At 45.9% G+C, this 72,089-nt stretch overlaps 1 protein-coding gene across 1 annotated transcript; it reads left to right on the forward strand.

Moving 5' to 3' along the window:
* Positions 1 to 30,006: 30,006 nt before the first annotated feature.
* Positions 30,007 to 54,986, forward strand: LOC144697663 (uncharacterized). The gene is made up of 4 exons (XM_078569682.1): positions 30,007 to 30,052; positions 31,337 to 31,530; positions 31,789 to 31,928; positions 54,488 to 54,986. The coding sequence occupies exons 1-4, from the start codon at positions 30,007 to 30,009 to the stop codon at positions 54,984 to 54,986; spliced, it is 879 nt and encodes a 292-aa protein (XP_078425808.1).
* Positions 54,987 to 72,089: the final 17,103 nt, after the last annotated feature.

A 72,089-nucleotide genomic window follows, 5' to 3' on the forward strand; every position in this document is an offset into this window, starting at 1 on the left:
TCCTCACTCAAATAACCCCGTCTGTAATTATAGACGTTCTTCACTCAAATCCCCCGTCTGTATTTATAGACGTTCCTCACTCAAATCCCCCGTCTGTAATTATAGACGTTCTTCACTCAAATCCCCCGTCTGTGTTTATAAGTGCTTCTCACTCAAATCCCCCGTCTGTATTTATAGGCGTTCCTCACTCAAATAACCCGTCTGTATTTATAGACGCTCCTCACTCAAATCCCCCGTCTGTATTTATAGACGTTCCTCACTCAAATCCCCGGTCTGTATTTTTAGATGCTCCTCACTCAAATCTCCGGTCTGTATTTATAGACGCTCCTCTCTCAAATCCCCGGTCTGTATTTATAGACACTCCTCACTCAAATCCGCGGTCTGTATTTATAGACACTCCTCACTCAAATCCCCGGACTGTATTTATACACGTTCCTCACTCAAATCCCCCGTCTGTATTTATAGACGTTCCTCACTCAAATCCCCCGTCTGTAATTATAGACGCTCTTCACTTAAATCCCCCGTCTGTGTTTATAGGTTCTTCTCACTCAAATCCCCGTCTGTATTTATAGGCGTTCCTCACTCAAATAACCCGTCTGTATTTATAGACGCTCCTCACTCAGATCCCCCGTCTGTGTTTATAGACGCTCCTTACTCAAATCCCCGGTCTGTATTTATAGATGTTGCTCACTCAAATCCCCCGTCTGTATTTATAGATGCTCCACACTCAAATCCCCCATCTGTGTTTATAGACGCTTCTCACTCAAATCCCCCATCTGTATTTATAGACGTTCCTCACTCCTCACTCAAATCCCCCGTCTGTGTTTAAAGGTGCTTCTCACTCAAATCCCCCGTCTGTATTTATAGACGTTCCTCACTCAAATCCCCAGTCTGTATTTATAGGCGTTCCTCACTCAAACCCCCCGTCTGTATTTATAGACACTCCTCACTCAAATAACCCGGTCTGTATTTATAGACGCTCCTCACTGAAATAACCCGGTCAGTATTTATAGGCTCTTCTCACTCAAATCCCTGGTCTTTATTTATAGACGTTCCTCACTCAAATCCCCCGTCTGTATTTATAGACGCTCCTCACTCAAATAACCCGGTCTGTATTTATAGGCTCTTCTCACTCAAATCCTCGGTCTGTATTTATAGACGTTCCACACTCAAATCCTCACTCTGTATTTATAGATGTTCCTCACTCAAATCCCCAGTCTGTATTTATAGACACTCCTCACTCAAATCCTCACTCTGTATTTATAGGTGCTCCTCACTCAAATCCCTGGTCTGTATTTATAAACACTCCTCACTCAAATCCCCCATCTGTATTTATAGACGCTCCTCACTCAAATCCCCGGTCTGTATTTATAGACACTCCTCACTCAAATCCTCACTCTGTATTTACAGGTGCTCCTCACTCAAATCCGCGGTCTGTATTTATAGACACTCCCCACTCAAATCCCCCGTCTGTATTTATAGACGTTCCTCACTCAAATCCCCGATCTGTATTTATAGACGTTCCTCACTCAAATCCCCGATCTGTATTTATAGACGTTCCTCACTCAAATCCCCGGTCTGTATTTATAGGCGCTCCTCACTCAAATCCCCGGTCTGTATTTATAGATGCTCCTCACTCAAATCCCCGGTCTGTATTTATAGGCGCTCCTCACTCTAATCCCCCGCCTGTATTTATAGGCATTTCTCACTCAAATCCCCCGTCTTTATTTATAGATGCTCATTACTCAAATCCCCGGTCTGTATTTATAGACGCTCCTCACTCTAATCCCCCATCTGTATTTATAGGCCTTCCTCACTCAAATCCCCGGTCTGTATTTATAGACGCTCCTCACTCAAATCCTCAGTCTGTATTTATAGACGCTCCTCACTCAAATCCGCGGTCTGTATTTATAGACACTCACTCAAATCCTCGGTCTGTATTTATAGACGCTTCACACTCAAATCCCCCGCCTGTATTTATAGACACTCCTCACTCAAATCCTCAGTCTGTATTTATAGATGCTCCTCACTCAAATCCCCGGTCTGTATTTATAGACGCTCCTCGCTCAAATCCCCCTTCTGTATTTATAGACGCTCCTCACTCAAATCCTCAGTCTGTATTTATCGACGCTCTTCACTCAAATCCCCCGTCTGTATTTATAGACGCTATTCACTCAAATCCTCAGTCTGTATTTATTGGCGTTCCTCACTCAAATCCCCGGTCTGTATTTATAGACGCTCCTCACTCAAATCCTCGGTCTGTATTTATAGGCGCTCCTCACTCAAATCCCCGGTCTGTATTTATAGACATTCCTCACTCAAATCCCCAGTCTGTATTTATAGGTGCTCCTCAGCTCCCCACTGTCTCCTGCAGGTCTGCTCCGCTCTGACTCCCAGCAAGGGAGGCCTCACTCGAATCCCCGACCTGTATTTCTAGGCGCTTCTCATCTCCCGAGTATCTCCCACAGGTCCGCTCCGCTCCAACTCCCAGCAAGGTGGAGGGATGGAGCCAGTGACTATGGAGTGGAGTTTGTAGCGGGGACTGAAGACAATGGCTTTCGTCTTCTCAATATTTAAATGGAGGAAATTTCTGTTAACCCAGTTCTCCCAGTATCCTTGGGTGCATCTCATTTGGCTCAGGTGACTTCACAACTTTAAAGTAAAAGCAAAATACTGCGGATGTTGGAATTCTGAAACAAAAGCAGAAAATGCTGGAAAAACTCAGTAGGTCTAACAGCATCTGTGGAGAGAGAACAAAACAGTGAGTCATACGGACTCGAAACATTAATTGTTTTTTTTTCATTCCACAGATGATGTCAGATCTGCTGAGTTTTTCCAGCAGTGACGGAGGAGTGGGCGGGGCTGGATGACCGAATGGGAGCAGCTGCTCCTCCAGCCAATCAGAGTGAATGAGGGGCGGGGCTGAGCTCGGTTCTCCCTCATTGGCTGAAACTCTGCATCATTCTGAAAGCTGATTTGTCTCAAACTCCAGGAGAAAACTGGACCTTTCTGTTTGTGACTTTAAACAGATGAAACCCTGTGGGTGTGGAGCAGACATTTCAACATTTGTTACTGAAATGTGGGAACAGAATAAAACAATGTACAAATAATTCAAGGGCTGACTTCAAGGAATGACGAGCCAGGCAGGGAAAGTCACCATTAGAACAAGTAGAATCCCTGGTTTCAATAAATGAATGGGCAGAAGGGTTAGGACAGGTTAGGGAGAAGGTTAATACTGTCATCATTCAGAACACCACATGGAAACCCAGGCCTGGGAGAGGGGGATCCACCGCAGACATAGGAACAGGGGAACAAAAACAAAAAATGCCGGAAAAACACAGCAGGTCTGAAAGCATCTGCGGAGACAGAGACAGAGACAATGTTTCGAGTCCGTAAAACCCTTCTTCAGATCTAAAAGGAGGTAGAGATGTGGTGAAATATGTACTGATTAAGAGGGGTGAATTTGCCCAATCTCTCTTCATAAGACAGTCCCGCCATCCCCGGAACAAGCCTGTGAACTTTCATTGCACTCCCTCTATGGCAATAATATCCTTCTGAGGCAAGGTGACCAAAACTGCACACACTACTCCAGGTGCGGTCTAAACAAGATTCTAAACAATTAAAGCAAGTCTTCACTCCTCCTGTACTCAAATCCTCTTGTGGCAAAAGCTAACATTCCACGAGCCTTCTGAATAGCTTGCTGCATCTGCATGTTAGCCTTCAGCGACTTATGGACAAGGACACCCAGGTCCCTTTGTACATCTACACTTTCTAATTTCTTATCATTCAGGAAATACTCTGAACGTCAGTTCCTTCTGCCATTTTTCCACAATATATTCCATCTGCCATGTTCTTGCCCACTCACTAAGTCAAATCCTCCCATAGCTGCTATACATCTACCTCACAACACATTCTCACCTCGCTTTGTATCATTTGTGAACTTGGAAGGATTACATTTGGTCCCCACATCCAAATCGTTAATATATATTGTGATCAACTGGGACCCAAGTACTGATCCTTATGGTACCCCACTAATCACAGCTTACCAACACGAGAATTACCCGTACTCTCTGTTTTCTGCCTGTTCACCAATCCTTAATCCATATCAGTGTATTGCCTCCTATCCCATGTGGGTTTATTTTGCTAATTAATATGTCAGGTCCCAGTGACTTATCAACTTTCAATCCCATTCTTACTGATATTAATTTCCTTCAACTCCTTATTCTCCCTACTCCCTTGGATCTCTAAACCTGGGAGATTTCTTGTATCTTCCCCGGTGAGGGCAGACTCAGAATTATCATTTAGCTTCTCTTCCATTTCTCTATTTCCCCGACTCTGCATTCAATGGACCCACATTTGCCTAAAGCAGCTTTTAGAGTCTGTTTTTATCTTTTCTCTAGATTGCATTCATATGCTATTCTCCCTTTCTTTACCAGTTTCCTGGTCTTCTTTTGTTGTGTTCTAAAGGCCTCCCAATCCTCAGGTTTACTCCCACTTCTGGCAACTTTATAAGCCTTATCTTTAAATCTTATACCATCCTTAACTTCCTTTGTCAGCCACGGTTGACTGACTTTTTGGGGGTTTTGCACCTTGAAGGAAGGTATATGTGCTGTAAGCTATGTAATAATTCTTTGAAGACTATCAATTGCCTCTGTACATTTTAATGTATTTTCACATTCTATCTCAGCCAATTTCTCCCACACGCCTTCATAATTTCCTTTATTCAACTTTAACACCCTTGCTTCAGAGTGAACTACCTCATTTTCAAACATAATATAAAATACAATAATATTGTGTTCACTCGCCCCTCAAGGTTCTTTTACAACAAGATTATTAATTTGTCCTTTTTTATTACATAATGCTAGATCTAAAATAGCCTGTCCTCGAGTCGGCTCCTCAACATACTGCTCTAGAAAACCGTTCCCAACATACTCCAGAAATTCATCTTCCACAGCATCAGTGCTCAATTGGTTTACCCAGAGTACATGTAGATTGAAGTTATCCATGATCAATGTATAGCCTATGCTACATGCTTCTATCATCTCCTGATTGATACATTACCATTACCATTTGGTAGGCCATGAACAACTCTAGCCAATGTCTGCTGCCTTTTGCTAATTCTTAGCTCCACCCAAACAGATTCCACACATTGTTCTTCCAAACTGAGATCCCCTTTACTAATGCACTGATCTAATCCCTTATTATCAGCACAACTCCACCTCCTTGTCTGTCTTCACTAAACTTTGAGTATCCATGAATATTCAGTTCCCAGTTTTTGTCACCATGCAGCCATGTTTCCATAATGGCAATATCTAACCCCGATAATATCTTAATATTTGTGCCTTTTGATCATCGATTGCAAATGCTGTGCGCATTCAGGGAGAGCGCCTTTAATTTTGTCTTTTTAACATAATTCTGCATTCGAAGCATACTCAATGCTCTGCTTTGTTTCTCCTGCCTTGTAGCCTCACTATTACTTCCTGTTACCCATTTTACTTCCTTCTCATTTTACACTTAAAGGAGGATGAGTAGAATAAATTAACAGTAACTTCACTTTGCTACAATTCTCCTAACTTTATCTTACTTTAGTTTACTTTATGACTATATTTCACTTTGACTTGATTTAACTTTACTTCCCTATTGTTGGTGTTCCTTACTGAAATCCAGGCAGCTACCTCTTTATAAATGTTTTTTTTTCTAGTTTTAAGCTATTTAAACACAATCCCTAACAGCAACTTCTCACCAACCAAGTTTTCCTGCGATGTCGCTCTTGGGTTTATTTTCAAACTCAGCCCACTGCCCGAGTAGAGGTGTTCCTCACGGGTCTGGCTATCTCCTCTCCCAGAAGGTGAGACACATCGGGAAGGACCAGAAGGGAAATTTTACCTGTGTCACAGCCACATAGGATCTCACTTGTGGCTTTGATAAGAACTGTTTTCGAACTGAGACAGGGCAGAAACCTGATTGGAGGGATTCAAACAGGGAGTTCTCTGAAAAATGGACACGGATTTGGGAGATTACAATACGTTTCAGGATTTTTGAAAGGAAAGTGAGGCTGGAGATGAGACGGCAGCATGCAAAGATGGAAGAGTGAAGGGCTTGTTTTTATTTAAGGACGTTGTAACGATGGAAGGTTTAAAGGAGAGAGGCACAGTATCTGAAAAGAGAGAACCATTGACAATGACGGCAAACATGGGGAAGTTGGATGGTCAGTAGTTTAGGGGGAATAGGGTCGATGGAGCAGGTGGTGCACACAGAGGGCATGAGAGGAGATGGGAGAGAAACTGGAAAAAGATGCGAGTTCACGGTTCAGACATTGGGGGAAATTTAGAGACAGTTTGTCCCGGTGGGTTAGTGGGAGGGAGGGAGGGAAGCAGCAGAGGCAGCTGATCGGATTGTCTCAATCTTAGTGACAAAGAAGCTCCATGAGCTCCTCACAATTGTCGTTGGGGCTGAGGATGGAGGACACAGGGCAGAGGGAGAGCCCTTCAAAAGGAACTAACTTATGCTAGAGATATCAAAACGACTCAACACACTGTTTATCGCAAAGCTGATTTATTCCAATTTTATACAGAATCTGTAACTGGGCTGGAGTTTATTAACCTCAGCAGAAACACACTTCAATCAATATGCTTCAGACAAGAATATCATTGGGAATTAAATCCAACCAGAGCAGTTACTTGTGAGCACGCTGGTGTCTCAGCAGATTGGATGATTGAGTGAATTCCTTCCCACACTCTGAGCAGGTAAATGGCCTCTCCCCAGTGTGAACTTGCTGGTGTCTCCGCAGATGGAATGACTGAGTGAATCCCTTCCCACACTTGGAGCAGGTGAACGATCTCTCCCCAGTGTGAACTTGCTGGTGTTCCAGTAGGGTGGATGGATTAGCAAATCCCTTTTCACATGTGGAGCAGGTAAATAGTCTCTCCCTAGTGTGAACTCTCTGGTGTCTCAGCAGGCTGGATGAATCAGTGAATTCCTTCCCACAATCAGAACAGGTAAATGGTCTCTCCCCAGTGTGAACTCGCTGGTGTCTGAGCAGGGTCCATGAATCAGTGAATCCCTTCCTACAATCAGAACAGGCAAATGGTCTCTCCCCAGAATGAACTCGCTGGTGTCTATGTAGATGGAATGACTGAGTGAATCCCTTCCCACAATCAGAACAGGTAAATGGTCTCTCCCCAGTGTGAACTCGCTGGTGTCTCAGTCGGTTGGATGAATCAGAAAATCCCTTTTTACACACAGTGCAGGTAAATGGTCTTTCCCCAGTGTGAACTCGCTTATGTTTCATGAGGGAGGATGAATCAGCAAATCCTATTTTACACACAGAGCAGGTAAACAGTCTCTCCTCAGTGTGAACTTGCTGGTGTCTCTGCAGGTTGGATGAGGTAGTGAATCCCTTCCCACACTCGGAGCAGGTGAACGGTCTCTCCCCAGTGTGAACTCGCTGGTGTCTCAGTCGGTTGGATGAATCAGAAAATCCCTTTCCACACACTGAACATGTGAATGGCCTCTCTCCAGTCTTTGTGCGCTGACGAATTTCCAGCTGGGATGGGTGATTGAATCCCTTCCCACAGTCCCCACATTTCCATGGATTCTCTCCATTGTGACTGTGTTTCAACAGGTCAGATGATTGGCTGAAGCCTCGTCCACACACACAACACGTGTACGGTTTCTCCCCACTGTGAACGGTGCTTTTTCCTTCCATGTTTAATCAGGCGACTCCATCAGATCCTGATGTGATGTTTGGTTTCAGTTTCCCGACTGCAATTCCTCCCCTTCTAATCCTCTGTGAAACTGATTTAAAACAGAAAAAAGGGAGTGAGAGAGAGCCCACAAAAACACAAAGGCAGGTTGTGAAATTGAGCTGAATGAATCTAGGAATTTGTGGGGCTGGCACTAGGAAAAAGTGACCATGAAAACTGCTGGCTTGTGATTGTCTTCAGTCCCCACTACAAACTCCACTTCCTCGTCACTGACTCCATCCATCTCCCAGGCAACTGTCTGAGGCTGAACCAGACTGTTCACAACCATGGGGAAATGATTCACCCCAAGATGAGCTTCCAGCCACATATCCACATCATCACCAAGACCGTCTATTTCCACCTAAAAACAGAAAATGTCAGGAAACTCAGCAGGTCAGGCAGCATCAGTGCAGACATCAAGAGTTAATTTTTCAGGTTGTGATGACCCTTCCTCAGAACTGTGGAAAGATAGAAATGTAATAGGTTTTGAGTCAGTGAAAGGGGGATTGTGAGGGAAGAACTAAAGGCAAGGTTTCTCATCGGGTGGATCCGCCTCAGTTACATCGCCGGACTTTGTTTCTGCCTCAGCTCAAACATTTTTGAAACTCGACGTAGTCCACTTGGACTTCAGCAAGGCTTTTGAAAAGGTCCCGCGTGGGTAACGAAGGTAAGAGCCCATGGGATCCAAGGCAATTTGGCAAATTGGATCCAGAATTGGCTGAGTGGCAGGAGGCAGAGTTTGATGGTCGAGGGTGTTTTTGTGACTGGATGCCTGTGTCCAGTGGAGTTCCACAGGGATCGGTGTTGGGTCCTTTGCTGTTTGTGGTATATATAAACGATTTAGACTTGAACGTCGGAGGGTTGATCAGTAAGTTCGCGGATGACACGAAAATTGGTGGGGTGGTAAATAGTGAGGATGATAGCCTTAGATTACAGGAGGATATAGACAGGTTGGGCAGATGGGCTGATCAATGGCAAATGGAATGTAATCCAGATAAATGTGAGGTGATGCACTTGGGCAGGGCAAACAAGGCACGGAAATACACGATGAATGGTAGGACCCTGGGAAGTACCGAGGATCAGAGGGACCTTGGTGTGCATGTCCACTGGTCTCTTCAGGTAGCGGGACAGGTAGATAAGGTGGTTAAGAAGGCATATGGGATACTTGCCTTTATTAGCTGAGGCATAGAATATGGGAGGTTATGCTGGAACTGTCTAAAACGCTGGTTAAGCCACAGCTAGAGTATTGCGTGCATTATCAGGAGGATGTGATTGCACTAGAGAGAGTGCAGAGGAGATTTACCAAGATGTTGCCTGGGCTGGAGAGTTTCAGTTATGAGGAGAGATTGGATAGACTGGGGTTATTTTCCCTGGAGCAGAGGAGATTGAGGGGGGACATGATTGAGGTGTATAAAATTATGAGGGGTATGGATAGGGTAGACAGGAAGGAACTTTTCCCTTTGGTGGAGGGATCAATAACCAGGGGGCATAGATTTAGGGTAAGGGGCAGGAGGTTTAGAGGGGATGCGAGGAAGAATTTTTTCATCCAGAGGGTGGTGGGAATCTGGAACTCACTGGCTGAAAGAGTGGTAGAGGCAGAAACCCTCACAACATTTAAGAAGTATTTGGATGTGCACTTGCGATGCAATGGCATATAAGGCTATGGGCCTAGCACTGGAAAATGGGATTAGAATAGTTAGGTGCTTGTTTGACCGGCACAGATTCAATAGGCCGAAGGGCCTTTTTCTGTGCTGTGGACCTCTCTGACTCTGTAAATCTCATCCATTCCTTTGCTCCCTCTAGACATGTCTATGCTGACACTTTCCTATCTGGCCTCCCACATTCAAACTCCATAAACCTGAGAGAATCCAAAACTTCACTGCCTATCACAGACTCATATAATTGTGAGAGCATAGAAGGAGACCATTCGGCCCTTCCTGTCTGTACCAACTCTCTGAATGAGCAATTCACTTCGTGCCATTTCCCCACCTTCTCCTCATAAACCTGCACATTCTTCCTTTTCAGGTCCTGATCCTCTTGAATGCCTTGATTGAAGCTGCCTCCACCACACTCTCAGGCTGCACACCTTAACCACTCGCTGTGTGAAAAAGTTTCTTCTCATGTCTACTTTGATTATTTTTTCTTAAATCTGTGCCATCTTGTTCTCTATCCTTTCACCAATGGGAACAGTTTCTCCCTCTCTACTCTGTCCAGACCCTTCAGATTTGATAGAGGTACTCAAAATCATAAGTAAATCTTACTTACAATGTATCTTTTCCTCCCATCAGCACTCTGCTCATTGACCTACACAGGCTCCCGGTGAAGCAATAACTCATTTTAAGATTCTCATCCTTGTTTTCAAATTTCTCAACAGTTTCTCCCTCTGTTTTTTCCAGTCCCTATGATGATTGAAATCTTTTCCCACAGACAGAACAGACAATCCTTATTCCTTCTACATTCAATGCTGTTGATAGACAGGTCCCGATGAATGGAGTGAATCTTTCAGTTCTTGATGTGATTCTTGAATTGAGTTTCCTGTCTGTCAATCCACCCTTTCTAATGTCCTGTAATAGAAATTTAGAATAGCCATCACTGTATGTCCAGGATAGAAATTGAGAAGAAACAAACATTTCTCTTGGTTTGAGTTTGCTGTGTGTAAATCCTCCCCTTCGAACCCCCTGTAAAAGGAGTTTCCAAAATCCATCCCTGTCAGCCCAGGATAGAAATGGACAACATTCTCTCCTCCTGCTACCTGGACCAGGATGACCGCGCACGCGCCCTGCTGCACAATGCCCCCTATAAATGCGGAAATGTGAGGGGCGGACGAGGTCCCGCAGTTGCCGCCGGATTTGCAGCAAACGTGGGACCTGTACATTCCTACTGTGGGTTTGGGGCCTCCACTGGGTGTTCATGAACCCGCCACACCCACTCCACCACCTCCATTACCCTCCCACAGTCGGTTATTTCTCACTCGTTGCGGAGCCGAGATGATTACAAATCCGGCAGCATCGGTGGAGAAGAAATCAGTTAACGTTTCGAGTCTTCACGACCCTTCAGCAGAACTGAAGCATAGTTAGGAGAGAGGTGAAATATAAGCTGGTCTAAGGTGGGTGGGGGGGCGGGGGGAGAGAGAAGTTGAGGGTGTCGTGATTGTGGAGATAAACAACAAGTGATAGGAGCAGTTAATCAAAAGATGTCACAGACAAAAGGATCAAAGAGGTGTTGAAGGTGGTGATATTTGTCTAAGAAAAGTGCTAATTAAGAATGGAAGACAGGACACTCAAGGTACAGCTCTAGTGGGGGTGGGGTGGAAAGACTAACAAGGTTTTAGTTTTAGATTTAAAAATAATGGAAATAGGTGGGAAAAGAAGAATCTATATAAATTATTGAAAAAAAAAAGGGAGGGGGGAGAAACGGGGTGGGGATGGGGGGAGGGGGAGTTTAAGATCTAAAGTTGTTGAATTCAATATTCAGCCCGGAAGGCTGTAAAGTGCCTAGTCGGAAGATGAGGTGCTGTTCCTCCAGTTTGCGTTGGGCTTCACTGGAACAATGCAGCAAGCCAAGGACAGACATGTGGGCAAGAGAACAGGGTGGAGTGTTAAAATGGCAAGCGACAGGGAGGTTTGGGTCTTTCTTGCGGACAGACCGCAGGTGTTCTGCAAAGCGGTCGCCCAGTTTGCGTTTGGTCTCTCCAATGTAGAGGAGACCGCATTGGGAGCAACGAATGCAGTAGACTAAGTTAGGGGAAATGCAAGTGAAATGCTGCTTCACTTGAAAGGAGTGTTTGGGCCCTTGGACGGTGAGGAGAGAGGAAGTGAAGGGGCAGGTATTGCATCTTCTGCGTGGGCATGGGGAGGTGCCATAGGTGGGGGTTGAGGAGTAGGGAGTGATGGAGGAGTGGACCAGGGTGTCCCGGAGGGAACGATCCCTACGGAATGCCATCAGGGGGGGTGAAGGGAAGATGTGTTTGGTGGTGGCATCATGCTGGAGTTGGCGGAAATGGCGGAGGATGATCCTTTGAATGCGGAGGCTGGTGGGGTGATAAGTGAGGACAAGGGCGACCCTATCATCTTTCTGGGAAGGAGGAGAAGGCGTGAGGGAGGATGCGCGGGATATGGGCCGGACACGGTTGAGGGCCCTGTCAACGACCGTGGGTGGAAAACCTCGGTTAAGGAAGAAGGAGGGCATGTCAGAGGAGCTGTTTTTGAAGGTAGCATCATCAGAACAGATGCGACGGAGGCGAAGAAACTGAGAGAATGGGATGGAGTCCTTACAGGAAGCGGGGTGTGAGGAGCTGTAGTCGAGGTAGCTGTGGGAGTGGGTAGGCTTGTAATGGATATTGGTGGACAGTCTATCATCAGAAATTGAGACAGAGAGGTCAAAGAAGGGAAGAGAAGTGTCAGAGATAGACCATGTGAAAATGATGGAGGGGTGGAGATTGGAAGCAAAATTAATAAATTTTTCCAGGTCCCGACGAGAGCATGAAGCAGCACCGAAGTAATCATCGATGTACCGGAGAAAGAGTTGTGGGAGGGGGCCGGAGTAGGACTGGAACAAGGAATGTTCCACATACCCCATAAAGAGACAGGCATTGCTGGGGCCCATGCGGGTACCCATAGCCACACCTTTTATTTGGAGGAAGCGAGAGGAGTTAAAGGAGAAATTGTTCAGTGTGAGAACAAGTTCAGCCAGACGGAGGAGAGTAGTGGTGGATGGGGATTGTTCGGGCCTCTGTTCAAGGAAGAAGCTAAGGGCCCTCAGACCATCCTGGTGGGGGATGGAGGTGTAGAGGGATTGGACATCCATGGTGAAGAGGAAGCGGTTGGGGCCAGGGAACTGGAAATTGTTGATGTGATGTAAGGTGTCAGAGGAATCACGGATGTAGGTGGGAAGGGACTGGACAACCCTAACCCTAACCTGTAACTGCTTACCTAACAGCATTGTGGGAGCACCTTCACCACACGGACTGCAGCGGTTCAAGAAGGTCAAACATCATCTTCCCCACAGGAAACTGGAGATTGGAAATATTTGCTGGTATCTGTGGAGAGGGAAACAGAGTAAACATTTCAGGGTGTGCAGGATGAATTACAGGGAATAAAAATGGTGCAGAATTTGATGGTCAATATGATCTCAGAGGTGGAAGATAAATGGACTATAGCACAGGGGAAAACAATTCCTGACGATGAAAGATATTGTGAGAAGATAAAGCTGGGAAGCCAGCAGCACAGGGTGGGGGGATGGGTAGCAGTGAACACTTCATTTAGATTCAGTCAGCAGAAGTAACAGTAAAATACTAAACAGCTAAACTACACCCATATTAGAGACAGAGGAAGTTGGGCAATAGCAGAGAGGTGATCAGAGAGGACAGAGCTGAAACAGAGCAATGGATGGTGTTATGAATTCAATTCATCCTGCATCCCTGGGTGCTAACTGTGCAGATTGTAAAATTTAAAGGTACAGGATGTTCTAATGCTTGTTACGTTGGTTCCTGTCTAGTAACAAGGGTGGGACCCTCTGGGAGTGTTTTGATACGTCACAGATCAGTTCAAGTGTCAGTGAACAGCTCCACTTGATGCAGTTATTTCCGGGAGTTGCCAAGCAACAGGTGGCACAGAGAAAGGGATGGGCAGGTGTCCCAGTTAAGTTGAGTTAAAAATTAAGAGAAAAGGGGCAGAATTTAACTAAAGAGGGCTGAGGAAGCAAAGGTACCCCATTGGAGCAATGGTGTTCTGCTTGGCACGGCCATAACTCTAAAACTGTGCTTGCAAACTAGTGTTTGAGTGTACTCAGGAATCCAGGGAGAAGGAATCTCGGAAAGCGAGACTGAAACTCTGTGAGGTGGGCCATTGTTAAAGCTGTCTGAGTGGGAGTGACTTTTGGAGAGAATTCCAGGTGAGATCTTTGACGCTGGAGATTGGAAACCCTCTTGAGAAAGACTAAGTTTCAGTGAGATTGGTTGACTCAATATGGGACTAACGGCTGAGTGGATTGTAGAGAAATCCATGGAATCTGTTTTGGTTGCATCTGTCATTTACTCTGTATTGTGATGTGTCTCACCACAGTTCATCTGTTAATTCACATGTACCTCACTTACCCTGAATGTTCGAATATCAGATACAGATTGTAAATTGTTTTATCTTTCTGAACTTGTACAGTAAATATTGTTTTATTGCTGTTCAAAACCCATGGAAACTTGTGTCTTTATTCCAAAAGTAGGTGTCTTAAATCTCAACCTTCATCTACTTGAAACAAAATGTTATTGAACCCTAACCAGATCGCATAATTGTCTGGCCAAGAATCATAACAATGGACATGGGATTCAGATCCACAAGAAAGAAGCCACACCAGCCATTAACAGGATCCACACCAATTGGGGAAGTCAAAACTAAGACACAGGGTCTTTTCTTGCTGAGATAGTTTGTTGACTTGGCTCACTGTCAACACTGCTCACCCACGCCCAGTGTCCCAGCTATCCCCTACTTCATTGTGTTCAAACACCCATCACCTGTTTACCTTAACAATCGCATTGACATTAACAAACCTTAACAACGTAACTGAGAAGGCATTCACACCAACCTCAGAGCCATGGAACTTTGTGAAACACCTGTGAAACAATTTCAAGGTTCAACTTCAAAATCTCCTTCTGGAGCCTGCAACTGGAAAGATATCAGAAGCACTGGAGTCAGAGAAAAATCTCCCAGTTGAGGAAATACCCAGAGAGCGGGGTGATGTCACCGTGTAATTGTCAATGTGTGATGATGTCATAGTGTAATTGTCAATGTGTGATGTCATAGTGTATCTGTCAATGTGTGATGATGTCATAGTGTATCTGTCAATGTGTGATGATGTCATAGTGTAATTGTCAATGTGCGATGATGTCATAGTGTATCTGTCAATGTGTGATGATGTCACAGACACGAACACAGAACATCTGGGTCTGTGCAAACCAGTGATCACCACATATTATGAAGGATGTGAGGGTCCTTGAGAGGGGGCAGAGGAGATTTAACAGAATGGGTCGAGGGATGGGGGATATGAGCTAGAAGGTTTTGTTCTCCTTCAAGCAAAGGAGATTGAGGGAAATTTGATAACGGTGTACAAGATTATGATAGGTTTAGATAAGGTAGACCACACAGAATCACACAGTGCGGAAAAGGCCCTTCGGCCCATCGAGTCTGCACCAACATGTGAGAAACACATGACCTACCTACCTACCTAATCCCATTTACCAGCAGTTAGCCCATAGCCTTGAATGTTATGATGTGTCAAGTGCTCATCCACGTACTTTTCAAAAGGATGTGAGGCAGCCTGCCTCCACCACCCTCTCAGGCAGTGCATTCCAGACCGTCACCACCCTCTGGGTAAAAAAGTTTTTCCTTACATCCCCCCAAACTCCTGCCCCTCACCTTGAACTTGTGTCCCCTCGTGACTGACCCTTCAACAGCTTCTCCCTATCCACCTGTCCATGCCCCTCATAATCTTGTACACCTCAATCAGGTCACCCCTCAGTCTTCTCTGCTCCAACGAAAACAACCCAAGTCTATCCAACCTCTCTTCATAACTTAAATGTTTCATCCCATGCATCATCATGGTGAATCTCCTCTGCACTCCCTCCAGTGCAATCAGATCCTTCCAATAATGTGGCGATCAGAAATGCACACAATACTCCAGATGTTACCTCACCATGGATCTATACAATTCCAACATGACCTCCCTACTTTTGTAATCTATACCTTGATTGATAAAGGCAAGTGTCCTATATGCCTTTTTCACCACCCAACTAACATGTCCCTCCGCCTTCAGAGATCTATGGACACATACACCAAGGTCCCTTTGTTCCTCAGAACTTCCTGGTGTCATGCCGTTCATTGAATACTTCTTGTCAAATTACTCCTTCCAAAGTGTATCACCTCACACTTTTCAGGGTTAAATTCCATCTGCCACTTATCTGCCCATTTGCCCATCCCGTCTATATCTTCCTGAAGCCCAAAACACTCAACCTCACTGTTAACCACCCGGCCAATCTTTGTGTCATCCGCAAACTTACTAATCCTACTCCCCACATGTCGTTTATATAAATTACGAATAATAGGGGACCAAGCACACATCCCTGTGGAACGCCACTGGATACTGGCTTCCAGCCAGTAAAGCAGCCTTCTGTCATCACCCTCTGCCTCCTATAACTAAGCCAATTTTGAATCCAACTTATCAAATTACCCTGTCTCCCATGTGTATTTGCCTTCTTTCTCAGTCTCCGATGTGGGACCTTGTCAAAGGCTTTGCTGAAATCCATATAAACTACCTCAACCTCACTATCCTCATCTACACACCTGGTCACCTCCTCAAAAAATTCAAACAAATTTGTTAGGCATGACCTCCCTCTGACAAAGCCATGCTGACTATCCCTGATCAAACCTTGCCTCTCCAAGTGGAGATAGATTCTCTCCTTCAGAATTTTCTCCAATAGTTTCCCTACCACTGACGTGAGACTCACTGGTCTGTAATTCCCTGGCTTATCTCTACAGCCCTTCTTAAATAGCAGAACCACATTAACTGTTCTCCAGTCCTCTGGCACCTCCCCCGTGGCCAGAGGGGAATTAAAATTTTGGGTCAGAGCCTCTGTGATCTCCTCCCTTGCCTCCCTCGGCAGTCTGGGATACAAATCATCCGGACCTAGAGATTTGTCCACTTTTGAGCCTGCCAACACCTCCAATACCTTGTTACTCCCGATATCAATTTGCTCAAGAACCTTGCAATCTCTCTCCCCGATTTCCATACCTTCATCCTCATTCTCTTGGGTGAAGACAGATGTGAAGTATTCATTCAACACTCTAGCAATGTCCTCTGGCTCCACCCATAGATTGCCCCCTTGTTCCCTAATGATAACGATAGTTAACGAAAAGCTGTTCCAATTAACTGATTGTAAAATGATTATGGGACACAGATTAAAGATTTTGGGCAAGGTCTATAGGGGTAATGAGAGGAAGAAATTTTACACAGTGAGTGGTAATGACCTGGAACTCACTGGTTACACTCAGAGACCGATAATATCCAGGTCCTGAATTTCTATCCTGGACTGACAGTGACATGTTTGGGAAATGATATATACAGAGCATTAGAAAAGGATGATCCAGGTCCTGATGAATCGAGTAACTCTGTCAGATCTAAATGTGATGTTGGTCTTGACATTCCCGTCTGTAAATCCTCGCCTTCTAACCCCCTGTAAAAGGAGTTTCCAAAATCCATCCCTGTCAGTCCAGGATAGAAATTCACAACATTCTCTCCTCCTGCTTTCAAGACCAGGATGACCGCGCATGCGCCCTGCTGCACATTGCCCCCTATAAAGATGGCGGCCGTTACCCCGGGCCAAGCGAAGGAAGAAACCCAGAATTTTTAGGTCCGTTCTCTGCAAACACAAGACCGGTACCTTGTTATTTGGGGTCTGCGACCTGCACTGTGTCTTTATGAAGCCTCCCTGCCCACTCCGCTGGCTCCATTCCTCCTCACACACCCACTGACTCTGTTAGTTTGCTCCACTCGACATTCTCTCGCCACTCTGAGCAGCTTCAGTCACAGACCAGCATTGCGCATGCTCATGAAACAGACCGCAATGCGCATGCCCCAGCACACACCGTAATGCGCATGTGCAATGAGCTCCTGTTGTGAGCCTAGGGCACATTCTGCTCCCCTTTGAATGCTGGGTAGCCCCGCTGCCATTGAAAGTCCATATTTCTGAATAGGAAATTATTATTTGTGATTCAGTGACGATTGGAGCCACAGGTTCAAGATATAACAATGTTTTTTGATATCAATTGGCTTAATAAAGTGCACTGGTCTTCCGCCATATTTCTGTGCCAGGTGTAATTAACAGCTGAACAAATCCCTCGTTAAATGTGAACTCACTGGAATCTCAGGAGGCCATGTGAACAAGTGATTTTTCATTCCATACACAGAACATTTAAATTCTGTCATCAGTAAGAATGTAACTCAGCTGGTGAACGATCATTTCATAGTGTGATTTTACCCATAAGTTTCCAGCTCACACGGGGAACTCAAACCCATCGGATAATGAGTTCCACATTCTCAACAATCTACAGTTATCAAAAAGTGGATGCTGTGAATCTGAAATTAAAATGGAAAATGCTGAAATTTTTAGCAGATCTGGTAGTACCTGTACAGTGAGGAATATAGCATCAGTGAACAGTCCTGAAAACTTAATTCTTCTCAATGCAGATGCTCCTAGATGTGCTGAGTGTTTCCAGAACACTCTGCATTATCTCTGGTGAATGAAAATTGATCATGATTTACACATTAGATTTATTAGTGACTAACTTATATTTATTTTCATCCATTCACAAGTGGAAACATCTTCCACGTATCCATCCTGGCAAACCCTTTCACTATCTTAAGTTTCTCGGTCAGGTCATCTCTCATTCTCTTCTCCAAACAAAATCTTTGCAAAGTGTTGAATCTTTGTTGATTGATATAACTTTCCAATTCTGGCATCATTCCAGTAAATCTGTTTTGCACCTTCCCCAGTGCTTCTCGATCCAATTTAACATACGGAGACAGGGCTAATCTGAGCATCAACATCACTACTGCCCCAAATTCCTGTATGTTGGAAGGATCAGTACAGCAGTGGAAGAGAGGACTGTGGTTTCGAGCTGTTATTCATCATCCTCTATTTGAGAGATTATCTCACTAGAATATTTGGACACTAAGGGAATCAATGGAAATAGGGCGGGAAAGTGGAGTTGAACTGAAAGATCATTTAATGGTGGAACAGGCTCAAAGAGTCATATGGTCTACCCCAGCTCCTATTTCTTGTTTTCTTATGAACACCACTGTGAATCATTTCCATACAAGCACAACAGATGCAGCGCCCGCCCTTCACCCCTTTCCCTTCCCACATTCCAGGTCGCCAAACACACTTTCCAGGTGACACAATGAAAAAGATCAGCAACCTGAAACATTCCGTCCGCTTGGTCGACATGAAACTAAACTCATGATTAATTCCTCCTCAATAACAGGGAGTGGATCAATAACACCACTACTGACAGAGCTGGTCGATTCCTAAAAGACATAGCTGCTAGACTGGGTCTGTGACAAGTCGTGAGAGTCTTCAAGAGGGAAACACATACTTGACCTCATCCTCATCACTCCGTCTGCTGCAGACGCACCTGTCCATGACAGCATCAGTAGGAGTCACCTCCTACGAAGTCGTTGTGGAGACGAAGTCCCATCTTCACATTGAGGACGCCCTCCATTGTGTGGTGTGGCATTACCATCGTGCTAAGTAACAAAGGTTTCGAACAGATCTAGAAACTCAAGGCTGGGCATCCTTGGGGCACTGTTGGCCAACGGCAGCAGCAGAATTGCACTCAACCACAATCAGTAACCTTATGGCCTGGCAAACCTCCCCAACTCTACCAGTACCATCAAGCCAGGGGATCAACCCTGGTTCAATGAAGAGTGGAGGAGGGCATGCCAGGAGCAGCATCTGGCATACACAAAAATGAGATGTCAACCTGGTGAAGCTACAACAAAGGACTACTTGCAGGTCAAACAGTGTAAATGATATGTGAAAGACAGAGCTAAGCGATTCCACAACCAATGGATCAGATCTAAGCTCTGCAGTCCTGCCACACCCAGTCGTGAATTGCGGTGGACAATTAAACAACTCACTAGAGGAGGAGGCTCCACACATATCCCCATCTTCAATAGTACTGAAAACCTGGACTCCAGAACTCGCTGCACCCATAGCCAAGCTGTTCCAGTACAGCTACAACACTCGCATCTCTCCAGCAATGTGGAAAACGGCCTGGGTACGTCCTGTACACAAGGCATGATAAACCCAAGCGGACCAATTACTGCCCTATCATTCTACTCTCGATCATCAGCAAAGTAATGGAAGGGGTCATCAACAGTGCAATCAAGTGGAACTTGCTTAGCAATAATCAGGTCACTGGTGTTCAATTAGGGTTTTGCCAGAATCACTCAGCTCCTGACCTCATTACGGCCTTCGTTCAAACATGGACAAAACAGTTGAACTCCGGACGTAAGGTCAGAGTATCTGCCCTTGACATCAAGGCAGCATTTGACCGAGTGTGGCATCAAAGAGCCCTAGCAAAACGGGAGTCAATGGAAATGAAGGGGGAAACTCTCCACTAGTTTGAGTCCTGGGTTGTGGTTGTTGGAGGTCAATCATCTCAACTCAGGACATCGCTGCAGGAGATCCTCAGGATAGTGTCCTCAGCCCAACCATCTTCAGCTGCTTCATCAATGACCTTCCTTCCATCATAAGGTCAGAAGTGGGGATGTTCACTGATGATTGCACAATGTTCATCACCATTCGTGACTCCTCAGGTACTGAAACCATCCATGTCTAAATGTACCAAGACCTGGAAAAACTTGGCGGATGGAATATAATTAGGGAATATGTGAGGTTATGCTATTTGACGGGAAGAATAGAGGAGCTAGATATTATTTAAGTGGAGAAAGACTGCAGAAGGCTGCAGCACAGAGGGATTTGGGAGTCCTTGTGCATGAATCCCAAAAAGCTAACATAAACGTTCAGCAGGGAATAGGGAAGGAAAATGGAATGTTGGTCCTAATTTCAAAGGGAATGGAGTATAAAAATAGGGAAGTCTTGCCAAAACTATACAAGGCAGCAGTTAGACCGCCCCGAGAATACTGTGAACAATTTTGGTCCCCTTATCTAAGGAAAGATATTCTGGCACTGGAGGCAGCCCAGAGAAAATTCATTCTGTTGATCCCGGGTATGGAGGGATTTTATTTTGAGGAGAGGTTGAATAGGTTGGGCCTGTACTCATTGGAGTTCAGAAGAATGAGAGGCGACCTTATTTAAATATATAAGATTCTTCGGGGGCTTGACAGGGCAGATGCTGCGAGGTTGTTTCCCTTTGTGAGAGAGTCTAGGACTAGGGGGCATAATCTCAGTGTTAGGGGGTGCCCATTTAAAAAATAGATGAAGCAGAATTTCTTCTCTCAGAGGGTAGTGAATCTGTGGAATTCTTTACCACAGAGGGCTGTAGAGGCTGGGTCATTAAGTATATTCAAGGCTGAGATAGACATAATTTCAAGTGAAGCAGCATTTCACTTGCATTTCCCCTAACTTAGCTTACTGCATTCGTTGCTCCCAAAGCGGTCTCCTCTACAATGGAGAGACCAAACGCAAACTGGGCGACCGCTTTGCAGAACACCTGCGGTCTGTCCGCAAGAAAGACCCAAACCTCCCTGTCGCTTGCCATTTTAACACTCCACCCTGCTCTCTTGCCCACATGCCTGTCCTTGGCTTGCTGCATTGTTCCAGTGAAGCCCAACGCAAACTGGAGGAACAGCACCTCATCTTCCGACTAGGCACTTTACAGCCTTCCGGGCTGAATATTGAATTCAACAACTTTAGATCTTAAACTCCCTCCCCCCATCCCTACCCCGTTTCTTCCCCCTCCCTTTTGTTTTTTTCAATAATTTATATAGATTTTTCTTTCCCCACCTATTTCCATTATTTTTAAATCTACAACTAATACCTTGTCAGTCTTTCCACCCCACCCCTACTAGAGCTGTACCTTGAGTGTCTTGCCATCCATTCTTAATTAGCACATTTTCTTAGATAATATCACCACTTTCAACACCTCTTTGATCCTTTTGTCTGTGACATCTTTTGATTATCTGCTCCTATCACTGCTTGCTTGTCCCTACAACCACCCCCACCCCTCAACTTCTCCCCACCACCCCCCCCCCCCCGCCCACCTTAAACCAGCTTATATTTCACCCCTCTCCTAACTATACCCAGTTCTGTTGAAGGGTCGTGAGGACTCGAAATGTCAACTCTTTTCTTCTCCGCCAATGCTGCCAGACCCGCTGAGTTTTTCCAGGTAATTTTGGTTTTGTTTTATAATTTTAATCAGTAAGGAAATCAAGGTTATGGGGACAAGGCAGGGAAGTGGAGTTGAGGATTATCAGATGAGCCATTATCTCATTGAATGGCGGAGCAGACTCGATGGGCCAAATGGCCAGCTTCTGTTCCTAAATCTTATGGTCTTATGGACAATACCCAGGCTTGGTCTGGCAAGTGGCAAGTAACATTCATGCCACATAAGTGCCAGACTATGACTATCTGCAACAAAAGAGAAGCTAAGCAACTCCCCTTGACATTCAAATGCAATGCTACCATTTAATCTCCCATTATCAACATCCTGGGGTTACCATTTACCAGGAACTGAATTGGACCAGCCATATACATAGTCCGGCTACAAGAGCTGGTCAGAGGTGAGGACTCCTGCGGCGAATATCTCACCTCCTGACTCCCCAAAGCCTGTCCACAATCCACAAGGCACAAATCAGGAGTGCGATGGAACACTCTCTACTTGCCAGGATCAGTGCAGCTCCAAAAACACTCAAGAGCTCAACACCATCTAGGACAAAGCAATGCACTCGATTGGCACCACATCCACAAACATTTATTCTATCCACCACCAACGCACAGTCGCAGCAGTATCTACCACCTACAAGATGCACTGCAGAAACTCACCAAGGTTCCTGAGGCAGCACCTTCCAAACCCACGACCACTACCATCTAGAAGGACAAGGGCAGCAAACACATGGGAACACCAGCACCTGGAAGTTCCCCTCCAAGTCACTCGCCATCCTGGCTTGGAAATATCGTCGTTGCTTCACTGTCACTGGGTCAAAATCCTTGAACTTCCCCCAGCATCTCATGAATGAATTTTTAAAAATCAATTGTAAACACAAAGCTTCCAGCCGGGATTGAACTGGGGACTTTCTCATGTAAAGTAAAGGTGATAATCAGTGCACTAGGGAAATGAGTGTGAATCCCCCCCGGACAGAGGGGAACTGACCATCCATCTCTAGCTCTAATTCCCAAACAGAAAATGCTGCCAAGAATCAGCAAGTCAGGCTGAGTCTGTGGCCGCCCTCACCATTTGAAACCGTCACAATGCCCGGCTGATTGACGGCAGCTCCGGGCCAATAGCAAGAGGGGACGTGCCTGGAGGACCGAGCTGATCCTCCAGCCAATCGGAATGAATGAGGGGCAGTGCCGGGCTGGGAGTGAAGCAAAACAAAAACAGAATTACCTGGAAAAACTCAGCAGGTCTGGCAGCATCGGCGGAGAAGAAATCAGTTAACGTTTCGAGCCTTCATGGCCCTTCGGCAGAACTGAAGCATAGTTAGGAGAAGGGAGAAATATAAACTGGTTTAAGGGGGGGCGGGGGCGGGGGGGGGGTGCAGAGAGACGTTGAGGGTGTGGTGATTGTGGAGATGAGCAGATAATCAAAAGATGTCACAGACAAAAGGGTCAAAGAGGTGTTGAAGGTGGTGATATTTGTGTAAGAAAAGTGCTAATTAAGAATGGAAGACAGGATATTCAAAGTACAGCTCTAGTGGGGGTGGGGTGGACAGACTAACAAGGTTTTAGTTTTAGATTTAAAAATAATGGAAATAGGTGGGGAAAGAAGAATCTATATAAATTATTGAAAAAAAGGGGGGGAGGGGGAGAAACGGGGTGGGGATGGGGGGAGGGGGAGTTTAAGATCTAAAGTTGTTGAATTCAATATTCAGCCCGGAAGACTGTAAAGTGCCTAGTCGGAAGATGAGGTGCTGTTCCTCCAGTTTGCGTTGGGCTTCACTGGAACAATGCAGCAAGCCAAGGACAGACATGTGGGCAAGAGAACAGGGTGGAGTGTTAAAATGGCAAGCGACAGGGAGGTTTGGGTCTTTCTTGCGGACAGACCGCAGGTGTTCCGCAAAACGGTCGCCCGGTTTGCGTTTGGTCTCTCCAATGTAGAGGAGACCGCATTGGGAGCAACGAATGCAGTAGACTAAGTTAGGGGAAATGCAAGTGAAATGCTGCTTCACTTGAAAGGAGTGTTTGGGCCCTTGGACGGTGAGGAGAGAGGAAGTGAAGGGGCAGGTGTTGCATCTTCTGCGTGGGCATGGGGAGGTGCCATAAGTGGGAGTTGAGGAGTAGGGGGTGATGGAGGAGTGGACCAGGGTGTCCCGGAGGGAAGTTCTGCCGAAGGGCCATGAAGGCTCGAAACTTTAACTGATTTCTTCTCCGCCGATGCTGCCAGACCTGCTGAGTTTTTCCAGGTAATTCTGTTTTTGTTTTGGATTTCCAGCATCCGCAGTAGCTTTTAGCTTTTTGTTTTTATCTCTGTGTTTAATTGACTGCCACCTCTCTTCAAGAAATACCCTCTTTGAAGAAGTACGGTTCTGTCCTCCGACAGGATTTCCGACTGCCTCTTCTGCCCTGCTCACCTTCATTGCTTTCCATTTCTCTCCTGGTGTTTGACAAGGTGTTTACTAAAACCCGCTTTCACAGCCATATCTCCTTTCTCAGTGACTGTCTCCGTCTCTGACTCACCCCACGTGGATTTCAACTGAAATTCCATCCCTCTTGTTTCAAACCCACCCAGGATTACAGGTATCTCCGGGACATAAAACGTTTCTCGGACTGCTGTTCCCGTCGCATTCTGAGATCCACACTCACTGCCATGCGCCGCCATATGAACACACTCGACCTCTCCCTCCAGCAGCACCGCCGCACCCCTTTTCCAAAGCTGCGCGTGCCCCCAGTTTCATTTTATTCTTCACCTCATCCGTCGCCTCAACAAGAAACTTTTTCTCTTTCTCTCAAGTGCTAAGGAACGCAAGCTCCAACAACTCATCGACACCAACACCCATCTGGGACCCTCCACCCCTGCTTGTCCCTCCGTCCTCACCCCATCTTCCAATCCCAGCCCCAGGCGCGTATTCACTATACCCCCTGACCTTCCCCTCTCCGATGCTGAACGTTCAGTGCTCAGCAAAGGACTTAGTTTCATAGCCTTACGCCCTCATCTCAATGAATTTCGGGATCGGCATGATGCTGAACTCTTCTTCCGCCGTCTTCGTCTCCGTGCTCACTTCTTTGGGCAGGAGTCCTCTCCCCGTTCAACGGATCCTTTTACCCACCTCCAATATTCTCCCTCCACTTGGACCCCTCCCTCTGGATTCTTACCTTCTCTTGATCTTTTCATTGAGAACTGTCGGCGTGACATCAGCCGTCTCAATTTCTCTGCTCCTCTCACCCATTCTAATCTGTCTCTCTCTGAACTCACTGCACTCTGTTCTCTCAGGTCCAACCCCAACATTGTCATCAAACCCGCTGACAAGGGTGGTACTGTTGTTGTCTGGTGCATTGACCTCTACCTCGCGGATGCTGAGCGTCAACTCGCAGACATTTCCTCCTACCTCGCCCTGGACCATGACCCCACCACAGAACATCAAGCCATTGTTTCCAGGACTGTCACTGACCTCATCTCCTCTGGAGATCTTCCTCCCACAGCTTCCAACTTGATAGTCACCCAACCTCGGACGGCCTGCTTCTACCTCCTACCCAAAATCCACAAACAGAACTGTCCTGGCAGACCGATCGTGTCAGCCTGTTCCTGCCCCACGGAACTCATTTCTCGTTATCTTGACTCCCTTCTCTCTCCCCTTGTCCAGTCCCTTCCCACCTACATCCGTGATTCCTCTGACACCTTACGTCACATCAACAATTTCCAGTTCCCTGGCCCCAACTGCTTCCTCTTCACCATGGATGTCCAATCCCTCTACACCTCCATCCCCCACCAGGATGGTCTGAGGGCCCTTAGCTTCTTCCTTGAACAGAGGCCCCAACAATCGCCATCCACCACTACTCTCCTCCGTCTGGCTGAACTTGTTCTCACACTGAACAATTTCTCCTTTAACTCCTCTCACTTCCTCCAAATAAAGGTGTGGCTATGGGTACCCGCATGGGCCCCAGCTATGCCTGTCTCTTTATGGGGTATGTGGAACATTCCTTGTTCCAGTCCTACTCCGGCCCCCTCCCACAACTCTTTCTCCGGTACATCGATGATTACTTCGGTGCTGCTTCATGCTCTCGTCGGGACCTGGAAAAATTTATTAATTTTGCTTCCAATCTCCACCCCTCCATCATCTTCACATGGTCCATCTCTGACACTTCTCTTCCCTTCCTTGACCTCTCTGTCTCAATTTCTGATGATAGACTGTCCACCAATATCCATTACAAGCCTACCGACTCCCACAGCTACCTCGACTACAGCTCCTCACACCCTGCTTCTTGTAAAGACTCCATCCCATTCTCTCAGTTCCTTCGCCTCCGTCGCATCTGTTCTGATGACGCTACCTTCAAAAACAGCTCCTCTGACATGTCCTCCTTCTTCGTTAACCGAGGTTTTCCATCCACAGTCGTTGACAGGGCCCTCAACCGTGTACGGCCCATATCCCGCGCATCCTCCCTCACGCCTTCTCCTCCTTCCCAGAAACATGATAGGGTCCCCCTTGTCCTCACTTATCACCCCACCAGCCTCCGCATTCAAAGGATCATCCTCCGCCATTTCCGCCAACTCCAGCATGATGCCACCACCAAACACATCTTCCCTTCACCCCCCCTGATGGCATTCCGTAGGGATCGTTCCCTCCGAGACACCCTGGTCCACTCCTCCATCACCCCCTACTCGTCAACCCCCACTTATGGCACCTCCCCATGCCCACGCAGAAGATGCAACACCTGCCCCTTCACTTCCTCTCTCCTCACCGTCCAAGGGCCCAAACACTCCTTTCACGTGAAGCAGCATTTCACTTACATTTCCCCTAACTTAGTCTACTGCATTCGTTGCTTCCAATGCGGTCTCCTCTACATTGGAGAGACCAAACGCAAACTGGGCGACCGTTTTGCGGAACACCTGCGGTCTGTCCGCAAGAAAGACCCAAACCTCCCTGTCGCTTGCCATTTTAACACTCCACCCTGCTCTCTTGCCCACATGTCTGTCCTTGGCTTGCTGCATTGTTCCAGTGAAGCCCAACGCAAACTGGAGGAACAGCACCTCATCTTCCGGCTAGGCACTTTACAGCCTTCCGGGCTGAATATTGAATTCAACAACTTTAGATCTTAAACTCCCCCTCCCCACATCCCCACCCCGTTTCTCCACCCCCCCACCCCCCCAGCTTTTTTTTCAATAATTTATATAGATTCTTCTTTCCCCACCTATTTCCATTATTTTTAAATCTAAAACTAAAATCTTGTTAGTCTTTCCACCCCACCCCCACTAGAGCTGTACTTTGAATATCCTGTCTTCCATTCTTAATTAGCACTTTTCTTACACAAATATCACCACCTTCAACACCTCTTTGACCCTTTTGTCTGTGACATCTTTTGATTATCTGCTCATCTCCACAATCACCACACCCTCAATGTCTCTCTCCCCCCCCACCCCGCCCCACCCACCTTAAACCAGTTTATATTTCTCCCTTCTTCTAACTATGCTTCAGTTCTGCCGAAGGGCCATGAAGGCTCGAAACGTTAACTGATTTCTTCTCCGCCGATGCTGCCAGACCTGCTGAGTTTTTCCAGGTAATTCTGTTTTTGTTTTGGAGAAGCTGAAGTTGTTCTTCTTGGAGTTACAGAGTTGAGGGGAGATTTGATAGAGGTGAACAAGATTGTGACAGGTTCAGATAAGGTGGACAAAGAAAATGTTTCCATCTGGTGATGGTACAAGGATTAGGGGGACACATATTGAAGGTTATGGGCAATAGATACAGGGCAAATGCAGGGAGGAACATTTTACACAACAAGTGGTAATAACCCAGAACTCACTGCCTACGAGTAGGCTGGAAGCAGACATGATCAATGCTTTAAAATTAAATTGGACCAACATTTGAGAGAAATAAACATGCAGGGGGTTGAAGACACAGTGGGGCAATGAGACAGACTGGACTGCTCCACAGAGAGCTGGCATGGACTCAATGGGCTGAACGGCGTCTTTCTGTGCTGTAATTACTCTGATGCATTTGTTTGACCACTCCTCATAATTTAACCCTTGGAGTCCAGTTGTTATTCAGGTACATCTGCACTGCTCTCCCACTAAGGCCAATATGGTCTATCCTTCCTAAAGTGTGATGCCCAGAACAGAACAAAAACAGAAATACCTTGAAAAACCCAGCAGGTCTGGCAGCATCGGTGGAGAAGAGCAAAGTTGACGTTTCGAGTCCTCATGACCCTTCAACAGTATTCCTGTCCTGATGAAAGCTCATGTTGACTCGAAACATTAACTCTGTTTCTCTCCACAGATGCTGCCAGGCCTGCTGAGTACTTCCAGCATTTTTTATTTTTATTACAGTGGTTCAGGTGCAGTCTAACCAGGATTTTGAAAATGTCGGTGCTTTTCCCACAAACAGAACAGACAAACCTTTTTCCTTCCACAATCAAAGTCCGATGATATTTAGGTCCTGATGGCTCAAGTGACTCTATCAGATCTTGATGTGAAGTTTGGTTTGAGTTTCCCATTTGCAAATCCTTTCCATTGAAAATCCTGTAAAAAGGAGATTATAAAAAAAATCCATCCCTGTCAGTCCAGGATAGAAATTAAGAGACAAACATTTCTCTGGGTTGGAGTTTGCTGTGTGTAAATCCTCCCCTTCTAACCCCCTGTAAAAGGAGTTTCCAAACACTGGGTGTAAACTGGGCTCCGGGAGTTTGTAATCCGGGTTTGGAGTCCTACACCGGGTGTTTGTGAATCCTCCCAGTCCACCCTCCGGCTCCATTCCTCTCCTGCACTCGGCCCTTTCTCACCTGCTGGACTTTCAACCCGACCACCTTCATCCCGATCCCCACCCGCGCTGCGCATGCTCCAATTCAAACCCGGCCGCGCCCCTCATTCACTCCGATTGGCCGGAGGAACAGCCGCTCCCGCTGGTCCTCCCGGCCCGCCCCCTGTCCCTATTGGTCCGGAGCTGCCGTCAATTATTGTGAGCTGGAGCATGCGTACAGCGTGAAGTCAGACGTGAGGAGATCTGGAGCGAGCGGATTTAAAATGCGGTATTTACAAAGACCGAGTGCGGACTGAGAGCTTGGAAAAAAAACCCGTGAGCATAGATAGGGCTGGCGGGTGAGTTGGGAGGCTTTATGAATTCACGGTCTCTGTCCTAAACGCTCAATAAGGAACCATCCTTCCAACCACAGATTAGGCCATTTCTCCGGAAGTAGGCCCGAGTTAACGGCCGCCAACTTTATAGGGGGCAAGGAGCCGCAGAGCGCATGTGCGGTCACCATCTTTATAGGGGGCAAGGAGCAGCAGAGCGCATGTGCGGTCACCATCTTTATAGAGGGCAAGAAGCAGCAGAGCGCATGTGCGGTCCCCATCTTTATAGGGGGCAATGTCCAACAGGGAGCATGCGTGGGCGCCATCTTTACACAGGCTGCAGACCCGGATGAATGACCCAGAGGAGGGACAATAAATCAGAGATAGAGTTTGGTGTGAAATCAATGGGTTGTTGTAAAACAGGAGATCAGGGTAACAGTCAGAAGCAACAACAACTTCTATTAACATCATAAATCATCCCAGTGAGCTTCACAGGAAATCATAAAATAAAGTATAACATTCAGACACAGAAGGAGGTGACCAAAATACTTAAATAGTCGCTTGTTTGTACAGAATTTGATTATTAACGAAAAAAGAGACAAGCTGTCAAAGCTTTTCCTGTTGCACTCAACAGGACAGACGCAAGAATCCCAAATTTCAAAGGGAACCACAATTTATACTGCACGAGAAAAGGGTGCTGATTGGTTGGCCCGTCGGCTCTGATTGGTTGTTGCCATGGACAATACAGCCAGGAGCTGTCATCCCCTCTGCTTTTGTTTAATTCCACAAAAGACCCCGTGTCTGGACTTGTTCCTTCTGCCTGCAGAGGACAGGTCCCTGTGGATGAACATACGTAGCTTCTAGCAAGTGTAAGTGAGACACATTACAAGCCTGACTGATAATTTTTGAAATTTGGTATTCTTCCCTCTATCCTGATGAGTACAAGATAAAATTTTTTGACAGAATGTCTTTTTTAATTAATACTCAATTGTCTTAAAGGGGGAAAGTGCGGGAGACAGAGGGAGAGAATCTCAGAACTTGGGGTCGAGGGAACTGAAGGCATGGACACTAATGGTGGAGCAATTAAAACAGGGAATGCTAGAATTAGAGCAGTGCAGATATCATAGAGGGTTGTGGGTCTGCAGGAGCCACAGAGAGGAGGCCATTGGGGGATTTGAAAACAAGGATGAGAATTTTAATATCAAGTTGCTGCTTGAACGGGAGCCAAGGAAGGTCAGGGAATGGGCCTAGCTGTGAGTGAAGACACAGACAGCAGAAATATGGATGTCTTCAAGGTTACAAAGGGTAGAATGTGGGAGTCCAGCCAGGTGTGTGTTGGAATGGTCCAGTCTGGAGGTAAAAATGGCCGTGATAAGGGTTTCAGCAGCAGATGAGACACTCCTGAGACAGGGGTGAGGTCGGGTGATATTACGGAGGTGGAAACAGGCGATCTTAGTGATGGCACAGACATGAGGTCAGCAGCTCATTTCGAGATCAAATGTAACACCGAGGTTGTGAACAGACTGGTTTAATCTCACACTGTTCCCAGGGAGAGGGATGGAGTTGGTATCTGGGAAACGGAGATTGGAGCAGGGACTGAACACAGTGTCTTCAGTCTTCTCAGTATTTAATTGGAGTTAATTAGTCATCAGGAAGAGAAGCAGGAACCAGAATGGGCCATCAGACTGATCCCAGGTTTAATTTAGTTAGAGAGGGAGAGAAGGAAGGAAGGAAACTCTGGGACATTGGGAGAAACCACCTTCATAATCGCTCATTAAATCTCCACACAGTAAGTTTTGGACACAAGGTTAACATCTGCTATTCTGTATGGTCGGTCAGGGGGTTTCAGATTAATGTTTTGTCACGAGTAATCACTGAAGTGAATGATCAGACATATTGTCAACTCCAATTATAGAAATTTGTTAAAAAGATACAGAAAGAGTTGTCCAAAACTCTGTTTGGATTTCAGCACAGGGAGGAGGGAGAGTGTGTGGGACGGGGATTTGCAGCTTTGGGGGAACGAGAGGAAAAAATGTTCCATAGAATTGTCTGCTCTGAATTTCTATCCTGTTCTTACAGTGATGGCTCTTGTAAACTCCTTTTACAGATAATTAGAAGGGGAGGATTTTCAGGCAGGAAACTCAAACCAAACATCACATCAAGATCTGACACAGTCACTCGATTCATCAGGACCTGAATATCATCACCTTTGAATGTGGACGGAGAAACGTTTGTCTGTTCTGTCTGTAGGGAAAGATTTCAAACATCAGTGTGACTGGAAGAGCACCGAGACACACACACCCGAGTGAGAGTGTCCCACTGCACTGACTGGAAAGAGCTTTAACCAGTTACACAGCCTGAAATAACATCACACCATTCACAGTGGGGAGAAACTGTACACATGTTCTCTGTGTGGACGAGGCTTCAACTGATCATCAAACTTGGAGAGACACAGGGACACCTGGACCATGGAGAAACCGTGGAAATGTAAGGACTGTGGGAAAGGATTCAATTGTCCATCCAAACTGGAAATCCATCGACGCAGTCACACTGGGGAGCGGCCGTTCACCTGCTCTGAGTGTGGGAAGAGATTTACTCGGTTATCCCACCTGCTGACACACCAGCGAGTTCACACTGGAGAAAGACCATTCACCTGCTCCGAGTGTGGGAAGGGATTCACTCAGTCATCTCACCTAGTGAAGCACCAGCGAATTCACACTGAGCAGAGGCCATTCAGTTGTACTTCCTGTGGAAAGAGATTCAGGACTTCATCAAACCTCAACATACACCAGCGAGTTCACACTGGGGAGAGACCGTTCAACTGCTCCCAGTGTGGGAAGGAATTCACTCAGTCATCAAACCTGCGCACACACCAGCGAATTCACACAGGGGAAAGACCATTCACCTGCTCCGAGTGTGGGAAGGGATTCACTTGGTCATCAAGCCTGCTGACACACCAGCGAGTTCACACTGGAGAGAGACCATTCAACTGCACGGTATGTGGGAAAGGATTCACTGGGTCCTCTAACCTGCTGAAGCACCAGCGAATTCACACTGAGGAGAGGCCATTCAGTTGTACTTCCTGTGGAAAGAGATTCAGGACTTCATTGTACCTCAAAGTACACCAGCGAATTCACACTGGAGAGAGGCCTTTCACCTGCTCCGAGTGTGGGAATTTATTCACTAAGTCATCCAACCTGCTGAGACACCAGCGAGTTCACACTGGAGAGAGGCCATTCACCCGCTCTGAGTGTGGGAAGAAATTCACTCTGTTATCCAACCTGCTGAGACACCAGCGAGTTCACACTGGGGAGAGACCGTTCACCTGCTCCCAGTGTGGGAAGGGATTCACTCAGTTACCCACCCTGCTGAAACACCAGCGAATTCACACAAGGAGAGGCCGTTCCACTGTCCTTCCTGTGTAAAGAGATTCAGCCTTCATTCCACCTCAGTGTACACAAGTACATATTGGAGACAGGCCATTCACCTGCTCCGAGTGTGGAAAGGGGTTCACTCATTTGTCCAACCTGTTGACACACCAGCGAGTTCACAATGGGGAGATGCTGTTCACCTTCTCCGAATGTAGGAAGGGATTCACTTGGTCATCCCACCTGCTCAGACAGCAGTGAGTTCACAAGTGACAGCAGGGGTTGGATTCTGCTGTTATTGCTCCTGTTAATCACATCCAGAACTGAACCCTGTTCATTCTGACAGTTGTGGTTTGTTTCTATTGATGTTAATAATCCCTGTAACTGGGCTGAAGTTTAATATCTTGATGTCTGTTAAATAAATCAGTTTTGTTTCAAAATCTCAGAATGTCGAGTCCTTGATTTCTCCAGGATAAGAGGAGACTGATTGATGTCCTGTTCCCAACTGCTCCAATTTTGGATCTGGTCTCCTCTCTAACTCGAGATTCTTTCAGTTCTCAGACCTTTGGTTACTCTCATGGATACATTCCAGCTCCCCAAACCGCCCAGAGAGCCTTGGGATCCAGGGAAGTATCAGTGTTAAAAACAGAAAATTCTGGAAATAACCAATAATTTTCCAAATGCCAATTGATTTTGTCCTGGATTATTGTCTCCAGCCTTTCCCCACCATTAATGTGAAGCTGATTGTCCTGGAATTGCTGTGTTTTTGAACAGGGGTGTAACATTTACAATCTCTCAGTCCTTTGTCACCACTACTATATAAGGAGGATTGGAAGATTGTGACCAGAGCCTCCACAAGTTCCATGTGAAGGATGCTGTCTCTGACAGTGCAGCAGTCCCTCAGTGTCACCCTGGAGTGTCAGCCTAGATAATGTGCTCAGGTTTATTAATATTTCCTCTTGTTATTGATGTGGGTCATTAAGAAACAATGGACACTTATGATGTCATCCAGTCCCAGTGCAATGATGTCATCCAGTCCCAGTGCGATGATGTCATGAAGACTATACAATACCAGCGGAGCCTTAGTGGTGAAAACAGTTTTGTTCAAGATGGCAGCAAGTCCATTACTGATAGATCAGCAAATGGAATTAATGGGAAAGAAAGTGAGGCAGCTGATGAACATCAGGAATAGTGTTGTAAATTATGAGGATGAGAAACATGTACAGTATATGTCCCATCTCCCGACACTCTGCCCCATCTCCTGACACTCTGCCCCCATCTCCCGACACTCTGCCCCATCTCCTGACACTCTGTCCCCATCTCCCGACACTCTGTCCCCATCTCCCGACACGCTGCCCCCATCTCCCGACACTCTGCCCCCATCTCCCGACACTCTGCCCCCATCTCCCGACACTCTGCCCCCATCTCCCGACACTCTGCCCCGGTCTCCCGACACGCTGCCCCCATCTCCTGACACTCTCTCCCCGTCTCCCGACACCCTGCCCCCATCTCCCGACACTCTGCCCCATCTCCCGACACTCTGCCCCCATCTCCTGAGCAGCCTGTCTCTACCTCAGCTGAACCCACACAGGATGAACCTTGTTGAAACCAGAGGAAAGGACTGGGTGAGAAATTGTAATTCATCAAGGGTGTGCACATGGGGGTTTGACAAAATATTAAGTTTCCTGTTTATAACAATGAAACATAAAATGCATTGATTGGAACCACTTCCAGCTCTTGTCCATTCTGACATCCCGTGGGCCAGCTCACCCTCTCACTGGGTTCATGCTGAATGTCAATCCAGGCTGGGAGCCATTGGGTGGATGGGCAATGGGTGGATGAGTGGGTGAAGGAATGTTCAGTTCACAGGGAGGGGGATGGGGGAGGGAGGTTGGTGCTGGTGATGGGAAGTGTTCATTCTGAAGGAGTCCCACCTGAAACAGTGACCATTCATTTCTCACTTTCCAATGATGTTTGACCTGCTGTGTTTTTCTCTGAAACCCGGGATGGTCAAACTATGTCCCAAAGTTCAGATTTGGGCCTTGAGCCTGGGCTATGGGGCCCACATACATGGAGCGCCATTACCGGATGTCCTTCATCCCCGATTTTAATCACTCCACCATTGGTGGCCGGGCCTTCAGCTGTCTGGACCCTAAGCTGTTGAATTTCCTCCCTAAACCTCTCCACCTTTCTCATTCACTTCCCTCCTTACAGACAGTCCTTATAAACGACCTCTTTGACCAAACTTTTGGTTATCTGACTTAATATATCCTTATGCCCCTGTGAAACTCCTTGGGACAATTTATTATGTTAGAAGCGCGATATAAATTTAAGTTATTGTAGTTGTTTTTGTAGTTCAGTGAGATCTGTTCACTTACTGAGTAAATGAGCCTGTGTAAATATAACTCGGATAGACACAGCTTGTGTTATAGTTCAGTGAGATCTGATCACTTACTAAGTGACTGAGTCTGTATCAATGTAACTCAGATAGACACAGCTTGTGTCATAGTTCAGTGAGATCTGATCACTTACTGAGTGAATGAGTCTATTTAATGTAACTCAGGCACAGCACGTCTCATAGTTGGGAAAAGGTGATTCTTTCCAAACATTCAAAATTACCACAAAGCCATTAAAGAACATCTGTTGTGAGCTGAATTATTTGGTAGAATTAGAGTGAAGGAGTGGGATTGACCCACAGCCTGAGCCACCACTTTAAGGACAGGAAGAGAGGGAATCTGGAGAGGAGAAAAGAATTAGTAGGAGACCAGGCACTGAATGTGTAACAATGAGCAGAGAGGGGGAGGAGTGTGTGGGACAGGGATTTATAGATTTGGGGGAATGAAAGGAGAAAGAATGTCCCTTGGAACTAGCATTGTCTGTTCTGAATTTCTATCCTGTACTGACAGCGATGGCTTTTGTCAACTCTGTTTACAGGGGAGAGGATTTTCAAATGAAAAACTCAAAGCAAAAATCTTGATAAGATCTTATAGAATCACTGAATTCATACATCATCAGCCTCTGATTATCGAAGGAGAAATGTTTGTCTGTTCTGTCTGTGGGGGAAAAAAAAAATCATCAGTATGACTGGAAAATCACTGGGACACACACCCGAGTCAGAATCACATCTCGGGGTCAAACCTGACATCACGTGTGCAAAAGGTCTGGTTTACATTCAGACAGTTGCCAGGGAGAGAAATGGAGTTGGTAGCTCGGGAATGAAAATAATGGTTTCAGTCTTCCCAATATTCAATTGGAAGACATTTTTGCACATCCACCACTGGATATTAGACAAGCAGTCTGATAATTTAACAAAAGTGGAGAGAGGTGGTGGTGAGGCAGAGCTGGGCACTGTCAGTGTACATGTGATAACTGACACTGTGTTTTCAGATGATGTCGTTGTGGGGAGCGTGTTGATGAGAAATAAGAGGCCAAGGCTGGATCCTTTGGGGACACCAGAGGTAACTGTGGGAGTGGAAAGGGAAGTCATTACAAGTGATTCACTGACGATGGTTAGATAGAGAAGAATGGAACCAGGAGAGAGCAGCCCCACCCAGCTGGACAACAGTGGAGAGATATTGGAGCAGAATGGTGTGGTCAACCTTGTCAAAGGCTGCAGACACATCGAGAAGGATGAGAAGGGATAGTTTACCTTTGTCACAGTCACATAGGATGTCATTGGTGCTTTGATCTGTACAGTGGCAGGGTAGAAACCTGATTGGAGGGATTCGGACAGGGAGTTCTGGGAAAGATGGGAAAGGATTTGAGACATGACAACATTTTCAAGGACTTTGGAAAGGAAGTAGAGGCTGGAAATGGTGTAGTAGTCAAGGATGGTGGGGTCAAGGATTTGTTTATTGAGGAAGGGAATAATGATTAGAAGGAGAGGGGGGCAATAGCTGAAGAGAGAGAACTGTTAACAAGATCAGTAAACATGGGGAAGTTGGGGGATCAGCAGTTTATTGGGAATAGGGTCAATAGCAGGAGGTGGGTCTCATGGACAAGATGAGCACTGAAAGGCCATGTGGGGAGATGGGAGAGAAACTAAAGGAAGATGTGAGTTCAGGCTTGAACAAGGGGAACTTTGGAGACAGTTTGTCCCAGTGGGTTAGTGGAAGGGAGGGAAGCAGCAGAGGCAGCTGATCGGATTGTCTCAATCTTAGTGACAAAGAAGCTCAATGAGCTCCTCACACTTGTTGTTGGAGAAGAGGATGGTGGATACAGGGGAAATGGGAGCATTTCAAAATAAACTAACTTGTCTTCAAGATATTAAAACAGGGCTTCCCAAATTGTGGCTCGTGATCCCCAGTGATGAGATTTTGGGCTCGCAAGCTCTGAGGCATCCATGGCTGCCAGGGAGTTTGGACTGTCCCCTGTCAACTACGGCGGCCCCTTAAATCCTCACCTTTTCCTATTGGTGGACGAGCTCTAATGGCTGCTATCTGAGGCTTGATTGCTGCATAAAACGCCAGTGAAAAGGTAGGTGTTTGTTTTCTGTTCATCAACTCCCCCAATTCATTCGTCGTTACCGAACTAAGACAAACACATATCCTGGGGATTAAGATAGATGCAAAAAAGCTTTCTACCTCTTCTGTCATTTCAGCAGACGAAAGGAGGATCAGTCTGGTTTTGAGGGATGTCCATTCACCATTTCGAAAAGTATATTTTTAGGATTACTAAAGGTTTTATGAGCCATTAAATACTTGTAGAGGAGAAAGCACCTTTCTGCCTGTATATCACGCTAATAGCTTCTGTTGTATATAACTAAAACCCTATTGTAGTGATTATGATAAAAGCTGTATCTGTGTGTAATTGAAAGTCATTTATATGAAATATCCTGCACACGCAGAATTGGAACTTCAAGATTTTATTTAGTGAAGAATTATAGAGAGTTAAGAGAATTATTGAGTTAACTATACATGAGTCCAATTTACAATGTAGACTTTATAATCTGCTAATTTTTCATTGAGCAATTGCAAATATTTAGCTGCTTGAAGTACTTTCTGCAGAATAACAATTGTCCAAACTTTGCCTGAAGCCTCTTTCCCGCTCAACATCTCCTGTAATCCGCAGATTTTCACTCTAGGGTCACACCAAGTCTGAGTCATTAAAATGGGGTCTCACGGGGAAAGGTTTGGGAAGCGCTGGATTAATAGACTCAGCACCTTGTGTTTAACACAAAGCTGTTTTATTTGAATTTTATCTGGAGTGTACAAACATCAGCAGAAACAGATCTCAATGAACATGGTTCAGTCTTGGATGTGATTAACAGCAAAATCCAATAACTGTCATGACTCATGAACGCGCTGGTGTCTCAGCACATGGGATGAGGTAGTGAATCCCTTCCCACACTCGGAGCAGGTGAACGGTCTCTCCCCAGTGTGAACTCGCTGGTGTCTCAGCAGGTTGGATGATCGAGTGAATCCCTTTCCACACACGGAACAGGTGGACAGTCTATCCCCAGTGTGAACTCACTGGTGCATCAGAAGGTTGGATGCCTGAGTGAATCCCTTCCCGCATGCAGAGCAGATGAATGGTCTCTCCCCAGTGTGAACTCGCTGGTGCATCAGCAGGTTGGATGCCTGAGTGAATCTCTTCCCACACTGGGAGCAGGTGAATGGTCTCTCCCCTGTGTGAACTCGCTGGTGTGTTAGCAGGCTGGATGCATGAGTGAATCCCTTCCCACACATGGCACAGGTGAATGGTCTCTCTCCAGTGTGAGTGCGCCGATGAGTTTCCAGCTGAGACGGGTAGTTAAATTCCTTCCTACAATCCCCACATTTCCACGCCTTCTCCCCAGTGTGAACGGTGCTTTTTCCTTCCATGTTTGAAATCCGATGATCTTCAGCTTACGATAGACTGGGAAATTCTGTCAGATCCTGATGTGATGTTTAGTTTGAGTTTCCCGACTGCAAATCCTCCCCTTCTAATACCCTGTGAAATTGATTTAAAACAGAAAAAAGGGAGTGAGAGAGAACCCACAAAAACACAAAGGCAGGTTGTGAAATTGAGCTGAATGAATCTGGGAATTTGTGGGGCCGGCACGAGGAAAAAGTGACCATGAAAACTGCTGGATTGTCATAAAAACCCAACTGGTTCACTAATGTCCTTCAGGGAAGGGAACCTGCCACCCGGTCTGGACCTACACAAGAATCTGGCCTCGATTGGAGGAGAGAGAGAGAAAGATGGGAGTGGGTGAGAGCGAAATGAGAGAGAGAGAGAGAAAGGCAGGGGGTGAAGGAGAGGGATAAAAACAAAGTGCTGGAAAATCTCTGCAGATCTGGCAGCATCTGTGGAGAGAGAAACAGAGTTAAAGTTTCGAGACTGTATTACACTTCTTCGGAATTGGTGAAGCAGAGGGGATTTATATTTCTACAACTCAACCAGAACTTAGACAGAACCTCCCAAACCCTCAACCTCCACCACCCAGAAGGACCAGGGTTGCAGGTGTGTGTGAACATCATCACCTCCAAGTTCCCCTTCAAGTCACACACCATCCTGACTTGACTGACATCCAGTACTGGATAAGCAGAAATTCCCTTTATTTAAACATTGGGAAGATTGAAGCCATTGTCTTCAGTCCCCGCTACAAACTCCACTCCCTGATCACCGACTTCATCTCACTTCCTGGCAACTGTCTGAGGCTGAACCAGACTGTTCACAACCATGGTGAAATATTTCACCCCAAGATGAGCTTCCAACCACATATCCACATCATCACCAAGACCACCTATTTCCACCTCAGTAACATCGCCCGACTCCAGCCCAGTCTCAGCTCATCTGCTGCTGAAACTCTCATCCATTCCTTTGTTACCTCTAGACTTAACTATCCTAACGCACTCCCGGTTGGCCTCCCACATTCAACCTCCCTGTAATCTTGAGGTCATCCAAAACTCTGCTGCCATGTGCAAACTCTCACCAAATCTTGTTCACCCATCACCCCTGTGCTCACTGACCTACAAAGTTTCCAGGTTAAGAAACACCAAAATGTTCAATTTCTTATCCTTACTTTCACATTTTTCCATGGCCGCTCCCGAACTCATAAACCTCCATCAGTATCACAACCCTCCGAGATATCTGTACTGCTCTGATTCCAGCCTCCTGAGCATTCCTGATTTTAATCACTCCACCACTGGCAGCCATTTGTCAGTTTCCAAGGCCCCAAGCTCTCGAATTTCCTCCCTAAACCTCTCTACCTCTGGAAGTCCCCGGAATCACAGATGCCAGTCCTCAGCTAATTCCATTCACTCCACGTGATATCAAGAAACGGCTGAAGACACTAGACACTGCAAAGCCTATGGGCCCTGACAATATTCGGCCAATAGTACTGAAAACTTGTGCTCCGGAACCTTCAGCACCCCTGGCCAAGCTGTTCCAGTACAGCTACAACACTGGCATCTACCTGGCAAGTGGAAAATTGCACAGGTATGTCCTGTACACAAAAAGCAGCACAAATCTAACCCTGCCAATTACCGCCGCATCAGCCTATTCTTCATTATCAGTAAAGTAATGGAAGGGGTCATTAACAGTGCTATCAAGCGGCACTTGCTTAGCAATAACCTATTCACTGACGCCCAGTTTGGGTTCCGCCAGGGCCACTCAGCTCCTGATCTCATTGCAGCCTTGGTTCAAGCATGCACAAAAGAGTTGAACTCCCGAGGTGAGGTGAGAGTTACTGGCCTTGACATCAATGCTGCATAAGACCGAGTGTGGCATCAGGGGGCCCCAGCAAAACTGGAGTTGGTAGGAATCGGGGGGAAAATTCTCCGCTGGTTGGAGTCATACCTAGCACAAAGGAAGATGGTTGTGGTTGTTGGAGGTCAGTCATCTCAGTTCCAGGATATCACTGCAGGAGTTTCTCAGGGTAGTGTCCTCAGCCCAACCATCTTCAGCTGCTTTATCAATGACCTTCCTTCCATTATAAGGTCAGGAGTGGGGGCATTTTCTGATCATTGCACAATGTTCAGCACCATTCATGACTCCTCAGATCCTGAATAACTCCATCTTCAAATGCAGCAAGATCTGGGTGACATCCAGGCTTGGGCTGACAAGTGGCAAGTAACATTCACCCCACACAAGTGCCAGGCTATGACCATCTCCAACAAGAGATAATCTAACTATCGTCCCTTGATATTCAATGGCATTACCATCGCTGAATCCCCCACTATCAACATCCTGGGGGTTACCATTGACCTGAAACTCAACTGGACCAGCCATATAAATACTGTGGCTACAAGACCAGGTCAGAGGCTAGGAATCCTGTGGTGAGTAACTCACCCCCTGACTCCCCAAAACCTTTCCACCATCTACAAGTCAGGAGTGTGATGGAATACTCTCCAATTGCCTGGATGAGTACAGCTCCAACAACACTCATGAAGCTTGACACTGTCCAGGACAAAGCAGCCCACTTGATTGGCACCACATCCACAAACATTCAGTCCCTCCACCACCAATGCACTATAACAGCAGTGTGTACCATCTACAAGATGCAATGTAGGAACTCTAGGTCCTTAGAGAGTGTCTTACAAACCTACGACCACTACCATCTAGAAGGACAAGGGCAGCAGACACATGGGAACACCATCACCTGGAAGCTCCCCTCCAAGCCACTTGCCATCCTGACTTGGAAATATATCGCTGTTCCTTCACTGTCATTGGGTCAAAATGCTGGGATTCCTTCCCTAACAGCACTGTGGGCGTACTTACACTACGTGAACTCCAGTGGTTTAAGAAGGCAGCTCACCACCACCTTCTCAAGGGCAATTAGAGATGGTCAGTAAATGTTGGCCCAGCCAGTGAAGCCCACATCCCTTGGAAGAATTAAGAAGATTCCCTTTAAGAGTGACCTCTTTGACCAAGCTTTAGGTCACCTGCCCTAATATCTCTTCATGAGGCTCAGTGTCAAATGTTACTTTGTGACATTTCTGTGAAACGTCTTGGAGCATTATATCACGTTAAAAGTGTGATGAAACAAATTGTTGTTGTTGATTTGGACATATATCACTCTTCCTTCATCATCACTGGGTGAATAACCTGTGACTCCTTACCTAACAGCATTGTGGGATCACCTTCACCACACGGACTGCAGCGGTTCAAGAAGGTCAAACATCATCTTCCCCACAGGCAACTGTGGACTGGCAAAATATGCTCCTATCTGTGGAGAGGAAAACAGAGTAAACATTTCAGGGTGTGCAGAATGAATTAAAGGGACTAAAAATGTTGCAGAATTTGATGGTCAACATGAGCTCAGAGGTGGAAGAGAAATGGACTATTGCGCAGGAAAAACAATTCCTGACTACGAAAGGTACTGTGGGAAGATAAAGCTGGGAAGACAGCAGCACATGGTCAGGGGATGGGCAGCGGAGGTAACCTCATTGAGACACAGTCAGCAAAAGTAATAATTAAATACTAAACGTACCTAAAATACACCCAGTATTAGAGGCAGAGGAATTGGACAATAGCAGAGAAGACAGAGCTGAAACAGAGCAATGGATTGTGTTATAAATTCAATTCATCCTGGGTCCCTGCTAAATTAGCAACCTGTGGAGATTGTAACATTTAAGGTACAGGATGTTCCAATGCTTGTTACATTGGTTCCTGTCTAGTAACAAGGGTGGGATCCTCTGGGAGTGTTTTGATAGGACACCAGATCAGTTCTAGAGTCAGTGAACAGCTCTTCTTGAGGCAGTTATTTCCGGGAGTTGCCAGGCAATAGGTGCCACAGGAACAGGTAGAGGTCCCAGTTAAGTTGAGTTAAAAATTTAGAGAAAAGGCTGCAGGGAGCAGACTTTAACTAAAGAGGGCTGTTGAAGCAAAGGTACCCCTTTGGAGCAATGGTGTTCTGCTTGGCATGGCCATAAATCTCAGCTAGTGCAAGCTAGTGTTTGATTGTACTTGGGAATCCAGGAAGAAGGAATCTTGGAAAGTGAGACTGAAACTCTGCGAGGTGGGCCATTGTTAAGGCCATATGAGTGGGAATGACTTTTAGAGAGAATTCCAGGTGAGATCTTCGAAGCTGGAGATTGGAAACCCTCTTGAGAAAGACTAAGTTTCAGTGAGATTGGTTGACTCACAGTGGGACTAATGTCTGGGTGGATTGTAGAGAAATTCATGGAATCTCTTTTGGTTGCATCTGTCATTTACTCTGTAGTGTGGTGTGTCTCACCACAGTTCATCTGTTAATTCACATGTACCTCATACTTACCTTGAATGTTCGAGTATCAGAAACATATTGTAAATTGTTTTATCTTTCTGAACTTGTACAGTAAATTTTGTTTTATTGTTGTTCAAAACCCATGCAAACTTGTGGTCTTTTTCCAAAAGTAGGTGTCTTAAATCTCAACCTTCATCTACTTTAAACAAAATGCTATTGATTCCTCACCCGATCGCATGTGTGTCTGGCCAAGAATCGTAACAATATACATGGGATTCAGATCCACAGGAAAGAAGCCACACCAGCCGTTAACAGGATCCACACCAATTGGTCAAGTCAAAACTAAGACACAGGGCCTTTTCTTGCTGAGAAAGTTTGTTGACTTGGTTCACTGTCAACACTGCTCACCCACACCCAGTGTCCCAACTATCCCCTACTTCATTGTGTTCAAATACCCATCACCTGTTTACCTGAACAATCTTATTGACAAACCTTAACAATGTAACTGAGAAGGCATTCACACCAACCTCAGAGCCATGGAACTTTGCACAGACAACAGAGCATAGACAACAGAGCATAAAACCAAAATCTTTAAATTGTAGATGAATAGTCAAAAATACTCACCTGTGAAACAATTTTAAGGTTCAACTTTAAATTCTCCTGCTGGATCCTGCAGCTGGAAACATATCAGAAGCACTGGAGTCAGAGAAAAATCTCCCAGTGAGGAAATACCCGGGGAGTGGGATGATGTCACCGTGTAATTGTTGCTGTGTGATGATGTCACCGTGTAATTGTCGATGTGCGATGATGTCACCGTGTAATTGTCAATGTGCGATGATGTCACCGTGTAATTGTCGATGTGTGATGATGTCACACACACGGACACAGAACATCTGGGTCTGTGCAAACCAGTGATCACCACACATTGTGAAGGGTGTGAGGGTCCTTGAGAGGGTGCAGAGGAGATTTACCAGAATGGGTCGAGGGATGTGGGATATGAGCTGGAAGGTTTTGTTCTCCTTCAAGCAAAGGAGATTGAGGGAAATTTAATAAAGGTGTACAAGATTATGATAGGTTTAGATAAGGTAGATCACACAGTGCAGAAGAGGCCCTTTGGCCCATCGAGGCTGCACCAACATGTGAGAAACACCTGACCTAACTACCTAATCCCATTTACCAGCACTTGGCCCATAGCCTTGAATGTTATGACGTGTCAAGTGCTCATCCAGGTACTTTTCAAAAGGATGTGAGGCAGCCTGCCTCCACCACCCTCTCAGGCAGTGCATTCCAGACCGTCACAACCCTCTGGGTAAAAAAGTTTTTCCTCACATCCCCCCAAACCTGCTGCCCCTCACCTTGAACTTGTGTCCCCTCGTGACTGACCCTTCAACTAAGGGGAACAGCTGCTCCCTATCCACCTGTCCATGCCCCTCATAATCTCGTACACTTCAATCAGGTCACCCCTCAGTCTTCTCTGCTCCAACGAAAACAACCCAAGCCTATCCAACCTCTCTTCATAACTTAAATGTTTCATCCCAGGCAACATCCTGGTGAATCTCCTCTGCACTCCCTCCAGTGCAATCACATCCTTCCTATAATGTGGTGACCAGAAATGCACACAGTACTCCAGCTGTGGCCTCACCAAGGTTCTATATAACTCCAACATGACCTCCCAACTTTTGTATTCTATGCCTCGATTGATGAAGACAAGTGTCCCATATGCCTTTTTCACCACCCCACTAAGATGTCCCTCCGCCTTCAGAGATCTATGGACACATACGCCAAGGTCCCTTTGTTCCTCAGAACTTCCTGCTGTCATGCCGTTTATTGAATACTTCCTTGTCAAATTACTCCTTCAAAAGTGTATTGCCTCACACTTTTCAGGGTTAAATTCCATCTGCCACTTATCTTCCTGTAGCCCAAGACACTCAACCTCACTGTTAACCACCCGGCCAATCTTTGTGTCATCCGCAAACTTACTTATCCTACTCCCCACATGTCGTTTATATAAATGACGAATAATACGGGACCAAGCACACATTCCTGTGGTACGCCACTGGATTCCAGCCACTAAAGCAGCCTTCTGTCATCACCTCTGTCTTCTACACCTAAGCCAATTTTGAATCCAACTTAACAAATTACCCTGTCTCCCATGTGCATTTGCCTTCTTTATAAGTCTCCCATGTGGGATCTTGTCAAAGGCTTTGCTGAAATCCATATAAACTACATCAACCTCACTATCCCCATCTACACACCTTTTCACCTCCTCAAAAAATTCAAACAAATTTGTTAGGCATGACCTCCCTCTGACAAAGCTATGCTGACTTTCCCTGATCAAACCTTGCCTCTCCAAGTGGAGATAGATTCTCTCCTCCAGAATTTTCTCCAATATTTTCCCTGCCACTGACGTGTGACTCACTGGACTGTAGTTCCCTGTCTTATCTCTACAACCCTTCTTAAATAGCGGAACCACATTAACTGTTCTCCAGTCCTCTGGCACCTCCCCCTTGGCCAGAGGGGAATTAAAAATTTGGGTCAAAGCCTCTGTGATCTCCTCCCTTGCCTCCCTCAGCAGTCTGGGATACAAATCATCCAGACCTAGAGATTTGTCCACCTTTGAGCCTGCCAACACCTCCAAGACCTTGTCACTCCATATATCAATTTGCTCAAGAACCTCACAGTCTCTCTCCCTGAGTTCCATACCTTCATCCTCATTCTCTTGGGTGAAGACAGATGTGAAGTATTCGTTCAACACTCTAGCAATATCCCCTGGCTCCACCCATAGATTGTCCTCTGGCTCCACCCATAGGTTGCCCTCTTGGTCCCTAATGATAACGATAGTTAACGAAAAGCTGTTCCAATTAACTGATTGTAAAATGATTACGGGACACAGATTAAAGATTTTGGACAAGATCTGTAGGAGGAATGAGGAAGAAATTTTACACAGAGAGTGGTAATGACCTGGAACTCAATGATTACACTCTGAGGCCGATAATATCCAGGTCCTGAATTTCTATCCTGGACTGACAGTGACGTGTTTATGAAACGGTATATACAGAGCATGGGATGATCCAGGTCCTGATGAATCGGATGAATGGAATGACTCTGACAAATCTAAATGTGATGTTGGTCTTGACATTCCAGTCTGTAAATCCTCCCCTTCTAACCCCCCGTAAAAGGAGTTTCCAAAATCGATCCCTGTCAGTCCAGGATAGAAATACACAACATTCTCTCCTCCTGCTGCCTAGACCAGGATTATCGCGCATGCGCCCTGCTGCACATTGCCCCCTATAAAGATGGCGGCCGTTACCCCGGGCCTGGCGAAGGCAGAAATCCAGATATTTGCGGTCTGTTCTCTGCAAATACAAAACCGGTACCTTGTTATTTGGGGTCTGCGGCCTGAACTGTGTCTTTATGAAGCCTCCCTGCCCACTCCGCTGGCTCCATTCCGCCTCACACACTCACTAACTCTGTTAGTTTGCTCCACTCGTCATTCTCTCACCCGTTCTGAGCTGCTTCAGTCCAGTACTGCGCATGCTCATGAAACATACCGCAATGCGCATGCCCCAGCATACACCGTAATACGCATGTGCAGGGAGCTCCTGTTGTGAGGATAGGACACATTCTGCTCCCCTTTGAATGCTGGGTAGCCCCGCTGCCATTGAAAGTCCTTATTTCTGAATAGGAAATTATTATTTGTGATCCAGTGACGATTGAAGCCACAGGACCAAGATATAACAATGTTTTTTGATATCAATTGACTTAATAAAGTGCACTGGTCTTCCGCCATAGTTCTGTGCCAGGTGTAATTAACAGCAGAACAAATCCCTCGTTAAATGTGAACTCACTGGAATCTCAGGAGGCCATGTGAACAAGTGATTTTTCATTCCATACACAGAACATTTAAATTCTGTCATCAGTAAGAATGTAACCACTCAGCTGGTGAACGATCATTTCACGGTGTGATTTTACCCATAAGTTTCCAGCTCACACGGGGATCTCAAACCCATCGGATAATGAGTTCCACATTCTCAAAAATCTACAGTTATCAAATAGCGGGTGCTGTGAATCTGAAATTAAAATGGAAAATGCTGAAATTTTTAGCAGATCTGGTAGTACCGGTACAGGGAGGAATATAGCATCAGTGAACAGTCCTGAAAACGTAATTCTTCTCAATGCAGATGCTCCTAGATGTGCTGAGTGTTTCTGGCACATTCTGCATTATCTCTGGTGAATGAAAATTGATCATGATTTACACATTAGATTTATTAGTGACTAACTTATATTTATTTCCATCCATTCACTAGTGGAAACATCTTCCACGTGTCCATCCTGTCAAACCCTTTCACTATCCTAAAGTTCTCGGTCAGGTCATCTCTCACTCTCTTCTCCAAACAAAATCTTTGCAAACTGTTGAATCTTTGTTGATTGATATAACTTTCCAATTCTGGCATCATTCCAGTAAATCTGTTTTGCACCTTCCCCAGTGCTTCTCGATCCAATTCAACATAGGGAGACAGGGCTAATCTGAGCATCAACATCACTATTGCCCCAAATTCCTGTATGTTGGAAGGATCGGTATGGCAGTGGGAGAGAGGACTGTGGTCTCGAGATGACTGTTATTCATCATCCTCTATTTGAGAGATTATCGCACTAGAATATTTGGACACTAAGGGAATCAATGGATATGGGAATGGGGCAGGAAAGTGGAGTTGAGCTGAAAGATCATTTAATGGTGGAACAGGCTCAAAGAGCCATACGGTCTACCCCAGCTCCTATTTCTTGTTTTCTTATGAACATCGCTGTGAATCATTTCCATACAAGCACAGCAGATGCAGGGCCCGCTCTTCACCTCTTCCCTTCCCACATTCCAGGTCCCCAAACACACTTTCCAGGTGACACAATGAAAAAGGTCAGCGAACTAAAGCATTCCGTCCGCTTAGTCAACATGAAACTAAACTCATGATTAATTCCTCCTCAATAACAGGGAGTAGATCAATAGCACTACTACCGACCGAGCTGGTCGATTCCTAAAAGAAATAGCTGCTAGACTGGGTCTGTGACAAGTCGTGAGAGACTTTTCAAGAGGGAAAAATATACTTGACCTCATCCTCATCACTCCGTCTGCTGCAGACGCACCTTTCCATGATAGCGTCAGTAGGAGTCACCTCCTACGAAGTCGTTGTGGAGACGAAGTCCCATCTTCACATTGAGGACGCCCTCCATCATATGGTGCGGCATTACCATCGTGCTAAATAACATAGGTTTCGAACAGATCTAGAAACTCAAGGCTGGGCATCCTTGGGGCGCTGTGGACCAACGGCAGCAGCAGAATTGCACTCAACTGTAATCTGTAACCTTATGGCCTGGCAAACCCCCCCAACTCTACCAGTACCATTAAGCCAGGGGATCAACCCTGGTTCAATTAAGAGTGCAGGAGGGCATGCCAGGAGCAGCATCTGGCATACACAAAAATGAGATGTCAACCTGGTGAAGCTGCAACATAGGACTACTTGCAGACCAAACAGTGTAAATGATATGTGACAGACGGATCTAAGCGATTCCACAACCAATGGATCAGATCTAAGCTCTGCAGTCCTGCCACACTCAGTCGTGAATGGCGGTGGACAATTTAACAACTCACTAGAGGAGGAGGCTCTACAAATATCCCCATTAGTACTGAAAACCTGGACTCCAGAACTCGCTGCACCCATAGCCAAGCTGTTCCAGTACAGCCATAACACTCGCATGTCCCCAGCAATGTGGAAAATGGCCTGGGTGTGTCCTGTACACAAGGCATGATAAACCCAATCGGACCAATTACTGCTCTATCATTCTACTCTCGATCATCAACAATGTAATGAAAGGGGTCATCAACAGTGCAATCAAGTTGAACTTGCTTAGCAATAATCAGGTCACTGGTGCTCAATTTGGGTTTTGCCAGGATCACTCAGCTCCTGACCTCATTACAGCCTTCATTCAAACATGGACAAAACAGTTGAACTCCGGACGTAAGGTCAGCGTAACTGCCCTTGACATCAAGGCAGCACGTGACCGATTGTGGCATCAAAGAGCCCTAGCAAAACGGGAGTCAATGGAAATGAGGGGGGAAACTCTCCACTGGTTTGAGTCCTGGGTTGTGGTTGTTGGAGGTCAATCATCTCAACTCAGGACATCGTTGCAGGAGTTCCTCAGGATAGTGTCCTCGGCCCAACCATCTTTAGCTGCTTCATCAATGGCCTTCCTTCCATCATAAGGTCAGAAGTGGGGATGTTCTCTGATGATTGCACAATGTTCAGCACCATTCGTGACTCCTCAGGTCCTGAAATAATCCATGTCCAAATGTCCCAAGACCTGGAAAAACTTGGCGGATGGAATATAATTAGGGAATATGTGAGAGTATGCTATTTGACGGGAAGGATAGAGGAGCTGAATATTATTTAAGTGGAGAAAGACTGCAGAAGGCTGCAGCACAGAAGGATTTGAGAGTCCTTGTGCATGAATCCCAAAAAGCTAACATAAACGTTCAGCAGGTAATAGGGAAGGGAAATAGAATGTTGGTCTTAATTTCAAAGGGAATGGAGTATAAAAAAAGGGAAGTCTTGCCAAAACTATACAAGGCAGCAGTTAGACCGCCCCGAGAATACTGTGAACAATTTTGGTCCCCTTATCTAAGGAAAGATATTCTGGCACTGGAGGCAGCCCGGAGAAGATTCATTCTGTTGATCCCAGGTATGGAGGGATTTTCTTTTGAGGAGAGGTTGAGTAGGTTGGGCCTGTACTCATTGGAGTTTAGAAGAATGAGGGGCGACCTTATTGAAACATATAAGATTCTTCGAGGGCTTGACAGTGTAGATGCTGAGAGGTTGTTTCTCTTTGTGAGAGAGTCCAGGACTAGAGGGCATAATCTCAGAGTTAGGGGGTGCCCATTTAAAAAATAGATGAGGCAGAATTTCTTCTCTCAGAGGGTAGTGAATCTGTGGAATTCTTTACCACAGAGGGCTGTAGAGGCTGGGTCATTAAGTATATTCAAGGCTGAGATAGACAGATTTTTAATCAGTAAGGAAATCAAGGTTATGGGGACAAAGCAGGTAAGTGGAGTTGAGGATTATCAGATGAATGGCAGAGCAGACTCGATGGGCCAAATGGCCAGCTTCTGCTCCTAAATCTTATGGTCTTATGGACAATACCCAGGCTTGGTCTGGCAAGTGGTAAGTAACATTCATGCCACATAAGTGCCAGGCTATGACTATCTCCAACAAGAGAGAAGCTAAGCAACTCCCCTTGACATTCAAATGCATTACTACCATTTAATCTCCCATTATCAACATCCTGGGGTTACCATTTACCAGAAACTGAATTGGACCAGCCATATACATAGTCCGGCTACAAGAGCCAGTCAGAGGCGAGGATTCCTGCGGCGAATATCTCATCTCCTGACTCCCCAAAGCCTGTCCACAATCTACAAGGCACAAGTCAGGAGTGCGATGGAACACCCTCTACTTGCCAGGATGAGTGCAGCTCCAAAAACACTCAAGAGCTCAACACCATCCAGGACAAAGCAATGCACTGGATTGGCACCACATCCACAAACATTTATTCTACCCACCACCAACGCACAGTCGCAGCAGTATCTACCATCTCCAAGATGCACTGCAGAAACTCACCAAGGTTCCTTAGGCAGCACCTTCCAAACCCACGACCACTACCATCTAGAAGGACAAGGGCAGCAAACACACGGGAACACCACCACCTGGAAGTTCTCCTCCAAGTCACTCACCATCCTGGCTTGGAAATATCGCTGTTCCTTCACTGTCACTGGGTCAAAATCCTTGAACTTCCCCCTAACATCTCACAAATGAATTTTATAAAATTCAATTGTAAACACAAAGCTTCCAGCCGGGATTGAACCGGGGACTTTCTCATGTAAAGTAAAGGTGATAATCAGTGCACTAGGGAAATGAGTGTGAATCCCTCCCGGACAGAGGGGAACTGACCATCCATCTCTAGCTCTAATTCCCAAACAGAAAATGCTGCCAAGAATCACCAAGTCAGGCTGAGTCTTTGGCCGCACTCACTATTTGGTACCGTCACAATGCCCGGCTGATTGACGGCCGCTCTGGACCAATAGGAATAGGGGGCGGGACTGGAGAACCGAGCAGGTGCGGCTGGTCCTCCAACCAATCGGAGTGAATGAGGGAGGGACCGGGCTGGGAGTGAAGCATGCGCAGTGTGAGTAATGGTGACTGAGAGACGCTACTTTTTCGGATCCGGAATCGGTGAGTGTTTGAATGGCGGGGCGGAGGGAGCGATGGATCTGGCGGGTGGGCAGGGAGGCTTCGTAAACATGTTATGTAAACAGCAATCCCTGAAAAATAACTTTCCGGTCCTCGGGGTAAGCGTTTCCCCATTTGCACCGAGCGAGGCCGCAGCTTTCTCCAGTTACAGACCGGGGGTAACGGCCGCCATCTTTATTGGGGGAAAAGTGCATCAGGGCGCACGCGCCGCCGCCATCTTTATTGGGGGCAAAAGATCAAAATGTTGCAAAAGCTCAGCAGGTCTGACAGCATCTGTGTAGAGAGAGACAGAGTTCACGTCTCGAGTCCGTATGACTCTTCTCCAGAGCTAAGGAGAAGTAGAAATATCATGGACTTCACACTGTTTATGAGGGGTGAAGCAGGTGGAACAATGATATTCAGGTCCTGTTGAATCGAGTGAATCTGTCCAATCTTGGTGTGATGTTTGGTTTGAATTTCCCGTCTGCAAATCCTCACCAAGTCTCCTTAGGCAGCAGCTTCCAAACCCACGACCACTACCATCTAGAAGGACAAGGGCAGCAGATACATGGGAACACCATCACTTGTAAATTCCCCTCCAAGTCACTCACCATCCTGACTTGGAAATATATCTCCGTTCCATCAATGTCGCTGGGTCAAATTCCTGGAACTCCCTTCCCAACAGCACTGTGGGTGTACCTACACCACATGGAGTGCAGCGGTTCAAGAAGGCAGCTCCCCACCACCTTCTCAAGGGCAATGAGGCATAGGCAAGAAATGCTGGCGCAGCCAGCGATGCTCGCATCCCATGAATGAATTAAAATAAAATGCTGTAAAAAGGAGATTCCAAAAATTCCATCACTATCCAAGGGTTGGTGCAGGAGGGAGGGCTTTAGATTCCTGGATCAATGGGCCCATTTCTGGGGAAGTTTGGGCCAATACAAGTCTGACAGGTTGCACCTGGGCTGGAACAGGACCAACATCCTTGCGAGGGGGTTGCTAATGCTGTGGGTGGGGTGTTAAACTAACTTAGCAGTGGGATGGGTTACAGAGTGGAGGTATACTAGGCGTTATGCACAGACAAGGAAAGAAGGAAAAAATCAAGTCCATCTGGAAGGCAGAGCATATATTGTCAAGTTAAGGCACAAGGCAGCATGGCAAGGCTGGATGGCAACTATTTTAATGCAATGAGTCTTGTGAGTAAGGCCGATGAGTTGAGGGTGTTGATGAACACATGGGGATATGATATCATTGCTATAAAGGAGACATGGTTGAGGGAGGGGCAGGACTCACAGCTCAATACCCTAGTGTATGGAATCTTTGGGTGAGATGGGGGTGGGGGTGTAAAAGAGGAGGTGGGGTCACAATATTGATCAAGGAGTCAATTACAGCAATAAGGAGGGATGATATCTTAGAAGGTTCCTCAAATGAGGCCATATAGGAAGAACCTAAAAACAAAAAGGGGAAAATCACATTGCTGGGAGTCTACTATAGAACCCCAAACAGACAGTGAGAGATAGAAGGGCAGATATGTAGGCAAATCTCAGAGAAGTGTAAAAATGATAGGGTGATAATAGAAGGGGATTTCAACTTCCCCAATATTAACTGGGATCGACAAAGTGTGAAAGGTTTAGAGGGGGCTGAGTTCTTAAAATGTACCCAAGAGAGCTTTTTAAGCCAGCACATAGGAAGTCCTACGAGTGAGGCAGCAGTCCGAAGCCGGGCAAGTGGCAGGACTGTCTGTGGGGGAGCATTTCGGTGATAGTAACCATAATTGAGTAAGATTGAAGGTAGTTATGGAAAAGGCCAAAGATGATCTAGAAATAAAGATTCTGAATTGGGTGAAGGCTGATTTTAATATGATAAGACGAGATTTGGCCAAAGTGGACTGGGAGCAGCTACTTGTAGGAAAATCTACATCAGAGCGGTGGGAGTCATTCAAAAAGGAAATAGTGAGAGTGCAGGGCCAAAAATAAACCAAATTTCATAGGGAACAACAGTTTATACTGCATGAGAAAAGGGTGCTGATTGGATGGCCAGTCAGTTCTGATTGGTCATTGCTATGGAGAATGTTCCAGGTAGTTATCATCATGTGCTTTTGTTTAATTCAACAAAAGGTGCCATGCCTGGACTTGTTCCTTCTGCCTGCAGAGGACAGGTCCCTGTGTATGAATATATGTAGCTTCTAGCAAATGTAAGTGAGACACTTTATGAGCCTGACTGATAATCTTTGAAATTTGATGTTCTTGTGTCTGTCCTGATGAGTACAAGATTAAATGTTTTTAACAATACTCAAGTGCATTAAAGGGGGAAAGTGTGGTAGACAGATGGAGAGGTGTAGGGAGAGAATCTAAGAGCTTGGGGACAAGGGAACTGAAGGCACGGTCACTAATGGTGGAGTGATTAAAATAGGGAATGTACAAGGCCAGAATTAGAGCAGTGCAGATATCTCAGAGGGTTGTGGGTGCTGGAGGGGATTACAGAGATAGGGAGGGGCGAGGCCATGGAGGGATTTGAAAACAAGGATGAGAATTTTAGAATCAAGTTGTTGCTTGACTGGGAGCCAAGGCAGGTCAGGAAGCAAAGGGATGTTAGGGGAATGGGCCTCACTGTGAGTGAAGACATGGACAGAAGACTTTTGGATGGTGTTAAGTTTGCAGAGGGTAACGTGGGAGACCAGCCAGGAGTGTGTTGGAATAGTCGAGTTTGGAGGTAACAACGGCAGCGATGAGGGTTTCAGCAGCAGATTCACTGAGACAGGGTGAGGTTGGGTGATGTTACAGAGGTGGAAACAGGCGACCTTAGTGATGGCACAGATATGAGGTCAGAAACTCATCTCGAAATCAATTTTAACACCGTGGTTGTGAACAGACAGGTTTAATCTCAGACTGTTCCCAGGGAGACGGATGGAGTTGGTATCTGGGAAATGGAGATTGGAGCAGGCACTGAAAACAGTGTCTTCAGTCTTCTCAGTATTTAATTGGGGTTAATTAGTCATCAGGAAGAAAAGCAGGAACCAGAATGGGCCATGAGACTGATCCCAGGTTTAACTCAGTTAGAGAGGGAGAGAAGGAAGGAAGGAAACCCAGGGAGGTTTGGAGAAACCATCTTCACAATCGCTCATTAAATCTCCACACTGTGAGTTTTGGACACAAGGTTAACATCTGCTATTCTGTATGGTCGGTCAGGGGGTTTCAGATTAATGTTTTGTCACAAGTAATGACTGAAGTGTATGATTAAAAAAGTTGTTATCTCCAGTTGTACAAATTTGTTAAAAAGATACAGCATTGTCCAAAACTCTGGATTTCAGCGCAGGGAGGAGGGAGATTGTGTGGGACGGGGATTTGCAGCTTTGGGGGGAACAAGAGGGGAAAAAATGTTCCACAGGAACTAGAACTGTCTGTTCTGAATTTCTATTCTGTTCTTACAGTGATGACTTTTATAAACTCCTTTTACAGAGAATTAGAAGGGGATAATTTGCAGATGGGAAACTCAAACCAAACATCACTTCAAGATCTGACAGTCACTCAATTCATCAGGACCTGAGTATCATCGGAATTTGAATGTGAAGGGAGAAATGTTTGTCTGTTATGTCTGTGGGAAAATATTTCAAACATCAGTGTGACTGGAAAAGCACCGAGACACACACACACCCGAGTGAGAGTGTTCCAGTGAACTGACTGTGGAAAGAGCTTTAACCAGTTACACAGCCTGAAAAAACATCACACCATTCACAGCGGGAAGAAACCACACCGTGTTCTCTGTGTGGATGAGGCTTCAACTGATTATCAAACCTGGAGAGACACAGGGATACCTACACCATGGAGAAACCATGGAAATATGAGGACTGTGGGAAGGGATTCAATTACCCATCTTCGCTGGAAATCCACCGACGTACTCACACTGGAGAGAGACCGTTCACCTGCTCCAAGTGTGGGAAGGGATTCACTTGGTCATCCAGCCTGCTGAGACACCAGGGAGTTCACACTGGGGAGAGGCCATTCACCTGCTTTGAGTGTGGGAAGGGATTCACTCAGTCATCCTACCTGCTAATTCACCAGCGGCTTCACACTGGGGAGAAGTCATTCACCTGCCCTGTATGTGGGAAAGGCTTCACTGGGTCATCTGACCTGCTGAACCACCAGCGAATTCACACTGAGGAGAGGCCATTCCCTTGTACTTCCTGTGGAAAGAGATTCAGGTCTTGGAACAACCTCAAAGTACACCAGCGAGTTCACACTGGAGAGAGACCATTCACCTGCTCCAAGTGTGGGAAAGGATTTACTCAGTCATTCAACCTGCTGATCCACCAGCGAGTTCACACTGGAGAGAGACCATTCACCTGCTCCAAATGTGGGAAAGGATTCACTCAGTCATCCAACCTGCTGAAACACCAGCGAGTTCACACTGGAGAAAGACCATTCACCTGCTCCGAGTGTGGGAAGGGATTCACTCAGTCATCCAACCTGCTGAAACACCAGCGAGTTCACAACTGACTGCAGGAGTCCGATTTTGCTGTTATTGCTGCTGTGAATCACATCCAGGACGGAACCATGTTCATTCTGACAGTTGGGGTTTAAAGCCAGCTAGTCTGGGTGTTTTGATGTATAGTACTTTTGAGATGTTAATTAGATAAACATACGGAAGTTAAAAGGTAAAGTGTAAATTTGCATTTGTTCAATACAGCATTCAAGAGTGGGAATAAAACCTTGCACCTAGCTGGGAGACGCCAAGCAATGTGTTTAAATAACTAATAAAATTAGTGGGATGAAAATGTTATTGTTCGAAGATGTGACATTAAAAACCTAGGATGCAATGGAAAATTTACATTGAAATGGGAAGCCAGGTATAAACAGAAAGGAATTTGTGTGTGTAGGGCAGAGGCATTTAAGATCTAACCAGCCTGTAAGCCTACAACTGTGTCTGCAAAGGAACCAAATTGAAAGGAACCTCACATTTAATTTGTAAGGTCAAATGTGCTTTGCCTGGTATCCGTTTAAAGTCTATGGGTTATTGTTGCCTTGGTGAAGATTTACCTGGAGTGATTAATTTGGGGATTTGTTTAAAAGCCATTATGGTAGTAATTTGAGACATGTGTATGTGTTTAACTTGTTAAATTAATAAATGATTAATTTAGTTTTATATATAAAAAAACCTTTTGAGGCTTAGTGGTCTTATTCCTGAATTCAGAGCTGCATCTCAAACATACCAATTAAAAATATAGGTTATGACAGTTGCTCAAGTTTCCCTCTCGGATTTAAACAACTCAGTCTTTACCAACTGCTGTGTTATAACACCCAGTGACAGAGAAGGAACAGTGATATATTTCCAAATCAGGATGGTGAGTGGCTTGGAGGGGAATTTCCAGGTGGTGGTGCTCCCATGTGTCTGCTGCCTTTGCCTTTCTAGATGGTAGTAGTCATGGTTTTGGAAGGTGCTGTCTAAAAAGACTTGGTGAGCACCTTCTAAACCCAAAAATTAGGGTGTGAACAATTGGAAAAACGATGAGATGCCCTCGCTCACATGAAATATTGGGGTGGTCTCTCTCCAGTGTGACTGTGTTGCTCTGTCAGTATATGGGATAACCAACTTCATCTCTTCCCACATCCAGCTGCTGAGTGATCAGTCTGCAGTGTGAGTGATCCACGACTTTCTAGCTCAGACTGGAATTCAGTCCCTTCCCACATTCAACAACTTGCATTGATCTAGCACCTTAACAGTAGTAAAAATGCCCCAAACTGCTTCACAGGAGTCGTAACAGTCCCCACATTAGCATGATGGTTTCTTGACAACTCTGTGCTCATGTCTCCAATTGAATCTCTAAAAGACTTCTGTAATTTCCATACAAAAAACAGGAATGCACAGATTTTACTGACATAAACCAGTGGCTCTGAGAAATGTTCTATAACATTGCGTAACAACCTTACGGTTGGAAAACCACAGATCCTCTGACTCAGTATGATCCATGCCTTGGTTGACCTGCTAGGAATATAAAATAAACGGCAATTGTTTGTCTATTTCATGTCAGTGACATCACACACATTTATTTTAGTCCAATGTCTCAGAGCTGATTGTCTCCCAGACAAATTTCTTCCCACAATCTTAATAACGAGTCTTACCTGTCTCCCAGTTTGTTTCTATTGCTCCTGCATTCAGCCGATCCCATTCTCATTTCCATGGATACTTCTCACTGGTATTGTCACTATTATTTTCTTCTCTTTACTGTTTCTAAATCCGTTTCCTATCTGCTTTATGTCTCTCCATTCTGACTATTCAGGCATTGTTCCCAAAGTTGGTAAGGATATAAAATGTGTCAAGCAGCATGGTATATATACTGTATCTGCTGTGTGCCTGCCATTTTCACCAGTCCCTCTATGTCCTCCTGACATTAGTTACTATCTTCATAACAGTTTCCTGTATTTCCCAGTTTTGTGTCATGTGCAAATTTGAAATTCTGCCCTATCTCCATGTCCAGGTCAGTAACATATATCAAAGAGATCACCAGTGCCAACACTAGACCCTGGGGTCACACTGCTGTAAACTCCCATCCATTCTGAAAAACAAACTTTTCTGCTTCCTGTCCCTGAGCCAATTTTATACTCAGGCTGAAACTCATGGGTTTCAGCTTTGCCGACAAGGCTATTGTGTGGTACCATATTAAACATCATTTGAATGCCCATGTAAAAGGTATCAACCCCACTCCCCTCACACACCCTCCCATTACTTCATCAAGTTGGTCAAAAATTATTTGTCTTTAACAATTACATGGAATATTTTCATTTATTAGTCCATGCTTTTCCAAGTGCCAATTGATTTTCTCCCGGATTGTTGTCTCCAACCTTTCCCCACCACTAATGTGAAGCTGATTGTCCTGGAATTGCTGTGTTTTTGAACAGGGGTGTAACATTTACAATCTGTCAGTCCTTTGACACCACTACTATATAAGGAGGATTGGAAGATTGTGACCAGAGCCTCTACAAGTTCCATGTGAAGGATGCTGTCTCTGACAGTGCAGCAGTCCCTCAATGTCACCCTGGAGTGTCAGCCTAGATAATGTGCTCAGGTTTATTAATATTTCCTCTTGTTATTGATGTGGGTCATTAAGAAACAATGGACTCTTATGATGTCATCCAGTCCCAGTGCGATGATGTCATCCAGTCCCAGTGCGATGATGTCATCCAGTCCCAGTGCGATGATATCATGAAGACTATTCAATGCCAGCGGAGCCTTAGTGGTGAAAACAGTTTTGTTCGAGATGGCAGCAAGTCCATTACTGATAGATCAGCAAATGGAATTAATGGGAAAGAAAGTGAGGCAGCTGATGGACATCAGGAATAGTGTTGTGAATTATGAAGATGAACAACATGTCGAGTATACATGTCCCATCTCCCGGCACACTGTCCCCATCTCCTGACACATTGTCCCCGTTTCTAAATTTTTCCAGTTTGGATAAAAGGTTAGTGTCCTGAAACATTCTCTCTTTCCCTCTCCATAGAAGCTGTTTGACCTGCTGAGAGTTTCCAACATTTTCTGTTTTGAGGTCGGATTTCCAGCATCTGCAGTATCTTGTTTGCGGGTCACAGTGGATCAGTTTTCTCTGAATTATCGTTCCCTGTTTAAAGGTGAAGAAGGAGCTTTTACAGAATGAGACAATAACTGTCCCCCTGTTCGACATGAAACTAAACTCACTGTTAATTCCTCCTCAGTAACAATTGTAAACACAAAGCTTCCAGCCGGGATTGAACCGGGGACTTTCTCATGTAAAGTAAAGGTGATAATCAGTGCACTAGGGAAATGAGTGTGAATCCCCCCCGGACAGAGGGGAACTGACCATCCATCTCTAGCTCTAATTCCCAAACAGAAAATGCTGCCAAGAATCAGCAAGTCAGGCTGAGTCTGTGGCCGCGCTCACCATCTGAAACCGTCACAATGCCCGGCTGATTGACGGCAGCTCCGGACCAATAGGAAGAAGGGGGCGGGACTGGAGGACCGAGCGGGAGCGGCTGGTCCTCCAACTAATCAGAGTGAACGAGGGGCGGGGCTCGAGAGCTGACGACCCGCGCAAGCGCAGTGTCGTTATACCTGAAGCCCGGTGAGTGCGGGAGCTGAAGGAGGGAGGAGGCGGGAAAGGGTGAGTGACAGCCGAGTGCAGGAGAGAAATGGAGTCAGTGTGGACTCGGAAACTTTATAAACACCCGGTGCAGGCCTCCGGACCCGAATTAGAAACTTTCGGTCCAGCGTTTGCGCAAAAACGACAACTGAGACTCTTCAGGTCTCAGGCCCGGGGTAACGGCCGCCATCTTTATAGGGGTCAATGTGCAGCAGGGCGCATGCGCAGTTATCCTAGTCCAGGTAGCAGGAGGAAAGAATGTTGTTCATTTCTATCCTGGACTGACAGGGATGGATTTTGGAAACTCCTTTTCCAGGGGGTTAGAAGGGGAGGATTTACACACAGCAAATTCAAACCAGGAGTAATGTTTGTTTCTTCTGAATATTTAATCCTGAACCTACAGTGATGATTTTTTTTTACAGGATTTTTGAAGATCTGGAATTTGAGGCAGGAAACACCAACCAAATCTGACAGAGTCACTTAGTTCATCAGATCCTGAACATCAATGGATTTTGAACATGGAAGGAAAAAGCAGTGTTCACAGTGGGGAGAAACCGTACATGTGTTCTGTGTGTGGACGAGGCTTCAGCCAATCATCTGGCCTGTTGAGGCATAAGCACAGTCACAACAGGGGAAAACCGTGGAAATGTGGGGACTGTGGGAAGGGATTCAGAACCCCTTCGGAGCTGGAAATTCATCAGCGCAGTCACACCGGGGAGAGGCCGTTCACCTGCTCTGAGTGTGGGAAGCGATTCATTCACTTATCCACCCTGCTGACACACCAGCGAGTTCACACTGGGGAGAGGCTGTTCACCTGCTCCAAGTGTGGGAAAGGATTCACCCGATCATCCAACCTGCTGAGACACCAGCAAGTTCACACAGGGGAGACACCATTCACCTGCTCCAAATGTGGGAAGAGATTCACTCGGTCATCCACCCTGCTGCAACACCAGCGAGTTCATGCTGGGGAGAGGCCATTTACCTGCCCTGAGTGCGGAAAGGGATTCACGACCTCATCTATCTTGTCAAAACACCAGCGAGTTCACACTGGAGAGTTCGCCTGCCCTGAGTGTGGGAATGCATTCACTGATTCATCCACCCTACAGAAACACCAGCGAGTTCACACTGGGGAGAGACCTTTTCAATGTCCAGACTGCGAAATGTGTTTTAAGAGTTCCGGAGAGCTGATATCTCATCAACGTGTTCACACTGATAAGAGACCGTTCAGGTGCTCTCTGTGTGGGACTGGGTTCAGGTGGCCATCTCAACTCACTGTGCACCAGCGAACTCACACTGGGGAGAGACCATTCTCCTGCTCCGAGTGTGGGAAAGGATTCACCCAGTCATTTAACCTGCTGAGACACCAGCATGTTCATACTGCTGAGAGACCTTTTAAATGCCCAGACTGCGGAAATTGCTTTAAAAGTCCCAGGGAATTGATATCCCATCAACGTGTTCACACTGACGAGAGACCATTCAAGTGCTCTCAGTGTGGGGCTGGGTTCAGGCATTCATCTCACCTCACTGTACATCTGCGTACTCACACTGGGGAGAGACCATTCACCTGCTCCAAGTGTGGGAAGGGATTCACTCAGTCATCTCACCTGCTGACACACCAGCGAGTTCACAAGCAACAACAGTAATTGGATTTTGCTCTTACTCACATGCAGAACTGAACCCCATGTTCATTGGGGTCTGCTTTGGCTGATGTTAATAAACTCCAGCACAATTATAGGTGTTAATATTATAAATAAAAATGAAATAAATAAGTTTTGTGTTCAACAGACAGTGTTGAGCCTCTTTAATATCTCTAACACAAGTTAGTTCCTTTTGAAGGGCTCTCCCTCTCTCCTGTCTCCTCCACCCTCAACAACAAGTGTGAGGAGCTCATGGAGCTTCTTTGTCACTAAGATTGAGACAATCCAATCAGCTGCTTCTGCTGCTTCCCTCTCTTCCACTAGCCCACTGAGACAAACTGTCTCTTAACTCCCCCCTTGTCTGAGCCCTGAACCCACATCTTTCTCCATCCAGCCTCCACATGCTCAGCAAGTTCAGACGGCAGAGAGAGGGTTAAATGCTTGGATGTATCAAGAGCTTTAAAAACCCACATTCATTGATGGTTCACCAGTGCATTCTCTCCGGTTCCACTCCATTCACCTGCTCTCACTGCGGGTAGAGGTTCAGGTGATTGTCCGTCCTGCTGCAACACCAGTGAGTTCACACTGGGGAGAGGTCATTCACCTGCTCCATGTGTGGGGAGGGATTCACAGATTCATCTAACCTGTTGGCACATCAGTGAGTTCACACTCACCAAAGATCTTTTAAACGTCTGGATTGTGGGAAGTGTTATAAAGGTTCTCTGGAGCTGACGTGCTATCAACATGTTCACACTGACAAGAGACCGTTCAGGTGCTCTTGCTGTGGAACTGGGTTCAGGTGATCATGTGAACTCAGTATCTACCAGCACACTCACACTGGGGAGAGACTGTTCACCTGTTCCGTGTGTGGGAGAGATTCACTCAGTCATCCCACTTGACTACACATCAACCTGTTCATTCTGATAAGAAACCGTTTCAAAGTTCTGCCTGTGAAAGAGATTTTAAATCAAAGTAGATGCTCTGAAACACAAACACATTCAACCTCACCATCCCTGGGTTTGTCCTGTCCCAGATGCAGGACAGACCTAGCAGAGGTGGCAGGACAGTGATATACAGTCGGGAGGGAGTTGCCCTGGGAGTTCTCAACATCGACTCCACACCCCATGAAGTCTCGTGGCATCAGGTGAAACATGGCCAAGGAGACCTCCTGCTGATTCTCATGTACCACCCTCCCTCAGCTGATGAATCAGTGCTCCTCCATGTTGAACACCACTTGGAGAAAGCGCTGAGGGTGGCAAGGGTGCAGAATGTACTCTGGGTGGGGGACTTCAGTGTCCATCACCAAGAGTGGCTCAGTAGCCCCACTACACACTGAGCTGGGCGAGTCCGAAAGGACATAGCTGCTAGACTGGGTCTGCGGCTGGTGCTGAGTGAACAAACAGGAGGGAAAAACATACATCGTCACCAACCTGTCAACCGCAGAGGCATCTGTCCATGACAGTACCTGTAAGAGTAACCACCACACAGCCCTTGTGGAGATGAAGTCCGGTCTTTACATTGAGAATACCCTCCATCGTGTTGTGTGACACTATCACCATGCTAAATAGAATATATTTCAAACAGACTGGGCAGCCATGAAGTGCTGTGGGCCATCATTGGCAGCAGCAATGTACTGAATCACAATCTGTAACCTCATGGCCCGGCATATCCCCCTCTCTAACATTGTCATAGAGCCAGGGAACCAACCCTGGTTCAATGAAGAGTGTAGGAGGGCATGCCAGGAGCAGCACCGAGCATACCTAAAAACGAGGTGTCAAGCTGGTGAAGCTATAACACAGGACTACTTTCATGCCAAACAGCATAAGCAGCAAGTGATAGGCAAAGCTAGGCAATCCCACAGCCAATGGATCAGATCTAAGCTCTGCAGTCCTGTCACATCCAGGAAGGGGACATCAATAGTGTTGTCAAGCGGCACTTGCTCAGCAATAATCTGCTCATTGATGCTCAGTTTAGGTTCCGCCAGGGCCACTTAGCTCCTGTCCTCATTACAGCCATGGTTCAAACATGGGGAAAAAAGCTGAGCTCCAAAGATGAGGTGAGAGTGACTGTCTTTGGCATCAAGGCAGCATTTGACTGAGTATGCCATCAATGAGCCCTAGCAACACTGGAGTCAATGCAATAAGGGGGAAAACTCTGCTGTTTGGAGTCATACCTAGCACAAAGGGAGATTATTGCCATTGTTGAAGGAGAGTCATCTCAGTTCCAGGACATCACTGCAGGAGTTCCTCAGGGTAATGTCCTCGGCTAAACCATCTTCAACAGCTTCATCAATGACCTTCCTTCCATCATAAGGTCAGAAGTGGGGATGTTCGCTGATGATTGCACAATGTTCCACACCATTCGTGGCTCCTCAGATGCTGAAGCAGTCCATGTCCAAATGCCACAAGACCAGGAGAATATCCAGGCTTGGGCTGAGAAGTGGCAAGTAACATTCGTGCCAGACAAGTGCCAGGCAATGATCATCTCCAACAAGAGAGAATCCAACCATCGCCCTTTGATGTTCAATAGCATTATCATCACTGAGTCCACCGCTATCAACATCCTGAGGGTAACTTGACCAGAGACTGATCTGGAATAGCCAAATAAATACTGTGGCTGCAATTCCAGGTCAGAGGCTAGGAATCCTGCGACAAGTAAATCACCAGCGAATTCACACTGGAGAGAGGCCGTTCACTTGCAGTGTGTGTGGGAAGGGATTCCATTGGTTATCCAGCTGCTGAAACACCAGCAGGGGTAAGGGTTGGATTCTGTTGTTAGTGCTGGTCTTAATCACATGCAGGACTGATAGTCTGAGTGTGACTGGTCTGTTTGTGTTGACGTTATCCACCCTATAACTGGCTGGAGTTTAATACTCTGGGTATGTCATTGATTTTCGGGGCCGCATTGTTGCTTTCTGAAAGCACCATCTGAGATCTCGCCCCTTAATTCAGGAATTCTCGACAGGAACTCGGTTTCAATAAAGTTATGAACTTGTCATTCAATCTTAAATTGATCTTTCGTGCAAATTCTACAATTCAGCGTCTGAGAGGTTCCACTGATGAACATCTCCAATTAGAAAGTGCTGATTAATCCTTGCTGACAATTCTTACTGACTTGCACATTACTCACAGTGATACCTCCGTTATAGAGACAAATAGGAACATAAGACTGAGGAGCAGAAGGAGGCCATTCAGCTCTTTGAGTTTGCTTCAGCCTTCAATTAGACCATGGCTGATCTGGTTGTGGTATCAACTCCACTTTCCTGTCTGTCCCCCATAGTCTTGACTCTGTTGTTTATCAATAATGTGTCTAACTCAGCTCTGAATACATTCAATGATTTAGCCCCCATTGCTTTCTGGAGAAAATAATTCTACATAACAATGACCCCTTGAGAGAACATTTCTCATCAACTCCATCTTAAATTGTAGGCCACATATTCTTAAACTGTGTCCCCTCGTTCTAGTGTGTCCCACAAGCTGAATCATCCTCCTGCTATCTACCCTATCAAATCCCCTCAGGATTTGAAGAGTCATATGGACTCGAAACTTTATCTCTGTCTTTCTCTCCACAGATGCTGTCAGACCTGCTGAGTTTTGTGAGCATTTTTTGTTTTTGTGCCCTTAGGATTTTATCTGTTTCAATATGATCACCTCTCATTTTTCTAAACTCCAATGGGTAAAGGTCAAATTTACTTCAGAAGATTCAGGGATGAGTTGAGTGAACCTTCTCTGAATATTTTCAATGCAATTATATCTATTTCTAATAAGGAGACCACAGCTGTACACAATATTCCAAACGTGGCTCATCAAGGCCCTGTACAGCTGCTGTAAAACTTCCCTACTTTTATATTGCATTTTATATTGGTGAAACTTAATTATCAAGGAACATAAACAAAATAGTGAAATATTTACAGGTACATCGACAAAAGCTTCATCAAACAACATTGATATTGGTGAATCTTGGAAGTCGCTGAGTTTAATCATTTCTGACCCAGCAGCAGCAACATTTGGTAAAGGTGGAACCCACAACAAAGACTGGCTTGAGACCTACTCAGCAGAGATGAATCTGTCATTGAAGCAAAAAGCAAAGTCTACCTGATCACAACATAAACCCAACAGCAAGAGCATTGTGTAATTAGCTGAGACAGTTGTGTAAAAGACAGGGAGATATGTACAAATAAACACTGGATCAGCCAACGTAAAGAAATCCAAACTGCCTGTGACAATGGAAATCTACGTGCTGTGTATGATGGGATCAGGAGGGCGCTTGGCCCGACCATCACCAAAGTTGCCCCTGAAATAAGCAGATGGCAAAGTTCTCACTGACAGAAGGAAATAGATGTCCACTGGGGTGAACACGACTGTGAGCTGTGTTCCTGTCGAACAGACATCTCCCAGTCTCCATTTGACTCTCTCTTGCAGCTTCCTGCAAGGTTGAGTTGGATGAGGAACCCTCATCACCTGAGCTCGAAAAGGCCATTGATTGTTTAGCAAGCGGAAAGACACTCAGCAAGGATGGAATTCCAGCTGAAATGCCCCAACCCGGAAACTCCCATCTACTGTCATAGCTTCATAACCTCCTCCTTCTCTGTTGGGAGGTAGGATCCATTCCACACGACACGAATGATGCAAAGATCCTCACATTATACAAAAACAAGAGTGACAGAGGAGATTGCAACAACTACAGGGACATCTCACTCCTCAGCATCACAGGGATGACCTTCACTAGGGTCAGGCTTAAAAGACTCCATCTACTTGCAGACCGAGTGTATCCAGAAGCACAGTGTGGTTTCTGTGCTGGCAGATCTACAGTGGACATGATCTTCTCCATACGCCAGCTACAAGAGAAGTGTACAATTGGGATTGAATCTAAAATGCTGTCAGCTTCTGTGCTGAGAAAAGTGAAAGGTTATAATTACTGAGTGAAAGTAAACCTTTAAGTATGAATTACAACGAACTTGTACAATTGTAAAAGGCATCGAAGAGTTTGATTCCCTAAATATAAGCTTCAGCCTTGAGGTTATGATCTGGAGCTCACAAGCTGTGGGACACTCCAACCCCTTTAACTCTTTTCAGTCTCAGAAAGTTGAAGTTTTTGTTTATCTGTGAAAGGAAACTTTTCCAGTTCTACTTTTCTTCAGGTTTTTTTACACTTACTTGGAAAGATGCCTGAAGAAATGCTGAGAAAAAAGCAAAAGATTTTAAAAGCAGCTTAAAATGGTGTCTGGTTCATCTTTGACCTGAAAATAAAGTTATGTAAAGTTGTCACAATTGTGCATATTTGTGAATGTTTGATCCACCCTTTTGCAAAGAAGCAGAGAAGTTAACCCTTTCCATTGACAGTACGTTGACAATTTAAACTACAGACTTTGCCACTTTAAAAATTTGGCTTCATTCCATTTGTTATCTTTCAAGGTAAAGTGCTTGAGAACGGGAGATATGGGAGTTACTTCCAAACTGATTGCAACTACTTCTGTCTCTGATCTTCAAACAGTACTCTGAAAATTGAATTAATCAGTGAGGTTCCTCTAGGGCTCATGAATGAGATAGAATGGTAATTAATGGGATGCCCCACTTCGAATAAAATCACATTACCAACTTGGAATTGAAATAACTTACTCTGGGTGTTGCTCAATTGAATAAATCAATCCTCGAGGGAGATACTGGTGCAGTGGTAATGTCACTGGAGTAACAATCTCTCTAGGGACATGGGCTCAAATCCCAACATAGCAGCTGGTGGAATTTAACTTAAATTAATTGATTCTGGGAAATGGTCTCAGCTACCATCTGCTTCACTAATGTCCTCAGAAAGAAATCTGCCATCCTCACCTGGTCTGGCCTACATGGGGTTGCTGCTTAACTTCCCGAGCAAGGCATTCAGTTCAATTAGGGATGGGTAACAAATGCTGACCTTGATGAAAATGAAAGAATAAAGAAAAACTGGCATCCATGGGCATTCCAATGACAGTCAGGAAGGTGTCGATGAAGCTATCCTTCTCTTGGACAGGCTCATATCCTTGATCCTGAACTTCTGAAGCAAATGTCATTTGTCAGTCTGGCCACTCCCTGAGGCATTTCACCTCATCTCCACCCTGGATTTATTGCCAGTTATTTTAAGGCTGTGTTTGCTGCCAATGCCGCACATGCACTGTTTCTCCACCATGTTCACTGTTTTGCAGACTCTCACCCTGAATCTGCGAAAAAGGAAATGAACAGAAACTTTGACTGCACCCGGACACATCCCGGGTTCCGAAGAGACAGGGACATTCCCTCTGTTTTTTGCAGAGAGTGGGGGAGGGGCCATGTCTAGCGCAGGTTTGGATTTGTGAATGAAATACCTTTCTATCCGAAATCAGCAGGTATTACAACAGGTAAGAGAGGGTCAAATATGGGACATTTTATCACTGGCTGGCCCTGTCCCTGACTATGTTTGTCTCTGATACAATATCAGTCAGAGATGAGACTGCATCTTCTGTCTCTCCAATAGAGGTTTTCTAGGTGAAACCAGGCTTTACAGGGTTTTCTGGAACCGATACTTTGTCTGACCATCTGTGACTCAGCCCTGACTCACTCTGAAACTGTCTCTCACTCCACACTCTCTATTTTTCCTCCCTTGTGCTGTGTAACAAAGTGGGAAGCTGCTCTTTCTGATGGATACACATGTTTCTATTTAGAGGCTTTCTGACAGACTGGGAGCGGCAGAGTGACATCTGCATGGACCACTGAGCATGTGCAGACAGACATTTTACATTGACAGGAGACACAGTGTTATTTTAAAGCTGTGATCAGCGGTTACCAACCATCCTGCCAATCAAAACTACTTCTCCCTATGTGGAGGGAAACTCCTCAAAAATGTCCACACTTCAATTAAATCACCTCTTAACCTTCTCTGCTCAAAAGAGAATAATCCCGGCTTCTCCAGTCTCTCCACAGAAATGAAACCCCTTATCACTGGTACTATTCTGGGAAATTTTCCCCGCACCCTCTTCAAGGCCTTGACATCTTTCCTAAAGTGTGGTGCTCAGAACTGAACACAATATTTCAGCTGAGGAATAATCATTGATTTGTAAGGATTCAGGATAACTTTCGTGCTTTTGTTCTCCATGTCTCCATGAATAAACTGAGGACCCCATTAGCTTTTTATTAAACAGCTTGGTCAACTTGTCCTGTCACATATAAATATTTATGTACATACACTCTTAAGTCACTCTGTTGCTGCACTCTGTTTAAAATTGTACCATTTACTTTATTCTGCTTCTCCTCATTCTTCCATCCAAAATACATCATTGACTGTGAATCACTTTGGGATGTTCTGGGGTGTGAAAGATGTTAAATGAACACAAGAAATTTCTTTCTCTTTTACAGCTGATTTAAAGTTGCAGATTTTGCTCCGAAGATTAAATTGGGATTGATATACAAAGTTAGCTATTTAACTGCAGCAACAATTTCAGCTGGGAGTCAGTGAATTTGTAGGAAAGATCCCAGACAGCGGCTCTTCAAGGTACATTGCAGGCCCGACAGCTCAATCAGCTCCACTCTCAGCTCAGGAGAGCTCAACAATTCCACATCCTGTCCACAGGGGAGTTCTCCTGGTGCAGTGGGACCAACATTCGTGCTTTAACTAACAGCACCAAAAATACTAGATTAATCAGTTAGTCTGATTGCTGTTTGTGGAATCTTACTGTGCACAAACTGGCTGTCATGAAACAGAAACAATTTGTATTTATAAAACACGTTTAATGTAACAAAACGTGCCAAGGTGCTTCACAGGACTCTCATAAAGAAACATTTGACATCGAGTGATATGGGGAGATATTCGGGTCAATGACAGAACCTTGATTGGAGAGGCAGATATTAACAAGCCTCTCTAATCAGGAGAGAGAGCTGTAGTGGTTTCGGGAGGAAATTCCAGAACTTTGCACGTAGGCACGGCCACCAATGGTGGAGTAATTAAAATCAGGGATGCTAAAGAGTACGGAATGAGATAGCACAGGTATCTCAGTGGGTGTGCGACTGGAAGTTACAGAGATAGGGAGGGACGTGACCATGCAGGGATTTGTAAACAAGGTTACGAATTTTAAAATTGAACAGGAGCCAATTTAGGTCAATGGCTACAGGGGTGAAGGGTGAACGGGACTTACTGTTACTTGTCAACTCGCTGGTGTCTCAGCAGCATAAATGACTGAGTGAATCCCTTTCCACACACAGACTAGCTGACTGGTCTCTCCCCAGTGTGAACTCGGTGGTGTTTCAGTGGGTAGGTTGAATTAATGAATCCCTTCCTACAGTCAGGGCGAGTGAGCAGCCCCTTCTCCAGTGTGGATTCACTGGTGTCTCAGCAGGTTGGATGACTGAGTGAATCCCTTCCCACACATGGAACAGATGAACGGCCTCTCCCCGGGGTGACCGCTGATGTACAATGAGGTCAGATGATCGCCTGAACCCAGTCCTGCAGTGAGAGAACCTGAACGGTCTCTCGTCAGTGTGAACACGTTGATGCAAGATCAGGTCCTGGTAACTTTTATAGCACTTCCCGCAGACTGAGCATGTAAACTGTCTCTGGTTTGAGTGAACCAGCTGATGTCTCTGTAGGTGGAATGACCTAGTGAATCCCTTCCTACACTCAGAGCAGGTGTACGGTCTCTCCGCAGTGTGATCTCGCTGGTGTGTCAGCGGGTCGAATGATCGAGTGAATCCCTTGCCACATTTTGAGCAGGTGAATGGTCTCTCCCCATTGTGAATTTGCTGGTGCGTTTGCAGCTTCGTTGAAGTAATGAATCCCATCCTACGCTCAGAGCAGGTGAACGGTCTCTCCCCGGTGTGAACTCTCTGGTGTGTCAGCAGGTTGGTTGAACTAATAAATCCCTTCCCACACTCGGAGCAGGTGAACGGTCTCTCCCCAGTGTGAACTCGCTGGTGTGTCAGCAGAGTGGATGACTGAGTAAATCCCTTCCCACACTCAGGGCAGGTGAATGGCTTCTCCCCAGTGTGAATGCGTCGATGAGTTTCCAGGTCAGACGGGTAATTGAATCCCTTCCCACAGTCCCCGCACTTACACGGTTTCTCCCTCAGCGTGAGCAGTGCTTTCTGCTTCCATGTTCAAAGGCCGATATTATTCAGGTCCTGATGAATCAAGTGACTCTCTCAGGTCTTGGTGTGAGTTTCCCGAGAGCAAATCCTCCCCTTCGAATACACTGTGAAATTGATTTAAAACAGAAAAAAGGGAGTGAGAGAGAACCCACAAAAACACAAAGGCAGGTTGTGAAATTGAGCTGAATGAATCTGGGAATTTGTGGGGCCGGCACTAGGAAAAAGTGACCATGAAAACTGCTGGATTGTCATAAAAACCCAACTGGTTCACTAATGTCCTTCAGGGAAGGGAACCTGCCACCCGGTCTGGACCTACACAAGATTTGGGCTTCTAGGGGAGGAGGGAGAAAGAGCGAGAGAGAAGTGAGGAATGCAGGAGAACCCTGACAGAATCTCCCAAACCCTCAACCTCCACCCCCTAGAAGGACCAGTGTAGCATGTGTATGTGAACACCATCACCTCCAAGTTCCCCTCCAAGTCACACACCATCCTGACTTGTCTGACATCCAGCACTGGATGAGCAGAAAATTATTCCATTTAAATAATGGGAAGATTGAAGCCATTGTCTTCAGTCCCACTACAAACTGCACTCCCCAGACACTGACTCTGCACCTCTCGCTGACAATTGTCTGTGGCTGAACCAGACTGTTCACAACCATAGTGAAATATTTCACCCCAAAATGAACTTCCAACCACATATCCACATCATCACCAAGACCGCCTATTTCCACCTCAGTAACATCGCCCGACTCCACCCCAGTATTAGCTCATCTGCTGCTGACACCTTCGTCCATTTCTTTGTTCCCTCTAGACTAACTATCCTAACACACTCCCGGCCGGTCTTCCACATTCAACCTCCCTGTAATCTTGAGGTCATCCAAAACTCTGCTGCCCGTGTGCTTACTCGCGCCAAGTCTTGTTCACCCATCACTCCTGTGTTCACTGACCTACACAGGCTCAGAAAAATTTGTTGGAATTCTTTGAGGAGGTAATGAGTAGGTTAGACAAAGGAGAGCCAATGGATGTTCTCTACTTGGACTTCCAGAAGGCCTTTGACAAGGTGCCGCACGGGAGGCTGCTCAGTAAGATAAGAGCCCATGGTGTTAGAGGCAAGGTACTAGCATGGATAGAAGATTGGCTGTCTGGCAGGAAGCAGAGAGTGGGGATAAGGGGGTCCTTCTCAGGATGGCGGCCGGTGACTAGTGGAGTTCCGCAGGGGTCAGTGTTGGGACAGCCACTTTTCATTTTATACATTAATGATCTAGATGAAGGAACTGAGGGCATCCTGGCTAACTTTGCAGATGACACAAAGATGGGTGGAGGGACAGGTAGTATTGAGGAAGCAGGGAGGCTGCAGAAGGATTTGGACAGGTTAGGAGAATGGGCAAAGAAGTGGCAGATGGAATACAACATGCGGAAGTGTGAGGTCATGCTCTTTGGTAGGAAGAATAGAGGCATAGACTATTTTCTCAATGGGGATAGAATTCAGAAATCTGGAGTGTAAAGGAACTTGGGGGTCCTAGTCCAGGATTCTCTTAAGGTTAACTTGCAGGTTGAGTCGGTAGTTAGGAAGGCAAATGCAATGTTGGCATTTATTTCGAGAGGACTAGAATATAAAAGCAGGGATGTGCTGCTGAGGGTTTATAAGGCTCTGGTCAGACCACATTTAGAATATTATGAGCAATTTTGGGCCCGGTATCTCAGGAAGGATGTGCTGGCCCTGGAGAGGGTCCAGAGGAGGTTCACGAGAACGATCCCAGGAATGAAAGGCTTACCATATGAGGAACGTTTGAGGACTCTGGGTCTATACTCGATGGAGTTTAGAAGGATGAGGGGGGATCTGATTGAAACTTACAGAATGCTGAAAGGCCTGGATCGAGTGGATGTGGGGAAGATGTTTCCATTAGTAGGAGAGACTAGGACCCGAGGGCACAGCCTCAGAGTAAAGGGAAGACCTTTTAGAATAGAGATGAGGAGAACCTTCTTTAGCTAGAGAGTGGTGAATCTATGGAATTCATTGCCACAGAAGGCCAGGTCATTGAGTGCATTTAAGAAAGATAGATAGGTCCTTGACTGGTAAGGGGATCAAAGGTTATGGGGAGAATGGGGTTGAAAAACTTATCAGCCATGATTGAATGGCGGAGCAGACTCGATGGGCCGAATGGCCTAATTTCTGTTCCTATGTCTTATGGCTCCAGGTTAAGGAGACCCTAAATTATAAAATTCTCATCCTTATTTTAAAGGCTGTGTTTGCTGCCGTTGTGCAAGCGCAGTTGTTCTGTTTTACTCTGTCTTCATAGGGTTAATCTCTCGTCCTCATCAGACTCAAGTCACCACTGCAGACTCACTGCGACGAAACTGAGACTGACCAGGTTACAGTGTCCATCAATCAGCCAATTCAGAACTCAGTCAACAGCAGAGAGCTTTGATTGTACAGTCCTAATCTCTAATGCTTTTTATAAACGCATACTGTTCTTTGAAATGTCTTGGAAAGTTTTATTACATTAAAGGTGCTATATAAACACAAATTGCTGTTGTTGATTTGGACATATATCACTGTTCCTTCATTGTCGCCGGGTGAATAACCTGTAACTCCTTACCGAGCAGCATTGTGGGAGTACCTTCACCACACAGACTGCAGCGGTTCAAGAAGGTCAAACATCATCTTCTCCACAGGCAACTGGGGATTGGCAATATTTGCTGGTCTTGTTAGTGAAAGGGCAGGGGAGTGGGACTAGCTGACTTGCTCTTGCAGAGCGCCAG

Source organism: Cetorhinus maximus, chromosome 23, assembly GCF_964194155.1.
Source record: "Cetorhinus maximus chromosome 23, sCetMax3.hap1.1, whole genome shotgun sequence".
In the NCBI taxonomy this organism is placed as follows: domain Eukaryota; kingdom Metazoa; phylum Chordata; class Chondrichthyes; order Lamniformes; family Cetorhinidae; genus Cetorhinus; species Cetorhinus maximus.

Bases quoted from the DNA above. Each gene is read 5' to 3' on its own strand.
- LOC144697663 (XM_078569682.1), top strand. From the start codon at position 30,007: ATGTGGGAGTCCAGCCAGGTGTGTGTTGGAATGGTCCAGTCTGGAG. The intron at 31,531-31,788 runs GGGAAGGAATTC...TCCTGTGGAAAG, and splicing joins CGTTCAACTGCTCCCAGTGT to AGATTCAGGACTTCATTGTA. The intron at 31,929-54,487 runs GCCATTCACCCG...CACTGGGGAGAG, and splicing joins CGAGTTCACACTGGAGAGAG to GCCATTCACCTGCTTTGAGT.